This window comes from Pinus tabuliformis, chromosome 1_1 (assembly GCF_031772625.1).
Source record: "Pinus tabuliformis cultivar Carrire ecotype Pingquan chromosome 1_1, CPIR1, whole genome shotgun sequence".
NCBI lineage: Eukaryota > Viridiplantae > Streptophyta > Pinopsida > Pinales > Pinaceae > Pinus > Pinus tabuliformis.
The window spans coordinates 633,453,051-633,525,139 of NC_142297.1; positions in this window are offsets into that span (position 1 = coordinate 633,453,051).

The window sequence follows — 72,089 nt, forward strand, 5'->3', positions numbered from 1 at the left end:
TCTCCATTTTCTTGTCCATCTTTGCCATAATCTATTCATGCATCTAGACATATTCTTTCAACATCTAATTCTCTTCAAAATTTGGGCATTGATGTCCTATAGGGATTGCAACCTCTCCTTTATTTTCCTATGATACTTTCATAATGTTTTGGTAGTTGCCTCATATTTAAGGATTTGACTACTTTGATACTCATATGTCCTATATATGAGTGACTTACATCCGACTTGCTTCATCAAGTCATATATTATTTGGAATTTTATTTCTAAACTTTGCCCCTTTATTCCCAATCTTTAGAATGGCTATAAGTATTATGTACTCTATACGACCTCTGCCATTGATTGACTACTTAACTCATTGATTGGAATACAAATTATTCTGTGTATTTTAAGATGAAGAGGCTTCATTCCTTCCCTCTCAATATGCAGGTATTGCAATATCTAAGGTTCTTAGAGCATATAAGGTCATATTCAAGGGGTTTCTATTATCACTATTTCGTAATATCCAAATGCTCTAAGATGGGATACTCTGCTAAGTACTTGGAGGACTCATTAATTGTCTCAAATAAAAGGTAGCTTCAAGTACTATGCACAGGCCCTAAGCAACTACAATAATATCTTTTCAAATGTCCCTTTCTTCTTAGACTTCTCTAAATTTTCTTTTGCATCAACATGGAATAAATAACATATGATAGCTTATTTTTCTCTCTAATGTTATTATGTCAATTAAAATTTCAATAACATAGCATTTCCTTCCATTTGAAAATAAAATTCAAAATTTTGATAAATTTCACATCATCATGTGATTATGAAGCAAATTACTAAAAACATCATACAATAAAGAAAGTCCCATTTTATTATTTCATCAAATGATACAATAAAGGAAGTCTATGTCATCCATTCTAACCTAGAAACGTTCATATTTTAATTGAAACTTATGCAAATGAGCTCAGAGACTTATTCTTTATAGAGCTGAAAGAACTTAATTTCCCATAATTGTTCGTACATGAGAGGTATTATAATCTAAATATTGCTTGTTTGTCGAGAATGTTAGGGAATGTTCCACTGTTTCAATCAAAGAGATGCAAATAAATAACGAAAAAATGCTACCGCATTTCAAATGAGATCAAGTAATGCTTTCGTTCATTTGGACACCAGAATATTGACTATGGAGAACATACAAGTTGCTGACTTACTTTAGGAGGTATTCTAATTACACTTTAAATCATTATGCCTATCAATTTAGACATGGTTTAAATATAATATACACGTCACTAAGTGAGGACATGGTTGTATGGTTCCACAAAATCATCTTCTGAATAAGAAGATGGCCACACAACTCGTGCTTAATAGAAAATGTTGCAGAAGGAAAGAAATCGACTAGGTGGATGAGGAATTTACTAGGTTAGAGTTCAATAAAGAAGGGGAGAGTTCACCTCAAGTAGGGACTAATTAGGTTGAGCAAAGGAGACGTTGAAATGGTTGTGAAGAGAAATTGACCACGTAAGAAGAAATTCACCATGGCTGGCAAATGAAATTGATTTGCTTTATTTTGCAATTGACTAGATAAGAAAGAATCTGACTCCAGAATTTGATATCAACGTTGTAATTAAATGCACTAGCCCATAAAGTGATTGTAGAATTTGGTATGGGTGAAATTATAAACCATAGTGATGATTTTCAAACCGTAGAAAAGAAAAATTCACCTAAGAAGTAGAAATAATCAAAATAACAACCCCATAAAATATTGCAGTTGTTTCAAAATGGATGGATGGAGGATAATAATTACTTGTTGGATAGTAATTTTTCTGATGGGAATGTAATTATGAAGGAAATTCTCAAAACTAAAATTAATAAAGGATCCTTGATGATTTAGCCACCAAAAAAAATCATTAAAATATAAAAAAAATATATAAACATAATATATCATCTAAAATGGACAAAAAATCCATACACGAAGATATGGTGGGAACATTGGAAAACTAAACTAGAAAACTACCTGCAAATGGATGTTTGGAAAAAATCTGTTATAATGTTATCCATGTCTCTCTGTCCATCTGCCAAAAGACCCTTGAGAATGAAAATTCAAAAATAAAGAGTGAGAGTTAGGGTAATTGGAAGGCTCATATCCTATTCGAGATATCTTCTCATCTCCTATTCAACTTTTATTATTTTAATTAATTTAGTGTTTCTTCTCATCTTGTCTTATTCCATATTTGCATTAGAATGATTTTTCATAGTGTCTCCAACACTCATAAGAATGCTAAGTTGACAAGAAAATATCGAAACTTACAACCATTCTCTTATTTGGATCCATTTTGGATCAATGGATCAAAAGCACTCTTTTCCTTCCATGTTTTTCCTTCTATTGTCCACCTATGGGTCTTCTTCTTGCAGTTGTTTTCCAATGGTCATTCTTCTAGCTCTAAAAATTGAAGTTATAGTCTACTGCACATGATAAATTATATGTTTGAACACTCAAATTTGTATACTAAAGCCTTATATTAGGATGAATCTAAATGTTTTTGTATTCAATCTACGTGCTTTTGTGTTCTTTAATCGTGATAAATTATATGTTTGAACACTCAAATCTCTCTACTAAAGCCTTATATTGGGATGAATCTAAATGTTTTTTATTCAATCTAAGTGTTTTTGTGTTCTTTACTTTTTGGGACAACCATCCTCTTCTAAATATACTATTGTTAATGAAATTACACTTTTACATTGTATTTTTAAATGCATATAATAATTTAAACTAAGAAAATCCCCTAAAACATTTAAATTATGAAATATCAAGTACTAAAATCTACAATTCTAATTATAATTCCAAAATTTTAAGCACAAATGATTTAGAATATCTGCTCTCAAAAAATTAAAAACACATAACACTTAAAATAGACTTTTACCTTCTAACAATATATTAAAGTCATAATATAAACTAAATTTAATAAATAAAAATCATCCTACAAAACAACATATTATTTCTTCAATATAACAATTTAACTTCTTATTTTTAAAGAAATATATTTACCCTAAACTTACAAATACATCATAATATTAAAATATATATAAATAACATAATCTTCATCATTCTACTTCTTATTTTTAAAGAAATATATTTACCGTGAACTTACAAATACATAACATTAATATATATATATAAATAACACCATCTTTATCATTCTTTTTCAAACATAATAGGGCATTCTACAATTTTTTTTAAATGATTATTAAATATTTTTTTTTACTAAAAACACTATGAATGAATTTGTTTTTTTATTTTATTTTTATTTTAGAAATTGAAATATATACTTATTTTCGATGATTATTAAATATAAATTTCACAAAAAAACCATTATCAATAATTATGATTTTTCTAATTTTAACAATTAAAATATATAAAAATTTTGGATGATTATTCAGTAAAAACTTCACTAAAAACAATATGAATGATTATCGTTTGCTTATGAAGAAATATTTTGATATTTACTATATATTAATGACTAATATCTATGAGCTAAAGCCATATATTATATGAATGCGCTAGTAGAGAACTTGATGAAATTAGTATAAGAACAAAGTTATGGCAATATTCAACAACATCATTTAGGAAGTATTTTGAAGAGACTCGACAACTATCCTAGAAATACCCCTTTTTATAGGTCGAGACATTAATAATTCTTCCAATTATAGAACCATTACAATCAATCCTTTTTTTGCAAAGCTTTACAACAACATGGTAGAAAATAGAATCAGTAAGTGGGCAGAAGTAAAAGAAAAGACAATAAATGGACAAGCGGGTTTTAGGCCGAAGCATTCTACAGTGGATCATGGTATCACATTGAGACATTATTGAAAAGGTTTGGGGGGACAAACAAGAAGTATTTTTCTTCTTTGTTGACTTCAAAAAGGAATTTGACACAATCCCTAGAGTTAAGTTGTGGCATATAATGGAAGAACTTAAAATTCCATTGCATTATAGAGTTGTTGTCCATAGAATTTATGAAGAGGTGAAAGTCAAAATTAGGACCTCAGCGGGTGTTTTAGAAGGATTTAGAAGTGACATTGGAGTCAAACAAGTCTTCTGTCTATCCCCTACTCCTTTTGGTTTATATGTTGATAAGCTGGAAGAGTGGCTAAATCTACAAGGTGGAGATGGTGCTCGATTGGGCGAGCTTGTGATAAAACTTCTTTTATATGCTGATGATCTTGTGTTGATTTCTAAATCAGCCCATGGATTTCATATGCACCTATATTCCCTTAAGAATTTTTGTAGAGAAGTGGGGATGCAAGTCAATAATTGCAAGACCAAAATAATGATTTTCTCTAATAAAAGGAAGCAGAGACAACATACGTTCTTCCTTGAAGGAATCATTCTTAAAGAAGTAAATGAGTACAAGTATCTCGGGATCGATTTCAACAACAAACTTAATTGGAAGGACTACAGAAAGAAGAGAATTTTATGTGGCTGGAAAGAATTATATTCTCTTCAAAACAGATGCAAAGAGGTAGAGTTATGGGATTGGAAAATGACTAAAGTGCTTTTTGGACTCCTAGTTTTTCCAGTGATGCTATATGGGTGTTAATTGTGGGCTAGTAGGACCTCCATCTTAAAATCAAAACAAATTGGGAAAATCTAAAAAGACTTGATCATGAGAAAGTTCAAAATAAAATGTTCGGTACCTTATGAGATAATGCTGATTGAAACAGGAGCAACTCCCATTGAAGCAATTGCTATAGTGAGGCTCATAATATATCTAAAAAGAATTGAGAAAATGGTATATGACCTAATGTTATATTCAATGAAGGCATGAATGAAACAAAGAAAACATGGATGAGACAGAACTATGCATGGATGCAAAAATGGGATATCTACCTCAATGCTTGTCCCACAAATAGTAAGGAACTAAAGAATTTTGCTATGGAGAAGGAAGAAGTACTACATTAAGGAATTCAACCCTATGTGTGATCCCAACAAAAAGAATACATTAGAGCTAACATTTCGTGGAGGGGAAAGGTTATTATTGCTCAATTAAGAAAAACTCACATCAACTTCAATGTGAAACAGGATGGTGGAAAAGGACTAATGAATATTGTGAAGAATGGGTGTGTACATTTTGCATCTTTGGGGCAGTGGTACTGGAAAATAATTTAATTTTTCAATGTGATGTATTCAAAAACATGAGAGAAAATTATGGGAATATGTTAGTATTGGTTTCTTGGCATTGGCTTCTCAGCAAAGGGCTTGTTGGAAAGTTGGGCCAACTCATCATCATTTTGAATAAGAAAAAAATTGAATCGCGAAAGGGAATAGACTCTTTTTAGTCTTGTGGACATTAAAATATCATTTCATTTATTAAAGACAATCACATATTCATCCACCCCGATCTCCTTCGTTATCATGAGTTCTCTTTAGCCAATATACTCTTGACGCATACAAAATTATCAGGTTTTTAATCCCAAAATTCAACCACGTGGCACATTTCTTTACCTCCATTATACTTCTTCTCAAGCCAAATCATTTTAAGTGCATAAATCCATGTACATTCAGTGTAGACCTCTCTTCAGTGAGTGATACAAAATTGTAATTTTCGATGACTATCCTTGGGATAATTTGTTGATATTTCTTTGCAAGGCAAGTTGAATAGGATGTACAAATTCAAGAAGCCGAGCTAAGAATGCTAACATCATGTACATAATGTTAACTTACACATTTTTTACCTTTCACCGATGTGCTTTCGTGTTTTCTCAAAGCACAAGAAAAACACGCAATCCATCTGGTGCATCATAGATGCTTGTAGAGATCTCTAGAGAAACCAAACTTGCCATTACAGAAGTCATTATTTAAAATGGGAAATATGTATATTTCTCTTATTTCCAAGAGTGTATTCTCCCCATTGATTTAAGAAAATATTTTTGATGACTTTCCTTTTCTTCTTTTCAACCATATTTTTAAATTCTTTAAAATACTTGAAAGCATCACTTTTCCTTTTAAGAAAGTATACCCAGGTATATATTATGTAGTTATCAATAAGTAACAAGAAATAGTAAGCTCCACCTAAGGACCTTGTCCGCATGGGTCCACAAATGTCAGTATGTACAATTTGGAGTATATCTTTCTTTCTCCTACTTAAGCTAGAGGGAAATTCATCCATATGCATTTTTCCAACTGCACAACCTTCACAATCAATATGTTCATTTCTTAAAATAGGAAGTCCATCAACCATACGTTATTTCTGAACCAACTATAAGTCATGAAGGTTGATGTGACCAAATGTTTGATGCCAAATATTCTCTATTGTCATAGTCATTGAAGTTAAAGCTTGATGTGGCATGATTTTAACATTCAACTGATACAGGACTCCAACTTGTACCCCTAATGTGATCGGCTTCTGAAGATACAACAAATCCTTTATAACACATTATGTTTTGAAAAATTCTACCTTCAAATTGTGATCTACAATCATAGAGACAAAGACAAAATTATTTTTAATACTAGTTACATACATGAAATTTTGGATGCACATGATATCATCATTGGACAATATCACATGAATATCTCCATACCCTTTAATATGGTATTCTTTTTCATCTCCAAGGTAGATTTGAGCACCATTGCTAGTCTCCTTAAAAAATTTATACCAATGTTTATTACTTGTAATATGAGTGGATACTCCAGAATCCACAAACCAAGTCTCAACCTCATCAGTCTCAACAGAAAGAGTAGCATTAGATACAAATAATTTAAGATCATGATTCTGATCTTTGCCAGCAAAATTCCCTATATGCCTCTTATGTCTATGTCTAGTTTCATCAGTGTTCTTTTTATAACAATCTCTAGCAATATGACCAATTCTTCCACCGTAAAACACTTATTTCCTAAATCATTTCTAGTGGACGACATACCTTCAAAGGACTTTTTCTCAGATGGACTACCACTTTTATGTCATCCTCTTGGTTTCCCTTTGAAGAACTTTTTCTTTGCCACTAATGCCAAATCTGCATTCCGAGGCTTGATATTCATACACCTCTCTTCTTCTCACGTCAAAATCCCTGTCAAATCTTTAGAGGTGGGAGATTTATCCCTCATTGTAAGCCCTGTAATGAACATTTTATAATCCTATTTCATGCCATTCAAGGTAATCGTGATGGGACCAGTGTTGGACACTTTCTCCCCTATGTCATCAAACTTGCCTCTAAGTTCTTTAAACCATGAGACGAATGCATCAACAGATTCATTCCCCTCCATTCTAATGGAGAGAATCTTACTCTTTAGAAACAATAGACGATTTTTATTTTATGTTTCATACAAATCCTTGAGTGTCACCCAAATGTCGTTAGCAGTTTTGCATTCTCATATATAAGGGATTATGATGTCTTTTACTGAAATATTCAACAACACCTTCACTTTATTTTCCCTCTTTTCCCAATCTTGAACTAATATGGTTGTGGCACCACCAGCTGTAGTTGAATTTCCTTCATCTCTATTTGTAATTGTCCACACACTAGAACCCTCAAGCAATGTTTGCAACTTGAACTTCTAGTTGACGTAATTTGACCCATCATGCACATTTCTCTCATTAAGGTACGTCTCTATAATGCGATTATTCATTGTGACAAAACAAGTTGATCTATGGATCCACCTCTAGATCCTTCGACAATCAATCTATGGAACCAAATCCAGATCTTCCAACTACCGATCTACGGATCCACCTCCTGATCCTCCAACAATCGATCTATGGATCTAACTCCAGATCCTGCAACAATCAATCTATGGATCTAACTCCAGATCCTCCAATAAAATAGTAGAGAGGTCCATGAACATAGGTACATCTAGGCTCAGGCTCCCTCTAACATGAACAAAACAATAGTGCTAGTCCACGTTGTTGCAGGTCACGATGACCAAAATTCTCATAAGTTTTTGGCATCAACATGGGAGTAACACTATTCACAAGCATTGATCAATACCCTTTCACTATGTACGACCAGCGCTGATCAACACGGTTTCACCCTGTTGGGGTCGCGTTAATTAGGTTTACTCAAAATATATCACTTTGTCACAAAAAAAGTTGTACCGGCCAGCAAGTCTCTCAGCCACTAAGGCTTACACGCTCTCCAATCTCAGCCACAAGGTCTCTCGGCCACCAAGGCTCACCAGAGATCCAACTTAACCACCAACGCTCTCAATCTAGCTACCAAGGCTCTAATACCATGTTAAAAAAATGGAAAGAAAAAATAGAAATAAACTTACACACTGAAACTAGCATCTCACAGGTGAGCAAGATACACATGGAGGTTACCCATGTAGTACCTCTCTATTGAGTTAATCATCAAATCATAAATATATAAGTTTACATTCAATATATGGAGCTCAAAAGTATCTCCTATAAAATAGGAGCTAAATCCAATCTAAGACACACACAGCCGTGCAAAAGCCTTTCTACATTAATTTCAACTGTTCTTTGGGGTTTTCAATGTGGTATGGCCTATCTTAGCCAATGAAGTTTTGCACATTTTGGCTATGCTGCAACAACATGGAGACTTCTATTTCTCACCCTATGATTTCACAATATTCGATTTTATATATAATGAATGCATGATTGATTGAACTATGAATAATTGTTTATAATCCATCCATGGACTCGTCCAAAAGACAAATGTTTTCGAGAGTCTGAATCATCTACTTCTTACAATCAAGACTTCTTAGATAATGCAACACTCAAATATGAGGCCAAACGCCAACTCACAACATTAGAGAGTATCGAAGATGGTTTCGAGGAGTTTGTGGCCTTGTTGTACATAATTCAATATAGGAAATCTAAGCATAAGAACTTGGGTATATCGAATGAAACACCCATGAGAGAAGGCTCAGATGTTGGAGTTACCAAAACGAAATCACCATGGATACCTTCTTTCCTATGCCAGGATGAATTTTGTGTATCTGAAACTAAAAAAGACATGTGTGGAGAGAGTAGAAAATGTGGTCCTTCTAGGAAGGAACTAATCATCCCAGAGTAAAAGGGGAAGAAAATGAATAAACGTGTAGAAAATCTTAAAATGCGTTTCGTTTCATGTTTATAAACAACAACCTGTAGTTTTCAAATCAAAGTGCACGTAGTGTAGGCTGGAAATTTGAGGTTCGATCATTGTTGTCATATTAAAATTTGGTGATCCGACGTCTTTAAGGCTTTGTTTATGTTGTTTTTAATTTAACACCCATCATGAGGCCGTTTTTTTTTTTGTAAACGTGGTTATGCCCAAATTTTACCAAAAGATTTTAACTTGAACAATTTGGTCATATTTTATTTTATGCTTTAAATTAGAGGAAATGACATTTTTTGAACAATTTGGTCATATTTTATTTTATGCTTTAAAAGTTTAGAATTTTAAATTAGAGGAAATGACATTTTTGGGGTTTTTTTTGGGTTAATTTTGATTAATCTTTTAAAATTTTGAATTTAAGTTGTTTAGTGTGTAGAATTTGAGTGATGTTTTCTAAGTGCCAAATTCATTTCTACATTCAAAAAATTATTTTTAACATTAAAAAAAATCACAAATTTGTTCGAAATTATATTGCTAGATTCTCGTAAGAAAAAAGACTATTATTTTAAAGTAGTTAAATAATTATGTCTTTTTTGTTCTATTTTGTTAATAAATAAATAAATATTTATTGGAATTATAACTCTATATTGTGTAGTTTACATAATTGAAGTACTTTATATTTTTGAAAATCCTAAATTCATTTAGAAAGAAAGAAAGAAAATTATTTTAATGTTTGTGAGGCTAAAGATAGCCTATGAGAGAGATTGCTTCTTCATCTGGTTGATGTATCTGAATCTTTTCGTGTGAAGCCTCACAATAAAGACTCCCATATTCTCGACAAACCCTTCACTCAATAGATTATCCCAAGAGCTAGCTGCCTGAATATCTGCATAAATTTCCTTGTTGTCTTTCAAGGTCTAACATTCTAAAGTCAAGTGTTTTTTTATTTCCACTTTTTAGGAAGAACAAAAAATACATGCTCTTTCCTCCCACACTTCTTTTGGCCTTTTCTAGCACCCTGTTTCACAATGGAGTTGATGAGAATTAGTCTTTAACTGAGCAATAATAATTTTGGCTCTCCAAGAAACATTGGCATCTATGTCGATTTTTGTTGATGATTATGAGTTAGATTAAACACTTCAATATAGTATTGTTTCTTTCTCCCTATCTTCGTATCCCAAGTACAGTTGTGGCACTTATCCATAACAAAAGCGTTTATCTCTTCACTGAATATGGGACATGTCTGCAAGAAAATACCCCATCTACCAAACCATTTGGTATTTTGTTGCATCCAATTCTTCTTTCATTTGCACAATATGGAATTAAAGACAACGTTAGGCCATCTACCCTCTTCCATTTGCTAATTTTTTCTAAATACCTTATGACTCATATCATAGAAATTGCTTCAATAGGAACAACCCCCGTTTCACTTAACAAGTTATTATAAGGAACTGAACTTTTAATTTTGAATTTGTTTGTAATGAAACACTTCTGAATTTTCTCAATTTGTTTCCACTTCATGTCGAATGTCCTGCTAGCCCACAGTTCATAACCATATAGAATCACCGAAATCACTAGAAGCCTAGAAAGAGTTTGATTGATTTTCCAGTCCCATAACTCTGCCTATCTACAACTATTTTGAAAAGCATAAAATGATTTCCAACCCCCCAAAGTTCTTTCCTTTCTACATCCATCCCAACTTAGATTTTTTTGAAGTCAATAATGAGGTATTTGTAGTCTGTAGCTTCTTCCAAAATGTTTCCTTCAAAGTAGAACTTATGCTATTTATGTTTTTTTCTAGAGAAAACAACTACTTTCGTTTTGTTAATATTAACTTGCATCCCCACCTTTCTACAAAAATGCTGAAGGGATAGTAAGTTCTCTCGCAAACCTAGACCAGATTGAGCAATCAGAATAAGGTCATCTACATACAAAATAAGCCCTATAACAAACTTGCCCAAATGGATACCATCACCCCCTTGCAAATTTAACCACTACTCAAGCTTGTTGATATATAAACCAAAAAAGGTAGGAGACAATGGGAAACCTCTCTTGAACCCGATATTGCTTCTAAAAGTTTCATAAATGTGTGCTGAAGTTTGAATTTTGAATTTCAGCTTTTCATATAGCCTATGGAAAACTTATCTTAGACGTTTAGGAACCCCAATTTCCTCTACTATGTGCCAAAGCTTATCCCTAAGAACCGTGTCAAATGCTTCTCTGAAATCAACAAGGCAACAAAAAAATTCTTTGTTTTTCTCCGAAAATTTATCAATTATGTGCCTTAAAGTTATACGATAATCAATTGTGGAATGTATAGGTCTAAAACCTTCTTTCCATTTAGCACACTTATCTATTTCTTCTACCCACTTGTTGATTTTATTTTCTATCATGCTTCCAAATAACTTTGCAAACAAGGGGTTTATCATCATGGTCCTATAATTGGAGGGATTATTGATGCCAATACTCTTGAAAAGAGGTATCTTCGAGCTAGTTGTCCAATCTATGGGGAGCCCTTGTTTTATGATGTTGCTAAGAATTTTTGTAATCTGAGGTGCAATAATCCTTGAGCCACACTTTAGATATTCTGCTTGGAGTTCAACAAGCCTTTTTCTTTTCCAACACCCAACTTTTTGATACCCATTTCTACCACTTGCGCTGTGAAGACATCAGTATTACTATTGACTAAGGAAGGAGGGTCAACCTTGGGATCTTGCTCATAGAGTTGTCTTGCATAGTCAAACTATTTAGAAGTTGTAATATTATTTTCAGTTTTCATCTTTCTTGATTGGAGCTCCTTCCAAAATAATTTTGGATTATTTTTCCCATGAAATATTAGTTCTTCCCTCCTTAAAACCATGAAATCGACCTTTTTATTTCTTAATATCTTCTTGTAAGCTTTGAGATTTATGTTATCCTTGTTTGACTCTTTCCACATTCTCCTTGTAGTTTTGCATTCCTTGTCAAACTAAGAATTAATCGGAAAGCAATTTGTTTCAGACTTCTTAATTTTTTCTCTTCTACACTCAGTAAGTGTTGTTTGAATTAAATGTGTTAATCCATGACTACAAAGGCCATGAATTGGGATTTACTCCTTCTCGAAGATCCTCTCTGGTTTCATTTTGAAGGTATTACAATTTTCTGGTGTGAAAAGAATTCTTCCATTTGGGAGATTTTGTTGAACACACATTTCTTTTTTACTCTAATTGCTTCTTTCTAGTCTAAGAGAAATTTAAATAAATTGGCTTATGATATGATTTTAAATCCCAAAGCTGATCTCCAATAAGCAATTCCTCCATTTTCTCACACAAACCAATGTAACCACATTACATAATATACTACACTTTCTCCATTGTAAGTATTTTAAGTGAAATTACTTGACTTTCCCCATCTATTCAAGGCATTAGAAATGACTAATTCGAATGTCCCACATAAAGTAAGCAATTTTTCACCAAAGAGATTGCAGCCCTTGTCCTCTAAAATTATTTCCCACTAATGATTACTCTCTTCTATAAGCCAAATAAGGTCATAGTATTCTTTATAACAAAGAATGCTAGCTTGCTCACTTGGAGTCCTAGCATTGAACTCACCCACTATAAGCACTTCACCTAGCTAAGAATATGTTCCAATATCTATTTTTAAGGCTGCAGAGGGAACTTTGTGGTTAGGCCCTCTACTTTTGTAGATTTTTTAAACTTGCGGCACAAAATAGCATGTTGCAATTCTGATGTGATTTCCATTTTCTGATCTTTTAAACCAAATGAATTGTTTATTTCAGTCTTCTTTTTCTAACTAAATGAGATGACCTTCTTTTTCCCTCACTAATACCATGATAACCCCATGTCCTTTTCCATTCCTTGCTTCCTTGTTCCACACTGCCATCTTCGAGTTATCACTAAATTCAAATATAAGAAATAAAAGGTAAAACAATTAAATTTGACCAAAAAATATATATCATGACAAAATATTTTCTAGGGAATTTCATATGGACACTCCACCGATCATCAGGAACCATAAATCATAATGATATCAAATAACAACTTAGGAGAATTTATATGGAAAAACATAAAGTAGTTATTAAGGAAATAATGATAATTTAATAAAGGTAGTTGTTAAAGGGATAAATTAATAAGGTTAACGGTCAAATCCAAATGGATGAAATGAAAATTTGGAGGAATGAAGATTAAAAGAGAAAAATGATCAAGAGAATCCAAAAGAGGGGGAGGTTAACCATAAACATATGTTGGTTTTATAACATAGATCAACGAGCAAGGGGAATATAACTATATCCAACCACTCCTTATGTAGAATGGATGTGTAGCCCATACTCGTTGAGAAGTTTAATACCACTCTCATTTCTTCCCGTAATTATTGGTAATTGCTTTGTTAAAATATTGAGGTACATTGCACTAAATAGTTTAGTAGGACCCCATCAAAATCTACATTATGGCCATCATTAGACTCTCTTCATAAATTATTAGGAGCACATATGAACTCACTACTAGTCATTCCTTATTGTTTGACATATACTCTATTTCTAGAGATTTTTATCTTTAGTGGGTTTATTTTTAGTGGGGCTGCCACCTAGGATGACATGTGATGTTAAAATAACAATGGTTGGACCGTGACATGGATAATTCCACACCATTAATGTGCATTTGCTCATGTATATACCTCCCTATTGGAAGTGCACAATTCCTCCTTAATTTTTTGTAGTTAGTCACCATTTTTCTCTCTTCTCTGCCATTTTTCTCTCTCTCTTCCACTTGATTGAGTTTTAGTCATATTTTGGAGTTTAACTAGTTTATGATTTTTTAAGTGAGAGTTTTAACTTAGCTCTAACTTATTTATAACTCCTCCTACTTCTATTTTACTGAATTTTAGTATATTTTGCTAATTTGAGGTACCCTCTAATTTAACTTACTTTCTAAATAGGGAAAAATTCTTTTGTGGTTACTTGAGTGCATGCTTTTGGCATCTAACCTAATTTGTATTGGCTCTTATATAAATAATTTTCATTTTCAACAATAAGATACATCAACAATAATATACCATGAAACGATACCATGGCTTATAAAATTGCATGCCCAAAAACTATAAATCATTTCAAAATAAAAATAATTTAATTTACTTTAATTTTATAACATTTTAAAAATTAAAACAGGTTGTGAAAATATGCAAGCATAAACTTAATACTTACAACAAATTTACAATATAACAAGATTCTTAACCATGGTTATTCACCTCCTTTTTACCATGGGTATTTTAAAGTGTAAATAGCCTTTGTTACAATACAATTGACCAATACCATGACTTATCAATACCACTTGCCCAAAAACCATAACTCATTTCAAAATTAACATATTTTATATTAATTTAATTTTATAGCATGTTTAAATTAAAATCTAAAAGAAAAAATGTTATAGAGGAGATGTTGTAGTGATGTAAATGTTTGTAAGCATTCACATGTGGGTTCAATTAAAAAGTAATAAAATATTAAAAGTAATTTCCTGGGGAGGCACTCTCCAACCCAATACGTGGAGATGTAATTTCCTATAAGAATTTTGACTCATTCAAAATAAAATAAAATTGAAATTGAAATTAAATAATATAATTAATAGCAATAAAATTAAACATTTTGACTTCATCAAATTACATAAAATAAAAGATATTAGGTAATGACATGGATAATGCCACACCAAGTATTGGTTTGTTTGACCTTGTAAATGACTAGAATGTCTAGGATGAACAATTAAACTAAGGAAAAGGTTGTTAATTTTTGTTAGGTCCCTATAATACTAGTGATTCCCCCATTACTATTGTCATTGTATCCCTTATTGCTATTGTTGTGCCCCAATTGTCCCCATATTGTTATTATTGTGCCCCACAGAATCCCACTATTGTTATTTTTGTGCCTTTATATTATTATTGTTAGGTCGGCTTGGTTATATTGTGACCCCTTAGACTCCTATATATAGAAAGGAGGTTTTGTCATTTGTATCATCCAAGAATTGTTCATTTGTGTAATTTAAAGGAGATTTCCCCCTTGAAGAGGCTGAATTCTAAGGTGTTGATCTACCTTTATATCTTTTTGTGAGATGGTTTCCTAACATTTGGTATCAAAGCTTTCGGTTCTAGGGTTTCGCTACTCCAAATAGGTCATCGTGGAATTTTTGCTATAACTTTTTTTATGCGATGTTTCAGAAGTGAAAATAAATAAATAAATAAATCCATTTGAGATGAAATCGTGCTGAACTTTGGTTCCAAATTTCAGAGCTTGTCTCGCTATATTTTCGGAGATATAGTTTGAGGAAGTTAGGTTTTGCAGAACCCCAAATTACATTCCAAACAGGTCACCATGGGAAAGTTGTCATAACTATCTCTCTAAGCATCATATTGAAATTTCGTAAGAAGTTACAGAAAGAGGACGGACTTAGTTTCTTGTATATATTTTTCAGATCTAAAGGTCTAAATAGTGACATGTGGCACATCATACAAGTTTTCTCTACTGAACTAGTCTATAATTAGGTCACCCTGGGAGATTTGGGATAACTCTTCCTTGGAGAATCCAATTTGGATCAAACTAGTGGCAATAGAAAGGTGACGTAGAGGGATACTGCAGGTCACGATTTCAGAACTAGGAGATCCAAAATTACAAAGGTACATTAAATTCAATATTGAGCTCCTACAAGTGAAAAAAGGTGAGTATTTTTTAAATTTTTGCATCAACTTGGTTTGAAAAATTAGTTTGAAGGAATTCAAAGGGTATAGTGAAGCATTATTATCGATAATTGATGTCCTAAAGAAAGAAAATGGAAACACGTAGTAAGCAACCTAGAAGCTCTAGCATGACTCATGAAGAAGAGGAAGAAATGCAACATGATATATCAATATTACGAAACCAAGTGCAACAAATTTCACTCGCACAAAAGGTAATAGAAAATAATATGGATGGTTTAAAGAAAGACGTAGAAGCTAAGATGAATGGCGTGGAAGCTAAGATGGATGGCATGGAAGCTAAGATGGATGGTGTGGAAACTAAGATGGACGATTTGAAGACAGATTTGAAGACAGGCATGGAAGATTTGAAGACAGATTTGACAAAGTTTCTACAAGAAATGCTTACTAATAACGAAAGGGTAGTAAAGGAAAGTCATGATGAGAGAAAAATAAATATTAATCATGATTACATAGACTCTAATGTTTGATCAAAGAACCACCATGTTCCAAAGATCGGTATGAGGAATTTTGATGGCAAGGATCCCAGGACATGGATACTACAGATGGAGAAATTTTTCGATCTCCATAATGTGCAAAACACACAAAAGGTATGCATTGCAACTTTATATTTGGAACCAAATCAGTTTGTATGGTATCAATGGCTTTGCTCTCATAAACAAATTGTCACTTGGGGTATTTTTACAGATGCAATGATAGCACATTATGAGGATACATAAAGAAACACTTTTATTGGCCAATTGATGAATCTCAAACAAAAGGGTTCAATGATGGAGCACATTGAGGACTTCTAAAAATTGAATATAAGGGTAAAAGATATTCCAAAGGAGCATAGGATTGGTATGTCCATAGGAACTTTAAAAGATAACATCGAACATGAGGTTCGCCTTTGGGAACCAAATTCATTGGAGAAGGCATTCAGGTTGGCAAGAAAAATGGAAAGCAAAATTATGGCAACAAGGAAGCCTACCACTCATAATCATAAAGATGCAAGTGTTGTTGCCCCTAGCCATCCACAACCTACAAGGTTGACACCACAACAATTGGAAGAAAAAAGAGCAAAAGGGGTTTGTTACAGTTGTGATAGAAAATACACTAAAGGTCATAAGTGTGCTAAGAAGAAATTATTTTACATAGATTGCGAAGAGGAGGAAGAAAAGGAACAAGAAACATCAGAAGGAGAGGATATACACCAAGAAAAAACCTTAGAAAAAGAAGAAATGAATCCGACCATATCTTGTAATGCATTGGCTGGAATTACCACTCCTCAAACTATCAATATAGAAGGGCATATCAAGAAGAAAAAGGTAATAGTGTTGATTGATTCGAGAAGTACTCATAATTTTATTCATTATAAGATAGCCAAAGAATTGAATTGCTTCCTATATCTAGCACCAGAGTTTCGAGTGATGGTTGCAAGTGGAGGAACCATAAACTGCTCAGTAAAGTGCCATAATATCAAGCTATCCATGGGATAATATGTATTGAATAGCCCAATGATTTACATTCCAATGGGTGGTGCTGATGTTGTACTAGGAGTCCAATGGCTACAATCCTTAGGTGCAATAGCTTTTAATCTTCAAGAACTTTTCATGAAATTCTCTTCAGAAGGAAAGGAAATTGAATTAAGGGGTATCACAGGGAAACTGGGAAAGATAATCAGCTTTAATCGAATGACAAATCTTTTAAAGAAAGAACAATGAGGCATAATTGCACAATTATGTTCAACAGAGGTTCCCACATCGAAATCATCCATTTCTCCAGATCTCCAAAAAGTGTTGGACAATCATTCCAAGGTATTTGAGACTCCCAAAGGCCTCTCACCTATTTGTGATCATGATCATGCTATCAATTTGATTCCAGGAAGTGTTCCTCCAAACATCAGGCCTTACAGATATCCCTATGTCCAAAAGAGTGAAATTGGACATATGGTTGCAAAAAATACTAGAGACTGGTATAATTCAACCTAGTCAAAGTTCTTTCTCTTCTCCAGTAGTATTGGTTCACAAGAAGGATGGATCATGGCGCATGTGTCTAGATAATAGGGAGATCAACAAGCTCACTATTAAAGATAAATTTCCCATTCCTGTCATTGATGAATTATTGGATGAATTGTGTGGATCAATTTACTTCACCAAGTTGGATCTTTGTTCAGGATATCATCAAATCAAAATGAAGACTGAAGACATTCCAAAAACAACATTTAGAACTCATGAGGGTCATTATGAATTTTTGGTCATGCCTTTTGGCCTTACTAATGCACCTTCTACATTTCAAGGTTTGATGAATTCCATTTTCAAACGCTTCCTTAGAAAATTTGTGTTAGTATTTTTTGATGATATACTAATCTACAAAAAGTCTTGGAAGGATCATGTCCAACATGTTGAGAGGGTTCTCAAACTATTGGAGGGGAAATAATTATATGGAAAAATGTCCAAATTTTTCTTTGGAGTACAATAGGTGGAATATCGTGTTCATATTGTATCTCATGAAGGTGTTAAGGTAGACCCTAGCAAAATTAAAACCATTAAGGAATGGAAAATCCCCACATCGATAAAGCATATACGACGATTTCTTGGGTTGACAGGGTATTATCACATGTTTGTTAAGAGTTATGGGAGAATAGCAGCACCTCTAACAATGTTATTGAAGAAATATGTGTTCTCATGGACTCCAGAAGCAACGAAGGCCTTTGAACATCTTATAGAGGCAATGTGACAAGCACCAGTCTTAGCTACACTAGACTTCACGAAAACCTTTATTGTGGAATGTGATGCCTTAGGAAATGGAATTGGTGCTATTTTAATGCAAGAACAAAGATCCATTGCTTTCGAAAGTCATCCAATCAAAGGAAAGTATTTACACAAAGCTATTTATGAGAAGGAAAGTTGGCAATACTACATGCACTTAAGAAATTGTGACCCTACTTAATTGGAAGACACTTCATGGTAAAAACAAATCATGGTAGTCTTAAATACTTTTTGGAACAAAGATTATCTTCAGAAGAGCAACAAAAATGGGTCACAAAGATGTTGGGCTATGACTTGGAAATCATCTACAAAAAAGGGAAGCAAAATGTTGTGGATGATGCACTCTCAAGAAAATATGAGGATGTGGAAGCATTTCTTTGCACCATTTCTATTATCCAATCAGATTGGATAAACGAAGCAAGGGATGAATGGAAGAATGATGAGGAAGTGAGGGAACTGATTCAAAAGATACAACAAGATCCCAGTACATTTAATACATTTAGCTGGAAAAATGATTCGTTATGGTACAAGGATCAATTGTACCTATGTAAGAATTCCCAACTCAAACAAAAGATTCTAGGGAATTGCACACCTCTCCCTTAGGAGGGCACTCAGGATTTCTAAAAACCTACCACAAGGTTAAGAAGGATTTTTTTTGGGATGGCCTTAAATCATATATTCAAAAGTTTGTAGCGGAATGTTTGGTTTGCCAACAAAATAAAGTTGAAACAATTAAGACCCTAGGACTATTACAACCCTTATCCATTCCAAGCCAATGTTGGGAGGAGTTTCAATGGATTTTATCATAGGTTTACCTAAGTCTGAAGGAAAAAATGTTATCATGGTGTTAGTTGATAGACTTACCAAGCATGCACACGTCTGTGCATTATCTCATCCATTTAAAGAAAGTACAGTTTCTACTGCATTTATGGAAACAATTCAAAAGCTACATGTCACCCAAAGATTATTGTAAGTGATAGAGATCCTATTTTCACTAGAAATTTTTGGACAGAATTATTTTCTTGTCTTGGGACTCGGTTAGCTCATAGCTAATCTTATCATCCTCAATCTGATGGGCAAAATAAGATAGTAAACAAATATTTTGAAGGATATCTTCGTTACTTTGTATCTGATAAACATACACAATGGGTCAAAGGGTTACCTCTGGATGAATGGTGTATAGCACTTCCTTCCATACTGCAACAAAAATGACCCTATTTATGGCACTTTATGGGTATCATCCACCATCCATCACATCATATTTAAGAGAAAACTCTAAGGTTCAAGCAGTGGAAGATCACATCAAGCATTAGCAACAAGTTCTCCAACTCTTAAAGGATAACCTTACCTTGGCGTAGAATAGAATGAAACAGCAGGCAGATCAACATCACAGCGAAAGAAGTTTTGATGTATGTGATTGGGTATTCCTACGACTACAACCATGTAAACAAATGTCCCTCAAGTAAGCTAAGAAGGATAATAAATTATCACCAAAGTATTATGGTCCGTACAAGGTGTTGCAAAAGATAGCTACTATGGCATACAAATTGGAACTTCCTGCAGCTTCCCGAGTGAAACCAACTTTCCATGTTTCATGCTTAAAGAAGGTTATAGGTGACAAGATTCTGGTTCAAACAATATTGCCAGAACTTGATGAGGAATAAAAATCATATTAGAACATTAAGCAGTCAAAGAAACAAGAACTAGACAGCTATGAAATCGATCAATTTCAGAGTATCTCATCAAGTGGAAGAATTTACGCGTTGAAGATTCCACATGGGAGGATGATAATTTTATACAGAAGCACCCAGAACTACTCAAGCATTGAGGAAAAAACATTTTTTGAAGGTGAGGGGAATGTTAGGTCCCTATAATACTAGTGATTCCCCCATTACTATTGTCATTGTATCCCTTATTGTTATTGTTGTGCCCATATTTTCCCCATATTGTTATTATTGTGCCCCATAGAATCCCACTATTGTTATTTTTGTGCCTTTATATTATTATTGTTAGGTCGGCTTGGCTATATTGTGACACCTTAGACTCATATATATAGAAAGGTGGTTTTGTCATTTGTATCATCCAAGAATTTTTCATTTGTTTAATGTAAAGGAGGTTGCCATCTCGAAGAGGCTAAATTCTAAGGCATTGATCTATCTTTTTATCTTTTTGTGAGCTAGATTCCTAACAGTTTTTCCCCATGAGGGTTTCCCTAGCATAAATACTTTATGTTCTTGTGTAGTTATCCCTTTATGATCCTTGGGGGATTTTTATTTTATTGTTGAGCTCCCCTATGTAATTTCTTTATAATGGAAAATATCACAAGAAAAGGATTAACCTAAACAAAACCATAAGTAATTATCATTTTAGAGGATCTCCTATAAAACCCAACAATAATATATCACCATATTTTATGAGTGTTTCAAATTGTTTTTTTGGTTCATTAGTCCATTCCTTAGTAGTTTTATTCTCTCTTCCTTATTGTTTTATAAGTTTCTAGACTAGTAACTTTTTTCACACTTTGATCCTATGATTTTGATTAAGATCCAACATGGTATCTTAACATAAATTATTTTGTGAAAAATATTGATATTTTATTGCATATTTTAAAAAATTAAAACCCAAAGAGAATGGACTCGATCACAATTATTCTTACTTGTTTTAATTACTTTGACTTGAAACCAAATATGTTTCTAGTGCTTTGGAGTAAGCGACTCTGTAGGATTGCAATGGTTATTGAAATTTAGCGTACATCAACCTTAGAGAAATAAAAATATTTCAATATAATGGATGATGCCTTTGAGATGATTTCTTTGCATATCTCCCATAATCTACTCTTCCATGTTGATTCATGCTCAAAACCTAATGAATCTTACATAAAATTGGATCGATTGTTTGACAATCAAGATCAGTTCAAAGAACATCAATTAGAGAGTGAGATAATTAATTTCGATCCAAAAGATTTTGAGACCATACAAGAATTCTTTTCCAATTTCAATAGCATAATGACATAGGTAAAAACTTGTGTTTTAGATAGGAAGGAGGAATGACTTATCGTTTCTATACTTTCTAAACTAGGTCCTTAATATCTCATATTTGTCTCTTCTTTCCATACCACTCAACTCTCCAGGGTAAGAATTGGAAGATACCATATTTGGATGATTCCATTAAGTCCTTAATACATTAGTAGAATAACTTCATGCACATTGTGGTTCCTAAGCCTTCCACACCCTATGAAATTACAATGACGGATCATAACAAGAAAGAAGAGGATAATGAAAGTGATTTTGATCATACATATGGATAAAACTATCAATAAAGTAACAATACAATAATTTCGATGGGATTAAAATATAGGAAGGAAAGAACAAAGTGCAGCTATTACAATAGGGTGTTGCATCTAGAAATTTGTTAAATATGATGAATGAAATTTATCTAATGGCCAAAGTATTTAGACAACATAATCTAGATTAATACTTTCAAGAAAATGTCAATAAGAAAGTTAAAAAAAAAGTTACTAGAGGATCAAGGTATGGATTATGATTTAAGTACATTTCCTCATCATAAATTAAATGTATTTTACACTTATGTTTCTCTAATAACATGGCTACATCAAGTAATTCTTCTTTAATATCTTGAACTATTTCTACTATAATAACTTTTCCTATGCCTCTCTTTGAGGGAGATATTCTAGATGATTTTGCATATATCAAATTTTAAAATATGAATTATAATTCCATCATAATCCCATTATAGATCCATGTCACATACTATAGAGGACACAACAAGCTCTATAGTTATATAGTGAACTCGTGGGTCAAATTTCAAAGTCATTGGGAACTAGTTTCCAAGTTTTTCGTACTCTATGAGTTGTCATCACTACAACTAGAAAGAACAAGTCTTAACCCTTAGGAAAAGGATTTTGGTATGATACTACAATCCTAATTTTCGGATATATTCTGAAAGAGTTTTATGAGAGACACCATTCTTCTTCAGTTGATATACTATGCATTGTATTCTTGACATTAGGTTTTTTATCTTTACCTCACTCTTCTCATATTGTGACTTATATAAGTTATTTACCAAGTACATAATGGTTATGAAAAATATTAGGAATCATTTACTTATTTTTTTCATATTGTTGTACATGAGTACCTACGAAAGAATTGTTGGGACTCATTGACTATCATACTCCCTTGTTAGGCTTGAGGGGGTTTGTTGGGGTACATTACAATTAGTTAGGACCACATTAGGATTTAAATTTTGGACACAATTAGAACTTATATATAAATTATTAGGGGTCATATCTCACTAGTAAACATTCCATATCATTTGAAAGATTTTCTATTCTTAGGGTTTTCTAGCTTCAGCAAGTTTCTTTATAGGAAGGGGTGTCACCTATGATGGGGGGTTGTTGGTGTACATTAAATTAGTTAGAAACACGTTAGGATTTACATTTTGGCCATAATTAGAACTTATATAGGAATTATTAGGCGTCATAATTCCCTAGTAAACATTCCACATCATTTGAAGCATTTTTTATTCTTAGGGTTCTCTAGTTTTAGGAAGTTTCTTTATAGGAGGGGGTGCCACCGATGATAACATGTAGCTTTTTTTGCACATTGGCTGGATGCTAGAAATGGTAATTACAGTCATTAATTTTCATTCCCTAATGTAACAAAATTTGTATTGTGAATTCACAATTGCAAGCCCCGGAAGTGATGATTGATGCTATGTGATTCGTTCTCCACATTTCACTAGTTTCAATCCCACTTCTTCACCCCTGTGAGCATCACCCGATGCAATGAGTGCTAAGTGAACTATTCAAAAATCATGAGAAATTAGTCAGTTACGACTACCTCTCATGGAAATGGTCATACGTTTGAATGACTTACTTAACGCAGTTGAATCCCAAAAATGATATCTAATATAATGCACTGCGTAAATCCCCCATACTTAAATTCAAAAAGAGTCAAGGGATCTCTACTTGAATGGTTCATGAGGCACAATACTTGCTAAGGTTTTGCAAATGGGGTAGCAAGCTAAGTGGGCTTGATTGTGGAAAAACTCCACAGTTAAGCGCGCTTGAGCCAGAGGAGTTCTGGGATGGGTGACCTCCTGGGAAGTCCTGGTTACCGGGTGCAAGCCCCGGAAGTGATGATTGATGCTATGTGATTCGTTCTCCACATTTCACTAGTTTCAATCCCACTTCTTCACCCCTGTGAGCATCACCCGATGCAATGAGTGCTAAGTGAACTATTCAAAAATCATGAGAAATTAGTCAGTTACGACTACCTCTCATGGAAATGGTCATACATTTGAATGACTTACTTAACGCAGTTGAATCCCAAAAATGATATCTAATATAATGCACTGCGTAAATCCCCCATACTTAAATTCAAAAAGAGTCAAGGGATCTCTACTTGAATGGTTCATGAGGCACAATACTTGCTAAGGTTTTGCAAATGGGGTAGCAAGCTAAGTGGGCTTGATTGTGGAAAAACTCCACAGTTAAGCGCGCTTGAGCCAGAGGAGTTCTGGGATGGGTGACCTCCTGGGAAGTCCTGGTTACCGGGTGCAAGCCCCGGAAGTGATGATTGATGCTATGTGATTCGTTCTCCACATTTCACTAGTTTCAATCCCACTTCTTCACCCCTGTGAGCATCACCCGATGCAATGAGTGCTAAGTGAACTATTCAAAAATCATGAGAAATTAGTCAGTTACGACTACCTCTCATGGAAATGGTCATACGTTTGAATGACTTACTTAACGCAGTTGAATCCCAAAAATGATATCTAATATAATGCACTGCGTAAATCCCCCATACTTAAATTAACAACCTTTTCTCTCTCCTCTGCCTATCAATTGACTCTCAGTTCTATTTTGGACTTTAATTTTGTTTAACTAGATATTTCTTTTTCATTCGAGAGACACTAATCAGCTATAACTATTTTATAACTCTACCTACTTTCATTTCACTCAAGTTTAGGATATTTTGATAATTTTGGGTCTCCTAAACTAAATTTGAATTACTTGCCAACTAAGGAAAGAGATTTTGTAGTTACTTGAGTGAATTCCCTTGGAATCTCAGCCCAATTTGAATTTATTCTTCCCCTTATATATTCTATATATTGTATTAATTTGTGAAAATAATATAATTTGAATTGTTTCCTTGGTTCATTAGTCAATTTCTCGGCAATTTCGTTCTCTATTCTTTCTTGTTTTATAAGTAGCTAGCCTAACATTTTTCAAAATTAGATCCTACGATTGTGATCCAACATCCACTTCCAAGCAAAAAAATAGAACATTTAATTTAGTTTGGACAATAAAATTTCCAAATCTCCCTTATAAGTTCCCCTCAATCATTGGGATCCGTGTTTCCTTCTTCCTTCTTTAGATTTAGAAATATATTATAAAAAAACGAATATTTTCATCAGATGAAGTATATAAAAGTATTCACATTAGCCATTCCAACATTATCAATCTCATTTACACATTACATAAATCAAGGTCTAAAATCAAATGTTACAGTAAAATTCCTCTAATATGCACTCAGCAATTGGTGGGGATGTCATAAAGGCTAACTCATAGACCAACTACTTTTTAGATTAATTCTTCATGATCTTATTTGAGGGAACCATACAATTTTTGGGATTTATGTCACGATACTTTTTGAATTTCCACTAGTAGTAACATGTCCTCATGGAAATGTACCTCTTTATCTTATGGGATTCTTCTATAATCTTATGCCTCAAACATGCTTCAATTCTAAATAAAAAAAATTATATGATTTCCTTAGTAAATCTATTAGATAAATTTTGATGTAAAAAATAAACCTCAAAAAAAAATTCCAACAAAAGTAAACTTTAGAAGAACCAACACATTTAATAAAATGATGTCAAGCATGGGGGATGATTCACCATTTTTGGAGTAAAAAGGTAAAAATATTAAAAAATAAAAAAAAAACTAATTTTTTCAACTCGTGTTTTCAAAATATCACCCTACGTTTCGAGTGGGAACAGTCATTAGATGTGGAATTTATTTTTTCATCCAACAAGTATCCATATTGCATACCTACAATGGACCCTACTACACAAAAAATGTGAAATACATGAAAAAATGTGATTGTAATCATGTTTTTCATGTGTTTCACATTTTTAATGTAATAGGGTCAATAAAATTTATGCAACATGGTTATTCCTTAGTTGAGAAATTAAATTATGCATAAAAAGAGTGCTCCCACTCGAAATTTAAGTAAAAATCATAGGGAGATAAGTTGAAAATAATAGTTAAAAGAGTAGTTTTTTCTTTTTTCCCTTGAAAATTTGATGAGGTCATATAATATTATTTTATAATATTCCTTAGGAGAACCATTTTGGACCTAAAATTTTTTCTAATGAATTTTTCTTAGAGACTCAATAGAAAAAGGTTCAAATAGTCCTTGAAATGGAGAATATGAATCATTGTGACAATATAGCAACCAATACGAAATGGTGTAGAAACCACTTCTTCTATAACTACTTATGCTTAGATTCAAGGGTTCATTTGAAAAAATGATGAATAAACCTTTAGGTCAAATTGTGTAATAAATAATTATGAGGATTCATTACTAAATGAAATCACACACAACATCCTTCTTCCCTTGTTAGGATCATAAATTAAGAAGCACTCAACCTAATGACTAACTTTGGCTAGTTTGAAGCAATATTCCTTAAAAGACAAAATATAAAGTGTTATTCCAATATAGAAAGCAATAGGAAATAATGTAGAAACCAATTATTCTATAGCTATTTATGCTTATATTTTTGGGTTCACTTGACAAGGCCAATATTAGTAAAGAAACATTTAGGTCAACATGTTTGATAAGTTCAAACAAATCTCATTTTACATTACATTTCTAACTTAATACTTGTGTGGATTGATTATTAAAGGGTTCTATGCACAATGCCTTTCCTCCCTAATCATGATCAAAAGTTAATAACAACTCAAACTAGTGATTGAAATTGTCTACCTTAAGCCACCCCTTCTACATAAGGAAGAAATAAGAATATCTGGAAATTATGTAAGTTATTATTTGTGTCATTTATATTCAATTTGATCTTTCATATTTGATCTATGTAATCTATTAAAACATTTTTAATATTTCTTGTTCCATTGGGATAGGTTATTTTACCTTTGAAGTGGGTGTCCTTCTCATACTCAATTTCCCACTCTAAATCTTGTGTTTAGGATTGAAATTCTCTATCTGATCATAATGATATTGTAATATCCCTGTCCTAAGTTACCATAAAAACACTTGTAAAATGAGTGTTGTTGAATAATTAAATATCATTATATCTTATATTAATATTACAAGAAGAATATTGTTCCAATTCTTAATTATAAGAATATTACAAGAATTAATTCTTACTTTATATATTGATAATAATTTATATTCTTCTATGTAAATAAATTATATTTCTAAGTTGGTATATTTTTTTTATTTAGAACCAATGAGTCATAATTTTAGAAAATCTATGTATAAGTCATATTTTTTCAATAAGGAAAAAACAAATCTACATTGAAAAAAATGAGAGATTTATGGATGATTTATTAAGTGATTTTAGGATTTAGGAAAAATTCTGATTTATGGAGTTGTTGGGCAGTGGATCCCCCCATAGCAAGTTTTGGGGCTTAAAGCCTAAGTTTTGGTCAATGTAATGTAAATACACCACAAAATGTGGGCACAGAGCATGATAGTATATGGTTGTCCACCCTAAAATAATGTAATTTAATATAGAATGTGTCGGCCTACCCATGGTCCGTCGAAAATGGGATTGTATAAATAGAGCGAGGCTCTAAGTGTAAAAGGCAGGTTTTTAGTCTTGAATGATATGATGATTTTAAATAAGGAATTCGCTCTGAGTATGTAAGTCTAAGTTTTGGGTCGTAGTAGTAGTAAGAGGCTCTGCAGCTGAGTGCGTAGAGGACTAGTAGAGTCCATAGCTGTGTGCGTAGACCCCTATAGCGGAGTGCTTAGGGCGGAGTTGGGATTGTATCTGAACAAAGGTTTAATAAAAGAGAAGTTGATTCTAAAATATTGTGCATCTGCTCGTAGATCTCTGTGTGTTTATGCTTTTGTTGTATTTATGCATCTCTTTACAATTTTATGATTGCGTGTACTGGTTATAAATGTTGAATGGTTAATAAGGATATTGGGTACACAAAATTACTACAAGATCCATAATAATAGAATAATGAAGATTAAAGATCTAGATAACACCTCTTTTCACTCTTTACAGAGATGCACAGAAGCAATTGCAGAAGTTGCGAAGGTCAGACGGCTACATGGGGTAGTGCAGGTTGGGTTAGCAAGCTTCCTAAGACCTCATCAGGATATCCATAGGGTGAGGAAACCTAGTTCCAACACCCTCCCATAATACCTCAGGTGAGACCTCAGGCCATGTACTGTGGACTATTGCCAAAAGGGCCAGTAGTTTCAGGATTTGTTTGGCTAAATCACTTCTGAACTTGGGTCATGCCCCAACAGGCCAACAAATGGTTCAGTTGTCGGGACATGGGATCTGCCTAAGGGATGTCTGATGTCGTGCCATTAGAACCCTACGAAGGAAGAAATTGAAGAGTGGTTGGATAAAAAGCTTCACGAGTTTGTGACATAGGAGAACAGAACTCCACAAATATCTGAGAAGAGGTTGCTGGATCACTACTATATATGGAAATTCATGAGATCTTCTTCGAGTCCTTCCCTTCGGAACTGTATAACTGGATCATGGGGTTAGCCAATAGCCAGGGAAGATACAAGCTCGATTAAACGATAGTGTGGACTCCAGAGTTAGTGCATAGACTAGAGGCATCATAAGATAAGATCGCGGGAGTTGTGGACCATTAGCTTAACCGTATAATAGGAGGGTTTATCACTGAATTTGTGATAGACACGAATTTGAGCTATAGTGAAGTAGAAAGACATTTTCTCAAGGGACCATGAGGTAAGTACATCAAATATTTGAATACCTGGATTAAGATGTTGTTATGTGAAAAATGGGTGATGCGAATAAATTAATGTTTGAAATGATGCTGAGAAGAAAGGTCTACAGAGGTAGCAGGGAATTAGGAAATAGTCCATTAATTTCACCTTCGCGAGAGAGCAAGGAAGATCTCACTCGGGTCTCTCCGAGGAGTGTAGTCAGTTTGATAAGGCAGCGCATTCCGCAGCTACCATCTCCACTCACGCCACCACTCGCTTCACCTCCTTCACCTCCATCTTCACCCACACCACCTCCACCAAACCAACAGTTCAGTACGGTGAGCGTGATTAATCTACCTGTATTCAGAGGAGTAGGAAATGAGGACTCAGATCAGTTCTGGTTCATGGTAAGAGCAGTGTGGGAAGCACAAGGGGTTATGAACAATAACATTAAGAAGGCTACATTGGTGAGCACACTGCAGGATCGTGCATTGACATGGTATATCAAGCACTCGAATGATCACCCAAATGCAGGAATAGTGGAGATCCCGAATGTGTTGAACAGAGAATTTAGCCAGCTGAAATCAGAGACGCAGTCAATCATTGAATTTAAGAAGATCGCGATGCTTCCAAGCGAGACCCCATGGGATCTAGATCAATGGCTGAAGGGTACAATCCGTGAGCCTAATATAACACTAACGGATGCGCAAAACCACACACGGTTTGTGGCATCCTTTACACCCCACCTGAGGACGGCACTGTCACAGTAGAAGATTTCAACCTAGGCCGAAGCATTGGAAATGGAAATAAGGTTGCATGAAACACCAATACAATATCTGGGGCTACGGGTTCAACAAATCCATGCACAACTATAGAATCTATGCTTGGAGATCCAGAGTTTGAAGAAAAATAGGGCACCGAGGCCGGAAGCGCATGAGGAACTGTGGTGCGTAAAGTGCAAAGGCCAGGGCCATGACAAGGATCATTATCCAGTATTCATGAATTACTTGGTAGGAGGAAGGCCAATGCCATTAAGATTGGAGGCACAAGCAGGGCCAAGTGCAACAACCCCACTATGGTGCACGATCTGTCAAATAGGAGGAAAACACACAATGGACAATTGTTGTCTGTTGCAGAAGTATACAAAGACTCTGCAACAACTGTTTTGTAATTTTTGTAGGTTAATCGGCCACGAAGAGAATACTTGTCATAGATACGAGTTGATGATGGAGTGGACCCCAGCCTATAGAATGCAGACAGAAACGCAAGGCCTCGACCCAGCTATAGGGATGGCGCATGTTGGATTTCAGGGGCGAGGTTGAGGATGGGGAGGGAAGGGCCCAGGAAGGGGTCGCGGATAGTTAATCTGTTACAATTGCAGAGCACTAGGGCACTACACTTGTGATTGTACTAATCCCACGAGAACGTCTTGTTCATATTGCAATCAGTTTGATCATGAAATGATAGATTGTCCTACGTCAATCGCAAAGATGTGTGAGAAAGGGGTAGTCCAGCCTGCTCTGACTCAAAATATCCAAATGATGAGATCTAAACCACACGAAGAAGACCCAAATGTGAATATGGTGCTCAGAAGTGGTGCGACCACAGGAGAAGATAAGGAGAAAAAGCCCAAGATACATGGGTCCGCAAGGCTCCTACAAAGGAACCGAAGTTTGACTTGGAACGTGTAAAGGAGATGTTTATGGAAGCTAGGAAGAGCTTCGTGGAGGTCTCTACTCTAGGTAGTAAGGATCAACTAGAGCCGAGGATGGATCCTTCTACGCTTACTACATTTTTAAAGACATGCATGAAACTGCTACAGAACAATAAGGCGGTTAAGGGACTGCAGGAGTTGATCACCAGGTGCGCAGGGTCGAGTGAACTGTGAATAGTCCGGAAACTGGGAAATCATACATTGCGCACTGGAAGGGAGATGAGGTTGATGGCCCAGATTGGTGAATACGAAATGGAAGTAATATTGGACCTAGGGTCTAATGCGAATGTGTTACCTAAGCAGACATGGGAAAGCATGGGCAAGCCCTAGTTACAGTGGTCCCCTATTCAATTACAAATGGCGAACCAATAGAATATTTTGCCCATGGGGAGGTTGCAAGGGGTAACAGTTGATATCGAAGGCGCGAGCACATAGACGAACTTTGAAGTGATAGAGATTGTTGATGACAGCAATCCTTATCCCAAATTGCTAGGAATACACTAGGCCACTGATATGAACGGAGTCATCAAACTGAAGAAGTGAAAGATGATATTCGAGAAAATGTCCCTATGTGTAGTAGTTCTACTAGATCCAGCTGAAGGGGTGTGCATGATGATGAGCTAGATTGCATTTACCAGATAACGGTGCAAGACTAGGATCAAGTGAACCCAACTGCAAATGGGAGAATCTCGTGGGAATGCGATAGTTCCTGTACTTCAGATTCAGATGAAGAAGTAGAATACTGGTAGAACCGGTTGCATAGAGTGACAACGCCAAATTGATACATGATGATTAGATCACTGCAGTCTGTGATGACGGAAGAAAGGGAACTACCAACATATGATGGGGTAACGATAATGGATGAATTCTTAGACAAATTTGAAAGTGCAGTACTAGAACAATAGTGGTACGGTGTGCTGGAATGGGTGTTGCGCACAAAACCCGCACGGTGGTGGAGTACACATAAGAAGACCATTGGAAACTGGCGCAAATGTAGAAGATGGATGTGCTTACGGTTTGGAAGTCCCTAGCACCGAACGAGAACCAGGCAGCTAGGACGATGCAGTTTACACACCCATCTGGGTCGATGGGGGCAGACGTGTGTTGTGCAAGCACATCCTAGACTAAGGATCGACACTCAGAGCCAACTGCAACAATAGGAGCAGCACCGTGCACCAAAAAAGCTCCATATAGGAGCATTCAAGAGGGTATGCGAGATCTTGAATAAGGTTTACTGGGCAGAACGAATTGATTGGGACCTGCGCATACCAACGGTCCGATGGGCCTATAGGGCCATGCATATGAACCTAAGTGCAGAGATGATAAGCAAAGTCGATGCCGTAGCATGGGAAAAGAATCCTCACGAAATAAATTCCATAATTGGGATAGCACGCAAGGACCAAATCAAAGAAATTTTGCAGCCACTGGGGCCAAACATATGCAGATTGAGGAAACAATTCGGCAAGGGCACTTGAAAATTCGCAAACTCGAAGAAGATCGAGTACGATTGAGGAAGAAAAGCAGGATCCTAGATGGAGAGATCAACAAACTAGAAACTGAAATTACACAAGCAGGCTGCACCAAAAAACTAAGCCCGACAGAACAAAAATTAGGCAGCCACACTACCGCATTAGAAGGATTTGGGGTTTTTCTACCATGGTTGTTGCTGCACCTCACTCGATAGAGGGATTGGGGGAGTGCACCATGTAAAGGATGCAAAGTGCTAACTGACATCAGGATAATTACGGGGTACCCACGGACTAGGATGGAAGGTGTAGGGAAGCCTTGCGCGGGTGGAATAACCACCTGACTATCCATAGAAAGCATATTCTCAGCGCTCCAAGTAGTTGGAAGAGAGCGCAGGACTATAAAAGTGTCTATAGGGGAGTTGCATGACATGAGAGTTATGCGCAGGATTAGTATGACACACGGGTCGTGTACGCGCACAGGCAACCATGCTATTGCGCAGGTAGACTTGGAAGTGACCGTTGGGGTCACTGTTTATGACAATATATCTCATTTAGGACAAGAAGGAGTGGGTGGTAGGCAATTAAGACACAATGTCAAAACTCGATTTGAAACGATCTACTGCCAATATGGCATTAATGCGACAAAAGAGGGGGAAACAGTTGAATTTGAATTCTGGCAGGCCTATAAATCCCCGATTGTCCTCCACCGAACAACTCGTGGCATCTTGAGAATTCAACTATTTAGCGTGGACTTTATGGCTTTAAAGGCTTTGAAAGTAGGTTCAACATTTGAAGCATTGTTGAAAGAGACGCATGATCTTCTGAGCAGAGCAATGTTGACTACCAAGGAAGCCACACCGAGCCCTATGTCACCAGTGGGGCATGCACCGGAAATCCCAAAATCACCCCGAACATCGAGGACTAAAAAGGACCCACAGGGAGCAAGACCGGTCCATATGTCTCCGCGCAACCCGCAGTTTGGTAAGCTATCTATGGAGGAGAAGGGAAAAATGGTTAATATTGAGAGTGATGATGAGGAGGAGGATTTCCAAGCATTCGTAGAAGAGATTGAACCAGAGGTAGAAATGGAGGAAGACATCCACCCAATAAGCACTGCAGCAAAGCTACCCAAGTATGCCCCTCTGCAGAAAGGGAGGGTAAAGGTACCTAAAGATTTGGATGCCATTAAAAGTGCACTCAAAACCCCGTTCCTCCCCGAGCGAATTTTTTTTGAAGGTTCAGTTGTGGGCCACGTACCCACGATGAAGTTTGAAGATTGGGACCTCATGAATAACGAAAAGTTCCCTCATTTGGAAACCAGGCAACTGATGAAACAAAGAAAGGAAGGGGCAGTTATAGAGCTGCAGCCATGAAAATGGTTGTGCAGGGTGGAGGAGGCTAGGCTACTCTACCTCCTACAGATTCCACACTTTCATCGGGCACCAATCATGATATTTGTCATCAGGAAACTACTTTGCCTGGTGCACGATGGGTACTTGTGGCTCGAGGAGCCCATTCCCATCACGGAGAAGCTTATTCATAGGATTTCTCGACTTCCCTATATGGGAAGGGGTCCCGAGGAAATAGCTGGCGCAAGTGGAGACTTGGCGATTGCAGAGGCCATGAAAAAGAAATATAAGTTGGAGAAAAAGTAGAGTGGTTACATTATTACTAGCATTCAAAACAAAGGAGCCGAGTTGCTACCCAGTTGCTAGTAGGAAAAGTGATGAGAAAATGCCATGGCAATGAGGTACTAGCAATGGTCATCGTGCTGGACGAGAAATGCGCAGAAGGGGTAGAGTTCAATCGGGCGTAGTTCCTTTGTGAGGAGTTCCTGGCGAACTGCAGGGAGTCCTAGGAGCAGGGTAAGACCTTCCACTATGTGTGGTTGCTCTTATCCATCCTGTTGGTGGCAAGGGAATTGTGTGAGGATAGTCACTTTCCTCCCCTTAACCAGGACTTGCCATAGGCAGCAAAATACACGTCTCTTTGAGCAACAAGGCACACCACGTGCATTCGCGAGATCAAGATCTTCTAGATGCTCATGGAGGTGACCATACAATTAGGGATCAACAAGCGCCCATGCCTATCCCCCTCAGTATACAACAGTCTACGGAGCTTCGCAGACTTTAAAGCTGATATGCATAATGTGTATATCAGGGCACAGAAGGATCTGGAGTATAAATGAACCACACTTCCCTTCATCGCAATCGATGATGGTATTTTCGCGGTGCTCGACTCATAGTCACCAGAATGGCGCACAACAGATCTGGCATTGCGTGATGAGACAGTGATTCAAAAACAGAAGGATGCCACCAAGCTGCTAGCACAACAGAAGTGGAACGAGAAAGTAGTTGCAAAAGTACGGGCTTCCCGTGAGGCAGTGAAGGCCATCGTGGAAAATGCAACTGTAGCACCAGCATCTGAGGAAACCACAACGCAAGAATGAAGAGGCCCAGAACTAACCACAGGATAAGGGACAGATGACACGGTGGCAGGCACGGACCCACACACATCATCAACACAGCTAAAGCGGTCGCGCAATACTAAATGAACAGGGCCCAAGAAAAATACCAAGGCTTCCAAAATAGATTGGGAACCTATTACACTGAGTGAGGGTGACCCATATGACATTGGCGACATAGTTTGCGAGGTCACCTGGGATGCCCTCCAGGAAGCAATGATGGAGCAGCAGAATGTGTTGGGGGCGATCAGTGCACAACTCTAGGAACTTCAGGTGCGGTCCCCACAACAGGGAAAGATAGCCGCTTACGGGGCTACGGGTACATCAGCGACAGAGCAGTTGCTGCAGGCCAAAATGGCTAATACTGTCACGCTGTCGAAAAGCGCACTGACAGCGGACAACATGGAGGACCGAGTTGTGGTAAGCCAGCTCAAGGGACTTGGCCTCAACATGGCGTCCCTTCCACGAGAAATGTTATACCAGCTACAGTATGGAGTGACGACAGATCTCTGCAGTAGAGAAGGATGCCTAGTATAGATGCTTAGTGAAAAACGAATCAACACTAAGTAGCTGAGCCTCCAACGCGATGAAGCAGTAGTGCAGACTCAACAATTAGAGAAAATCATTGAGGACACATGTCATCGCATCCCCGAGCTCAATATCGCAACAGACTTACTAGTGGCTATGCGGATCCACAAATTGGCCAATGGATTCCATGAGGCAAAGGAGGAAGCAACGAGGATCCAGCTTGACGTCAACCTGTAGATCGCAGAACTGCAGCCGAAGGTGCAACCCTTTACACCCCCAGAAGCCAGAGAGCAGTGCCAACGCACCATTCAATTGGGATTGGAAGCCACAGAGTGACCCATACAAGATTGCATGGGCTTGTTAGATTAGTCACTCTTCACCCTCACTTCACTACAGGAAGACCCAATGCTACAGCATGTAGAGACAGAAGTGCAGGAGCTACAACAGGCCTATGACAATGTCCGAGGGACCATGCAAACGGTCGCTCTTAGTCAGCGGCTAGCCATGATGAGGGAGGCCCAGGCTCTAAAGGAACACGTGGATGCTGCACGTTAGAAAGAAATATTGCTTAAAGCACACATCCAGCCTTGGCTCGAGGAAGCATTCATGGTAACTGCCAATATCAAGGGAAAGCTAGCACATATGTAGGGCATGTATGCACTCAGGCAAGGACTAGCATCTAGCAATGAGGCATCAGAGATTCGCGCACAACTGATATAAAAAACAACGGAAGAGTGTGTTTTAGATGTAAGCGAAGAACAAAGGTTACTGGATGGACTCCATGCGAACATCACCGCACTAGCCGAGTGACTTGAGACGAGTCACGATGATTTTTTTGGGGGCCTGTTGGGTGGAAGATCCCCCCATAGCAAGTTTTGGGGCTTAAAGCCCAATTTTTGGTCAATGTAATGTAAATACCCCACAAAATGTGGGCACAGAGCACGAGAGTCTAGGGTTGTCCACCGTAAAATAATGTAATTTAATATAGAATGTGTCGGCCTACCCATGGTCTGCATACCATGGGATTGTATAAATAGAACGAGGCTCTAAGTGTAAAAGGCATTTTTCCAGTCTTGAATGATTTAATAGTTTTTTGAATAAGGAATTCGCTCTGAGTCTGTAAGTCTGAGTCTTGGGTCGTAGTAGTAGTAAAAGGTTCTACAGCTGAGTGCATAGAGGCCTGGTAGAGTCAGCAGTTGTGTGCGCAAACCCCTACAGCTGAGTACGCACTGCAGAGTTTGGATTGTATCTGAAAAGAGGTTTAATAAAAGAGAAGTTGATTATGAAATATTATGCATCTGCTCATAGATCTGTGTGTGTTTATGCTTCTGTTGTATTCATGCATCTCTTTACAGTTTTATGATTGCACGTACTGGTTCTAAATGTTGAATGGTTAATAAGGATATTGGGTACACACAATTAAGACAAGATCCATAATAATAATAGAGTGGAGATTAAAGATCTAGATAGCACCTCTTCGCACTCTTTACAGAGTTGTGTGGAAGCAATTGCACAAGTTGCTAAGGTCAGATGGTTGTGCGTGGTAGCGTAAGCATGAAGGTTGGGTTCATGAGCTTCCTATGACCTCATCAAGACATCCCTAGGGTGCGGAAACCTGGTTCCAATACCCTCCCATACTAGCCCGCGTGAGACCTCAGGCCGTGCACCGCAAACTATTGTCGAAAGGGCCGGTAGTTTTAGGATCTGTTTGGCTAAATCACTTTTGAACTTGGGTCAGGCCCCAACAAGCCAACAGGAGTGATTTATGGTTTATTTATGGAATTCTTTTAGGATTTAGAAAAGCTATTACATTTTCTTAATTCTACTTATTGTAAGCATATGGGAAAATATGAGAACTAATGAAAGAATACATGTAGAATCAAGCTAAGAAAGAGGAAGGAGGGATTCCAAGCATGCATTAAATCATAAGTAACTATGCTCTTTGAAAACTACTATGTTTGCATATGGTGGGTGAAGAAATATCAATCAAATTTATTTTCTTGAAAATTTTCATATGATAAAGAGTTGAGATTATTTTCTCGGCAAAACCTCCATGGAATTTCGTGCATAGAGTAATAAGTGTTTTGTTTATTGAATTCTTAAAAGATTTCGTGTGCATTGAATTCTTAAAAGATTATCATGGCTAAATAATTGTGTGAACTGCATGTATTATTGGAAATTAGGGTCCAAATATATCTTCGTATCTCTCAAGACGTGATATTTGTGTAAAAATTAAAAGAGGTTTTTGTAAATGAGCCCATTTTCGCCAAAATATTCTTTCATATTTGAAAAATTCAATTTCAACTTCTTTAAAATGCACCCAAAGTTGATGACTAAAAGATGAAATTATTTAATATTTAAATCTGGAAAATTGGGCTACAAATATTCGTTTGAATCTTCCAAACCATGACACCTATGTAAAAATTGACACAATATTTTTAATGAAACCGTTCCCAACAAAAAAATCTATTTTTTCCAAAAATTTATTTCCAGATGTTCAAAAATCGTACCCAATGTTGATGACTAAAACAAGAAAAATAGAGTGAAAGTTAGTGTTTCCATTTGATTTTTAAACATGATAAGAATATTTATTTATGTAAATTTAGAGATAACTATTGTGTTAATGTTCTTGAAAATAAATTAATTAATTGCATGTATGAATAAATAACTATCAAGTTTGATATTTATTGAAAAAAGAAATAAGCTATTTGCATGCCAAAAAATAGAACAATTATGTTGATAATTCTTGAAAAGGAATTAAGCTATTTCATTTGAAATATTATCAGGGATGTTCTCATGATGCATATGCATTAAATTTTTAAATAGAAATATTGGACTCTTAAAGAGAATATGTGCCTATGTGCATATAAATAATATCTAGTATATTTGCTCTATTGAAAATGAATAGCTGATTTTACATCCAAGGGAAGCTTGAGTCATGCAGAAAGAGATAAGTAACTTATTTTTAGAAAGAGTTCACATAAAACCATTGCATAAAATACAATTGGTTGTGTTATTTGAGAAGGTTTTGTTATTCATGTTATTTCTTGAGGAAATATTACAAGTTTTTCTGAAGTGTGAAATGATAGGAAAATATTTTGTATTGCATGCATACTAGCTAGTGAGCTAGCTAACTTTTGGAAAAAGAATAATTAGTGTGTTAAATTCATTGGGAATAAATATATATATTGGTATGCAAGGAAGTATTTGTTGTGCTAAAACTTTCTAGAAAGAAGGGAAGAGATAAACATGCCCTTGTATAGATTATTGAATTAGATTTTTGGAGAGGAATACTAGTAATCACAGGATTTATTGTGTTAATATTCCTTTGGAAAATTATTCAGAGAAACATATACACTTGCATGGATGGAAAAATATAGTTTCGATATTATATTTTTGGAGAAGAGTAAGGTGCAATCGCATAATATTGATTGTGTTATCCTTCTTTCAGGAAAAATAATATGCATTTGCACCCGTAAATGGATTAGCTATGGTACTATCTTTGTTTAGGGTGAATATTATGCATAGCTATTGAGCTAGATCTTTTGGTTAGAGGAAAATGTCTCTCAGCATGCATGAAAGAACAAATTTTATGCATTTTATCCCTTGGAAAAGAAATGCATTTATACTTCCATTCAAGATTTAGTTAGTTTCCTTTAGAAATAAATATATGTTTCACAAGTAAGAAGAACAAGCTATCATGATATTTTCCATTACAGAGGCAAGAAATTGTATGCAAGACATTATAACAATTATGTTAAATTTGTTTGAAATAGATTTTTCATTTTTATATATAATAGCCATTGTGAATATCTCTCCTATGGAAAATATATTTTTGGAAAATAACATGCATTCACATACATAAGTATAAAATCTATTGTGTTAATCCCTTTGGAAAAGAAAACATAATAGTAGGAAGAAAAAAAAAATATGTGTTGGGATAGTTCTCTAGAAGCTTGTTATGCATTTGCATGCACAAGATTAATATCTAGTATATTAGGTTTCCTGTGGAAAGAGTATAAAAGTGCATGAAAGATTCTTTTAGCATTTTCTTGGAAAGATCACGCTTGATAATGATTTTCTTGTTACTAATGCATGTGAAATGATGTTAAAGAAGGCATTTCTTGAAATTATATTTATACATGAACACAAATAGGTGTTGAAGCATCACTAATAAGGATTAATGATTGGTTTAATTATATTTTATCTAATCATAATATTAAGTGTGTGGACGACAGTAACGGTAGGAAAGGATGGTGACTTGTGTAAAGGAAAGTTCATATTTAACATTGTGGTAGATAAATATTTGTTAGTTCATGTAGATTGAGGAATTCCAACTACAGGATGATCCACTAATGGAAACAGTTAGACCAAAAAGACATACACATTGAGGATTTATGGTAAATGATATTGTGTTGATTGTAATAGCTTATAGCTAGTTATGTTTCATTTAAGATGATTTTTCTATGTAATATTTTATGACAATGGTCAAGGGATGGACTCCCTTATAACCATTGAGTGAGGGGTGAACACCCTCACGAGAATTTAATAATAAAATTAAACATTTGCTAGTTTTCACCCTACGAGGTTTCCAGGGTATATTGGTGTCTAATGATGTGATTGTTCATTGTGCCATTTTTATGATGTTAATTTCTTTCATGATGTGATGTTTATATTATCAAGTATGTGATTTACTAATTGAGTTAAGAATCATAGAATCGATGCATAGTTATAGCATGAAATTTAAGTTAATATGATACAACAAAGGATGTTAATGGTTGTGTAACTCACTATCTTCTTACTAAATATTTCTCTATGTAATGATGATGGTTATTCTAAGGATCATCAAGATAATATAGAAAGTAATTTATAAAGCTACACATTTGGAAACATCGATTTCATGTAAGGTTATCGTGGGATGTTACAATTGGTATCAAAGCAAAAGGTTGCAACATGAGCACCTTTTGGGAATTACTAAGCAGAAAAGAAGTAGATGTATGATGCTAGTGGGCATTGTCTTAGGTATGATCCTAACTAAACTTGTCATAGACTACAATTGACATGAGATGCATGATTAATGATAACATTAAAGAATATAATGTGATAATGTTGCTTTAAATTTTGTGCACATGACATTTGAATACTAACGTGGATAATAGAAAATAAAACCTTTGTTGTACCTATGAACAATCCCAAGCGCTCACTAGTTATAGTGAGGATTAATTTCCAACCCTTGCATGCATACTACTACAATATTTATTACAGTGCACAAACAAACTTGACTAAATTTAATGCATTTCTTATCAAGAATGAATGCATGTATGCTTTTATTGATAACTAAATAATGTAGAAGTTGGGGTTGACCCTGAAGAGAACAATAGAATGTTTTAAAAAAACATTGAAAGAACATCTTTAGATGTTAGGAAAGAGAAATGAGTCAAGTGGAATTTATAGTGAACTTAAATTCAATGAACAAATCATAGTAAGATAATGTTGGGTTATCTTTCTTCATGTAGAGCTGTAGAAGAAAGTTTGCATTCCATGTGTTTGACAAAAGTGGTAAATGAGATCCAAATTAGTTTTGTTGTTTTAAAGAATTGAATCTGGTGGATTTTTGGATGCAATTCAAATCAACATTAGGGGCTATTCATACCATAGAGCTATTTGACCCCTACTTTTATTCCCAAAAGTGCATTTTCAAACTCGGATTCCATAATCTGGTTGATTTTTTTGATTTTTCACAGCCCTGTACAGATTGCTAATTTTGTTGTTTTACAAAAATTTTACCATTCATGATCTTTTGTAAATTCTAGATATATTGTCCCTCTGATAGTTTAAACATATTTATGGAGATTTATTTCATGTCTGCTAACTATTTGTTAAAATGCCACAATGGCGGTAGATTGCATGCTTGCAAATAGTTTGCTAAAATGCTTCAATGGTTGTACATTGCGTGCTTGCAAACTGTTTGTTAAAATGACTCAATGGCTATAGATTTCATGCTTGCAAACTATTTGATAGAATGTGTCAGTGGTTGTAGATTGCATGATTGCAAATTGTTTGCCCATAATTGCCCAACGGTTGTAGCTTACATGTCTGCAAGCTAATTGTAAAGGAAAAAAATCACATTTTATGTCTTACTATTAAATGGGGTTGCTATTTATCTATAATATTGGTGGCTGGTAAGGTGGGACCTTACATAAATTATAATTCTATGTTATGCAATATATGTTAATATTTTTTTTCTAGGTTGCATGATTGTTTTTATGTGGAAATTTTGAATATGTACCACCGGTATGACGTGTGACGTTTTTATGTCATTGTAATTTTATAAATTGTGGGACCCATGTTGACGATCAAGTATGGATGAATGGTGTGCATAAATATTCCTTCTCTTTAATGATAATATGCAAATTGATACTTTTGTAAACTATAATGGATTTTTATACATTGACTAATTTTAGACATTGAATTATTATTGGATTGAATGGCTATGGAAGCCATGATGGGATCATGCGATGATGTAATATTTTAATTTATTATTGAGTTAATGAATACAGAGTTTGGGATATTGAGGAAATAACTCTAGAGTTTTAGAAGACATTTTTCCATCTTATGAAATGATATTGGTGATTAAGTACAAGATGGACCTTCCCTAAAAGTCTCCTAAAAATCCCTATGGGAAAATAAGAAAAAATGAGAATATTAACAAAATGGGAGAGAAATATTACGCTGATCACTTAGTTGGAGAGAAATACTAAGTGGGGTGGAATAAACCACAACAGGAGAGAAATGAATCCTTTAAAGAAAAGGAAAATAATATTTAAAAAAGAGAGAAAACAATAAAAACAAAAAGGCCTAGGCAAATCCACTGAGGAATCAATGAGGTTGTTGATTCTAGTGGAAAGTAGATTTTAGCTCGGTGGGGAACTATTGGAGATAGTCACGGTTGGGTGGAATATGCTCATTTCCTAAATAATTCTTGCTAGTGTCCTATGTTATGGTAGCCAAAGCTAAGCTTAGTCTTTTTTGGTCAATTTGTAAAATATTGCTATGATCTCATAGAGATTAAGAATTAGTGTCAACAGGATATACTAAATTTTGATTGGTAAATAAAATCAAGTTGTCAAAGTTTTAAAAGGGTTTAGGTTTAATAAGTTTAGGGTAATGTATAATCCAAGTCATGAGTGAAATATAGTAGTGGGTCGTTATTCCCTCATCATTGAAACAAATCAATGGTATGTTTTCGAGTCATTAGCCAGGTCAAATAAAATATTTCATCATAATATTACCATCACAAGTTGATGTTGTGCTTTCCTTTTTTGTTGCACATCTCTTTTTTATTGTGCTTCAATATTCCAATTTTGAAAAAGAAATAATTACAATTAAATGATAGCTTGAATTATGTGGAGGGTGAAAAATATATGCATTGCCTCCCAAAAATTCATCGAACAATTTTCTCATCCTTCTCAGATACAATGGAGAGTTGTTGCGCTTTGGCTAAAGGGGATCCACTGCACTTCTAGAAATTGGATGTTTTCTTGTACTATGATCACTCTGAGGCTCCAACTTTCTCTTCTCTAGAATAATTCATTTTGTGTGTTGTTAGTTTCATTTTTAGCAATTGAGAAGAGTGCCCAAAAAAGCTTGCAACCCTCATAAATGTGAATTTGATGTGCTTGTGTATTGGAAAGTATGTTGCATATAAGGACAACAAAGTACTACATTTTGGTCTGTGGGTTGGGTTCTTGGTGTTTGAACTTGTTAATATAGGAGTTTTCCATCCAAAATTTTCCAAAATCCCTCATATAAACATTAATTCCACAGTTGTTGCACCCTTCAGGATGTTGACACATTTTACAAGTAAAATCCCTTTAAGTATACCTTTTTACTTGTTTAGGAGAATTGGTAAGATGGCAGATAAAGTTCAGGGTAAGAAAAGTCAAATGGAGCCTATTCTCTTTCATTTCTCCTTGATCAAATTGTTAGTGGTGTAAGAGCTGAAAAAGAAGAATCAATCATGGAAAGCATTTTTGGTTTCATCGAAGTTGATAGTTGAAATTTTAGATAGCCCCTGGAGCGAGAAAGACACACCTTAATAGATGGCAAATAATGTTCAACTAGTATTAGAGAGTTTAGTCGAAAGGAAACACACTTCAATTGATTAGTCTAACAAGAAAAATGGAAAAAAACTTCATTTATCTCCTAAGGTGTTGGAGGCTTCTAAGAAACCTCTCACAAGAGTTCCTGCAAAAAGGTTATCCACTAAGAAAACACCTAAAAATCATACTGAAGCTCAAGACACCATATCATAGAATGTTGATTTAGATGACAGGGATAAGGATAATATGTAAACTTGGCCATCATGCCATCATGCCATTATCTTACTAAATATAATGTAGTTTCTAAAATAAAGGGACATTACATCCTTCCCCCCAAAAATAAAAGAACATCGTCATCGGTGTTTATTTCTCAGACATTTCTTATGCATAACCAAGTTGGTTAATTTTTTTTCATGTTTTCTTCCAATTCTCAAGTGGCCTCCTCAGGGTTAAAGTGCCTCCACTACATTTTAACCCAGGCCATGAACCGATTACAGAGCACGGTCACTTTCTACTCCAAGATATGGAGTGGCTATGGTACAAAGTATCCTTTGATCTCCACTTGTAGCACATTTGAGTCAACGATATGAGAACGATCATGAACATAATTTTTCAGTAACAACACATGAAATACATTATGAAATTTATCATGACTAGGTAGGGCCAACTAGTATGCTATTGGACCCACACGATCCACAATTTCAAATGGCCCACACAATCAGGGTGCTAATTTAACATACTCTCCGGTTCTAAGAGTAGTTTTCTAAGGTCTAATCTTAGACACACATGCTCTCCCACCTTTAACTCCTTATAAGCCTTTTTCTTATCTAGATAATGTTTTTGTAGATCTGGGGCAATTTTAATATTTTGTTGAATTTTTCACACTATCTCTTCCATTTCCTCCAGAACATCTAGTCCAAGAATCAATATATCCTTGAGTTGGCTCCAACTGATTGCGGTATGGAATTTCCTACCATGCAAGGCTTTGAAGGGGCTCATCTTGATAGTATTTTGGTATCTGTTATTATATGAAACCTCAACTAGATGTAGAAAATATTCGCGCATAGTGGGTTTGTCCATCACATACATTCGAAGCACATCCTCTAAAATTTGGTTTGTTCTTTCATTTTTCCTGTCCATCTATGGATGGTATGTAGTACTAAAGTTCAACTTAGTTCCCAAACCACCGAACATATCCTTTCAGAAGATGGAGGTAAATTTTGCATCTCTATCCGATACTATGATCTTTGGTATCTTATGTAGCTGGAAGATATCCTGCATGCAAACATTAGCGATCTGTGCAATACCAAAAGTGGATTGTACTAGAATAAAATGTACTACTTTAGTCAATGTATCAACTAATACCATAATGGAGTCATGTTGATGTCTGGTCCTTGGTAATCCAGTTATAAAATCCATGGAGATGACCTCCCACTTCCACTCAGGTATGGGTAGTGGATTCAACAATCCTGCTAGATGTTGGTGTTCCACTTTCACTTGTTGGCATTCTAGACATTTGGCTAAATAATCTGCCACCTCTTTCTTCATACTTGGCTAAAAAAAATATTTTCTTAAGTTTGTTATCATTTTCTGATACCCTGGATGACCAACATATGGTCTCTTATGGCATTCATCTAGAATCATTTTCTTTAATGCTGCTACCCCCAGAATATACAACCTATTTTGATATGTAATTAAACCTTTTGGGTTTAAAGCATATCCCAATATTCCCCCTTGTTGTACCTTCAACTACATTTCTTGATAATATGGGTCTTATTGCACTGCCCATTGTATATGTTCTTCAAAATTAGCTTTTATATTTCTTTCTTCACTAGCAATTATCTAATGAGAATATCTACTTAGTGCGTCAGCAATTTGGTTTTCTTTTCCCTTAATGCATTTGATTTCCATGTCAAATTCACTAAGGAAAGCTAACCATTTTTCTTGCCTATAATTTATATTAGGTTGGCTAAATAAATAGGTTAAGCTCATATGATTGGTTTCCAACACAAACTTCGTTCCCAGCAAATAATGTCACCACAAGTTCAAGGCATCGATTACTGCAACTAGATGTAGGTTGTAAACAACATAACTATGTTCATGTTTTTTGAGTTTTCTTGACTCATAGGCTATAACCACATTCTCTTACAGTATCACACCCCCCAATCCTTCTAAACAAGCATCAATACACATTGTAAACTCCTTATTTGGGTTTGTTATCTTTAATACAAGGGTTGTTGTCAACATTTACTTTAATTTATTAAAACTCTCCTGACATTTATCTCTCCATTCAACTTCACCCCCTTCTTTTGTAGAGAGGTAATGAGGTAAGCCAACTTTGAAAATCCCTGCACAAATATATGGTAGTACCCATCAATCCCCATGAAGGAACGAACTTCTGATACATCTTTTGGTATTGGCCAATTCATAATGGCTTTAAATTTCTCCAAGTCTACTACCAATCCCTCTTTGGAGATGATGTGTCCTAAATATTTGATTTTGGGTTTATAAAACTCACACTTACTACTCTTCGCATAAAGTTGATGCTCCCTCAGTGTTTGCAACACTAATATAAGATGCTCTTGGTGTTCCTCCTCATTTTTAGAGTATACTAGAATATCATCAATGAAGACTAACAAAAATCGGTCAAGGTACTTATGGAGCACACTATTCATGAGACACATGAAGGTCACAGGTGCATTAGTGAGTCCGAAAGGTAACACCACGAACTCATAATTACCATACATGGTTCTAAAAGTTTTCTTGTGTATATCTTCATCCTTGTCATGCGGAAAGAGTCGATAATGCGGAAAAAACCGACCTCCCTAGAAGCAAAGGCTTTCTAGTGACAAACAAGACAAATAAACACTACTTTTCTCTAAACATGCATTAAAAATACAAGTAATCAGGTGATTTTAACATACCTTTAGTCCAACGCTTTGTAGTGGTCCAGCCTCACCGATCCGGATGAGCTCCTCCTTCTCTTCGAAACCTGCATTCACTAACAAGCCAAAAGATTAAATAGCACCTGATAAACTCATAAAACAATACATATCCATCATACAGACCAAGGAGTATATGAAACAAATCATGAATAACAATCTGTTGAGAAAAATGAGTTCATTTGTATTAAGTGGAAACAAAAGAAACCATTACTCTCTGAGCCTTAGTGTTGTGCAGGTCCCTCCTAGGGTCCAGCAAGAGTTTTCCTTTACTTTGATCAGCTCACCCACTCTCAAATAAGGCTAGGAAAGGATGGGAATCTCTCCTCTCAAGCTTTACAAGGGAGTCCTAATTCCAGCAGCATCTACCCTTAGGAATGTTCAGCTTTCAACCTCTCTTCCCTTTGTCCCAATGCCTGTATTTATAGTGCTCTAGAGGAAGTTATTCAGGTCCACCATCAATGGGATAAGCCCCTCTTTGGATGGGATAGCTCCCCTCTTGATGGGATAAGTTCCTCTTTGATAGGGATACATGAACCATCTGGAGGCACTCCATACACATCAAACAAGCTTCTAGAATGCTCTAGAAATGACCACAAGTAACTTTTTTGGAGTGAAACTTGTGCCTTTTGACATTTACAGGAGTACGCACCCTCCCCTTTATAGACAGAGCGTACAATTACGCAGGTATTGTGAACTTCGGGTGCGTACACGCAGGTAAGGCTAAGAGAAACTGCGTACCCAGAGATATATAGATTTTTAATGACTTTCTCTCTTTCTTGGAGTTTGACATGGAGAGCAGAGGTATAAGACTTGCCAAGGAGGATAGTATGACAGTTGATGGAGCCATACTAATTGCAAATAGTCATGGTGAAAAATTTTAGTGTAACAGTCCTTTATGAGTAACTCATGATATCTAGTTCGTAGATCAATCTTTGAAAAAAAACTTCTCCCCTCACTTGATCAATCAGATAGTGAATTCAGGGTAGAGGCTATCTTCTTTTAATGGTTAACTTGTTCAGCTATCTAGATAGTCAATACACATTCTAAATGTACCGTCATTTTTCTTGACAAATAGTACTGGGGCTCCCCATGGTGACACACTCGGCCTGATATAGCCAACTCTTGTAGATACATTTTTAATTCTAACAGCTCTGGGGTACTCACTGGATATGGGACTCTGGACACAAGCATAGCATCGGGCACTAAATCAATTGAGAAATTTATGTTCCTCTGAGGGGGTAACTTGGGAATTTCTTTAGGAAACACATCCTGAAACTCTCTTACCATAGGTAACTGATCTAACCTTCCAGCTTTTGTCTATTGTTCATGTTCTTCCACATGTGCCATATAAACCTCATAGCCTTGCTTATTGTTCTTTTCAGCTGTAAGGAATTTATTTATCTAACTAAAATTGGTTATAGTTTTCCCTTCACCAAAAAGGAATTCCCTTGTGAATCCATGCAACTCACCATCTTTTCCAGAAAATTCACTACAATTTTTTGTTGTTCCAACCAGTCCATCCCAATTAAAAGGTCGTATGATCCTAAGGGAAGGGTGTTTAAGTTTATTTCTATGAGATATCCATTTAAATTCACTACACATTATTTTACCACATGGGTCACTCTCCTTTTAGTACCAGTGGCTAGATGTACCAGCCATGAACTATGAAATTTTTCTCATTTTAAATTACACTTTTCCATAATCTGAGGATTTATATGACTTAGGCTATCCCCAAGGTCTATTAAAAAAGACACATGTTGGTTTTGGATAATACCTTCAATATAAATCAAGGAAGAATGATGTTCTACCTGTCAGTCTTATAATGTCACAATGATCCTTAGAATGCCTCTAGCCACATCATTTACCATACAAGCTTCATGTGCCACCTGCACATTCTAAATGGACGTAGGATTATGAGGATAATCCCGTAACAAGTGTGGTTCACCATAGCCCTAGAAATTTAGTGGTTGTCATTCCTTACCCACTATGTTCTTCTTGTTGCCCAACTCTACAGGTTTGGAGTTAGTGTAAGATTGTGTTGGCTGATTCTGCTCGCCTTTGTTAAATTTTTTTCCCTTGGTGATCCTTACCATTTTTTTTAAGTAGGTCGACGTCTTCCTCTTCATGTTCGCACCAATCTTGATTTTATCCTTATTCTACTAGGGATGATAGGCCTCACATCAATTTATGAGCTGTTGATAGTGAGCTCAGATAGCAAGCTTTGAATTCCTATAGGAAATCCTCCCACGAAACAATTTTCTCATCTAACAAATGTATAATTTTTGTCTCCTCCCACTAAAGAGTGCTTTTTCCCTGCAAATGATAAATAGCCAATGTTGCTTTTATGTTTCTTTCATATTCGTACACCTGAAAATACTTAACCATATTAGGAGCCAAGCTTCTGCATCGTCCTTCTTTTCCCCGTCAAAGGTAGAAGGTTTTATCTTTTGGAACTCTCCCTGTAGTTCCTTCTTATTTTTTTCCTTATTTGTCTTAAAATCTATTTTATCATATTCTTCTTCAATTTCTGGTTTGTCCAGTGTCGATCATGTCCACTTTCATTTTGACCCCTCTGGTTCAACACTCATATTATTAGATTTCTCAGTCCATTCTCTAACAAAAATGGTTTTGCTTCTGGGGAAGCATCATGGATGCCCTCAGGCACTAGAATGCCTAGTTCCATGATGGGTTTTATTTTTGTCTGTTCATGGAACCATTTATCTATTTCACCAGGGTTCAAGGGTCTACAATTGCACATGTAACAGTATGGAAAGTATTTTTTTTTCCTTTTCATTTTATTAAGAACTTGTCCTTCCTATATGATATCTAAGTAATTGTTTTCTATTTGCAAGTATTAAACAAGGCTGCATTGGAGATCCAGTTGAATATGAAAAAAACATGCTCGCCCTCCTTATTTGAGATACCTTGGTGGGTTTCTCATCCATATTATGGGGTTATGTCCAATTTGCAACCATTTCAAGCTGGTTACTTTGTTCTAAATCACTGCCCTACCTAGTTCGTCAGCTCACTGTCCTAGTTCGTTCGACTCATGTGTACAACAATAATATTTCTAGAGAAGGTATGGTGACTTGGTTTGGTTATCCTTAACTATGGTAGTTTTCCATGATACCTATAGTTAAATTTTCTATAAATTAGTTTCTAGTTTTTATCTTTGGCTAACTAATCACTCTATTGCTTCTCATGCCCTCATAGATAAACTCTAGAACCCATGCCAGCGAGTGTGATGATTTTCGGTTGTTCACATTGCTTGTCTATGATTGGACACTTTTCTAGGTTTGTTTTGAATTCTTGAATTCCCTACTCATATTGGTCATACACAGTACATGCCTCTTAGCCTTTGAAGCCTTCTCCAGATCTTTTGAGTTTGTTGCCACCCTTTGAGGTGTTTTTAATCTTCTTTCTGGGTATACCCCAAAAGATGAAATGGAGAAGAGTTAACTATTGTATTGGTTTTGTTTTTTCTTTTTCCCATTTTTAGGAGACGGGTTTCATCCAAAAAAAATAATTGGCTGGAAGAGAACTGCTTCATATTGTATTTTTCTTAAATGTTAAATGAAAATACACCCACTCACTATAGTTTCCTTTTCGTTGAACTATTACAGACATGGATAATTCGATTGTGAGTTTTTAACTTATGTAACCATTAATAACTTATTTGGGGTTTTCCTCTATGTATGACTATTTGTTTAACTGCTATCATAATGTCATCTCCTTACTATGTTTATGGCTAAACTTTTCGGTGATGGTTGATGTTTAAGATGTTGTCCTATTATAATTTCAATTGCATACATAGTCCTGGAAATGATAACTCTTTACCATTTTCTATCAAGGTGTTTTTCTTTTCTTATTGTTTGCATCTATATTACCTCTCTTCAGAATGTCTATTCATGGCATAGTCTCCAGTTGAGTTTGAAGAGATAGGCTTGTCTACTATGCTTCTTGCCTAGAGTTTCATTGATTTGGAAGACCTACTTCAAATATCAAGGTTACCCTTCTTGAGATGCCTACTATATGAGGCTTGTTTTGTAGTGGCATGTCCTTTCTAATTAATGTGCATAATCTAAACATCTCTTTATAGTTTGTACTTCTCAAGGGTTTTTCATATGGTGCTACCACATAGTCAATTTCTTTAATAATTAGTTATATTTACACTACTCATCATTAATGTAAGAGTTATTTCTAATATTGAGGAAAATAATTATTCTAGAAGCTCTGCATGGTTAATATTTGACTAGATCTTTCATGCACATCATTTTTTTTTATCATAGTTCCCTTACACTCAGGGTTAGTAAATGGTTTCCCACCTGTGAATTCATTCCCAGTTATTAGCTTTACCTATTGATTTGTTTACATCTTTCTATTTATAACATTATTGGGTCACCTATTTAAATCTACTGTTGACTAGATTCATAATATCATTTATTTTTTTGTGTTGGATATAAATCACCGGCTCTTGTTTTCTCTGTTGAAAATATGCTAAATTCACTAGTCTCATCCTATTAGTTGAGGTGTTATTCTTACAAAGAACCCTTGTAACAATACAAGCCTTTGGGTATACATTTATGTATCCCACAGTCTCACTTCATATACCAAAACACATGCATGCTCGCCTACTTATGAGCATTCCTACATATTGCTTTCTCATTTTAATTCTAATGTAATATACACATCTCAACTAAAAGTTCTAAACTATATTAATTATATACTAGAGAGAGGCTAAATACAATTTTTACATAATTTACATAACCCCGATCTAAGACAAATCTAATTACATTTATGCAATGAGACTCTAGGGTCTATGCAACTATATTACCTACATAGAGACCATACAGTTGTTGGAGCCACAACCATGCAATACTTAGGAGTTCATTCATGACAAATAAATCTACATTTATTTAATTAAATACCCATACTAAGAACAACACTATGATTATCCATGGTCATAAAATTGAACAGAACATAATCAATTTAGTCCCATTACAACAGAAAATTTATAAAAACATAGATACCTTGTTACCATAAAATCGAATAACCAACAACCGAATTAACATGGAAAGAACAATTTGGTACCCAACCTTGAACCGTCACTTCTGCTTCCTCCCAGTATCAACAACCTCTGATGTCCTAGTGAAGAAATTTTTATGCCTCACTTTCCCTGGAATACTTTCTATAACGACGTCTCGTTTTAATGGGATTTGTCCATCCTCATATCATAGAATTTTCTTGTTTTTCTTTTCTTAAAAGGATTATTTTTCATCTTTTAAAACCCCGTCTTTTGGAACTACGGTGATTTTCACCCCTTGCAGTGCTTTTTCCCCCACACTCAGTGATTTTCTTGATTATTTTCTCTACTTATCTAGTAAATCACATAATTTCACTCCATGGGTTTTTCTTTGGAGTGATTTGGGAAAGTTGAATAATTTTAATTTTATTTATCTTTATCTTATCTATTAATCCTAGATTATGGATTAGGATAATGATCTCTCTCAATCTTTTTTTCTTTCCAGTTAATTCCTTTCAAAACCACATTTAATTATTTCCAACTCAATTAATTACATTATCATATTTTTTTTTTCCAAAAGAAAACCTTGGCCATCATGCCATTATTATGAGTATTTCAACTACTAAATATAATGTCTTAACTATTATAGTTTCTTAAATAGAGGGGAATTAAAATTGTCTTGAGACAATACTATTGATGGGGGTGTTATTTCCTCTATGAACAAGAATGCCATTTTTGTATGTACAATATTTATGTAATGCTTATTCGTCCTGTGAAATGGTTTATTACTTTTGGATGTGTTGATCATGGAATAACTTAAGATTGCCTGAATATGAAGAGATTAAATTTTTTGTAAATGGGTAAATTATTTATTGAACTGTTGATATATTTGGTATTTGTGTTATTAGCTGGCACATGTTAATAATAAGGAATTTGATTTCCTTTGCAAAAGTGTTCCATGAGTATTTTATTAGGATTGGTTTAATTCTTGTAGTTATTTGAGTTTTCAAATTGTTCTGAGTGGCCTATGTACAAAAACATAGATCGATATCTTCTAGTCACATGAATATCTACTTTAAAAATGTCTTCGATATTGGGTCATGTTTTTTCCTTTTAATATCAGAATTCCAAATTGTGAAGAGAACCACTACAACCAAGACCTAGATTAATTTCCCAACTTATATATATATCAAGGGTGAGGGAAGAGCCCCTTAAAATCCACTGGATTTAAGCCATTTTTTGTAATCATCACGTAGGGATGAGTGGCAGAGTGGTCGACATAATGGAGCTTAACCTTTCTAGTCTATAACTATATGGGTGCATATCATATGGAAATGTGGCTTGATGTTGGAGTGCATTGGTACTAACGCAAATCAAACAATGGATTGAAAACACCATTAGACGAAAGAAATCCAATGGTGTACCCCCCCTTCATTCTCCGTACCAAATGAGGTTAGACCCCCATATGCCATACATCTATTGGAAATGAGACACGGTTGTTGGATAAATTCAGTGGAACTTGTCACAGAGCTATGAGTCCATCCCCCCACTCCTTCTTCATACCAAACTAGGTCGAGCCTCTAGATATCGTAGATATGGATTTCATAATTTGGACCATCAAATCTATATATTTTTTATGACATAACCCCTATCACCATTCCTCAAAGATTTTGAATAGACCAATTGGAATAATCCTCTATGATTAATGTCTAGGGATGATGTGGCACATGGGCCCGTTAAGTGGAAACGATGTTGCACGGTGTGAAGTCGTTAGTATATGGGTTAAATGGGATAGAAAACTTCAGCACAAGGTGCCTAATGACAAAACTAGAAGATTTCCCTTGTATGTTTCATCAGGGAGTAGTGTCATGACCTACTAGGATTCAACTCCCAAGGTGACGTGGTGAGAGAGGAGCCACACCCACTTAACTCACTTATGTCTATGTGTGAGCATTCACTAGGTTGGAAGGGTAGGTCATATGAGAAGTTCAAAAACATATGTGTGTGTGTGTATCCTAGACAGAGAGAGGTTGGCAACTTCTATGTCGCCTATGACATGGACAAGCACATGCATGCCATGTGGCAAATATGAGGATGTGACACAATCAAATTGATGAAGAATTTAGTTGATCATAGCTATTGATCTAAATGTTAGAATTGAGCAAGATTTATATTGTTTGAAATTTATTAATGAGATTAATGCAACAATTTTGTTGGTTATATGTTTTGAGGATGTATAAAAAGGTCAAAAAATTTAGACCCCATTTCCATAATGTGACAATGAGAGTCAAGTCATCATAGTATCTACCTTCTCCTACCCTTAGTTTGCGCTAGGGTTAGTAAGGGGTATTTTACATAGTGGTACCAAAGCTACCAAGCTAAAAATTTGGATTGGATGGGATCTATCATAGAAAAAGTATAGACAAAATTTCAACTCTAAACCTTGGGGATAAATTGGTGACCTATTATTACTTAACAGAGCAGTAGATCTAGTGCTTGGATCTTTGGAGCTAGGGCGGATCTCTATCTCTAAATTCGATAGTTTAATATGTATAAGTTTGTATTTCATTTACAACATTTGGTTGTGACTTATATACTGGTTGCAAGGATGTTTTGGTATGATTGATTTTATTTAAAAATGCAATGGTAGTCCCTTTGTTACATGGCACAATTATTTTGTTGATTATATATATATATATATATATATATATATATATATATATATGTATGTATATGTATATATATATATATGTATATGTATATATATATATATATGTATATGTATATATATATATATATATATACATATACATATATATATATATATATATATATATATATATACATATATATATATATATATATATATATATATATATATATATATATATATATATATATATATATATATATATATATATATATATATATATAGCTGTGTGTGCATGTGTGTCTATATGGATGTATGTACGTTGATTGTTTACATGTGCATGTGAATCCTCATATGACATCATGGATTGGGGAAAATCCCCATATTTCTTGTATTGCATACAATAACTATTGATGATATAATTTATATGTTTATGTATATGTTGGAGGGATGGAAAAATTCTAGGGTCTATATGTTATATGATAAAAATTCTCGATGAGATCAATGCATAGTTTCTTTAACTCTATTAGAGATTCAAGTGGTTGAGTGGTTTCTAATAACATTATGACTATGGCTTGTATATTTGTCACATTCATGAGAAAGGCGAATGTTGGTGTAACAGTGTAATCAATAGCTATGTTCTAACTTGGGATTGCTTATAATTCCTATAGTGCATTTTGTAAATGTGAAAAATTACAATTATTATAAACGCAGGTGGTTTCCTAACTGATCCCCTTGAGGTTGCAGATAGCATGATTGTTGGCCTTGGAAAAGGGGCTGAACATAATGGTTATTATTGGCCTTAGCAAGAAGTTTGATTTCTAGAATTGATAATGTTATTTAAAATTTCAAGTGGATAATTTATTTGTTTAAAATGTTTGAAATGATGGTCTTGGTAAGGAGGTTTATTTTAATTAATTCTCATGGTCTCGGTAAAGAGACTAAATTATAAAATATGTAATGACATGATCGTAAAACTACTAATATATACATGTATTTATATTCCTTAATTTTCAAACCACACTAATGCATATATTGAAATGGTGTCCTAGTTGAGATATTTCATTGGTAAAATTTTACAGAAGTGTACATAGATGCAGGATAGTGTGTCAAGCCTAAGCCTCACAATGGGAAAGTTGGTATATTAGTTATTCATTTCATTAACACATTAACAACTGAATATGTGGTAACACATAGCAAGATTCAATCGCAGTGAAAGGGAACATTGATCATGGCATGGTGTAACTAGATATGGACAAAGTCCATCCAAAAAGAGAAAGAGAAACATCCATCCAAAGGCAAAGAACGTCCATAAATTTGGAGGTTGAGTTCAAAGACCTAGAAGACGAGATAAAGATCTATCGGAGATAACTTAGAAAGCTTGCTAGGAAACAACAAGAAGTGGTTGACTAGAATTCTGAACTGTAAAAGCATTTGCAGGATTTGACATATCAAACTGAATCCTTAAAAAGAAAATATGATATTGGAAGGAAGAGGCCCTGTGAGGATGAAAAGGAGAAGATGATATTTTACTATTCATATTTTTCAGAAAATAATTTGAGAAAGGATTGTCCTCACATGTAGAAAAATAAATGAAAATAGCCCCTTGTGAGCCATAGTGTCACAAATTAGCAATGAAGGATGCCAAGAAGAACGATGGGCCATTCCCCCATGTTGAAAATATCCCCTGTGAGCTACTAAGTTATGTGAGACTTCAAGGTTTCCATATATTATGGAAAATTCTTAGATTATATTTCCATGTGCAGTTGGAATTTAAGTGTGCATACATTGCTAACATAAAAGAATAGTTGAAATAATTGGTACTAACAGTAAGGTGGAAAGGTAAATGGGAGAATTCATATAAAATAATTCATTTGGCACCATGAAATTGTTGTTGAAACACAATGCTTTCTTTCAATAAATATAGGGAGTTATATAAACTTTGATTCTGTCTAACAGATGCCAATGTGTGTTATGTTCGTGACTAAGTGGACAATAGTATGACAATGAAGTGGGCTAGATTAGTCCATAGAATGTAATAGATAAGGACATGGAAACCATGAGAATGGCACAAAGGAGTTTCTCTTGACCCTAACTCAAATGTACATATGTAAACATGTGATATGTTTATGATCACACTAATATTTATATACATATATGAATTCAATTGTCAGTTATGGGTTTTGTCAGGGAATATTCTCATGGAAGAATGTTAGTTTATTCATTTAATGAAAATTTGGATGGCATGTGAGGTTCTTGGTTCTGTGAAGAGTTAAGTGGGAAAAAGTATCCATGATTCATCTATGATTTTAATATCATTTGAATATGATTATTATAATATGCGTGTGTTTATGTTATGAATAGGGAATGTTGAAGGATATATAAACAGGACGAAAGCAAGGTGATCTACGACATGTTGGGATAAGAATGAATAGTTGAAGAAACCAAAAAACCTAGATTTTGGTGGTGGATGACCGTAGTGAAGCATGGGAAAGACACTAGAGGGAGTGTTGCTTGGTATCTATGGATAAAGACAGTGTAGTCTCTAGATTTTAGACATTTTTGTGTACATGTTGTATTGTTCTATGTGTATTATATATGTGTTACGTTGTACTATGTCTATATTTTTTATGTGTTACATTATTTGTTTGGGATAGATAGGTATGGGTTTGTCTAGGTCTGTGTGTTGTGTAATGTGTTGGGACAAGGAGGTAGGGGATTGTCTGGGCTCGTGTCTTGTGTAATGTGTTGGAATAGGTTGGTATGGAGCTATATGGTATTTTTTGATTAGGATAGGTAGAGAACATGGAATGGTGGTTTCCTAGGTATGTGAAGGTTTCATACACACCTATACTCTTGTCGATAGAAGACTACTGAGATCGGTAGTCCGCATATTCAGGGGCTAGGAATTAGGATTATTTATATTTATTTTTTACCTAGTGCTTGGCTTAGTGTTGATGAACCACCTTAGTAAATTTGAAGTCAAAGAGAAGAGAATCGAAGGCACTAGGTGCTTCTCAGGTTGGTAACCAATCTAGTGTCTATATGAGGTCAAAGAGAAGAGAAGGAACTATGTGCTTTTCGAGTTGGCAACTGATCCAATGTGTGTATTAGGTTGAAGAGAATAGAAGGCACAAGGTTCTTTCTAGGTTGGCAACCGGTCTAATGTGTACAAGGTCAAAGAGAAGAGAAGGTAGTGGATGCTTTCTAGGGCAACAATCAATCTAGTATGTGTATGGGAAGAGAGAAGGCCACTAGATGCTTGTCGAGTTGGAAAACCAATCTAGTGTGTGTAAAGTGAGAAGCAAAGAGAAATTCATGATAAGTATGTAATATTCCTATTGGAAATTTTACAATGATAACAAGGACATGCAAAAAAAGAAAAATAACATAGAAAATTTCATAAATGTAGACACATAAACCATAAATTTTTGCAAATCCCCAAATTGGCCAAATTTCATTAATAATATCTACTTTGGAACAAATTAGTTGGAGAAAGGGAACATGGGATTGCACAAGGCAAGCCACAAGCACAAAGTGATGAGTGCAAGAAACCCCAATGGCTGCAATAATCAACTCATACAGAAAAATTTGTTGCTGCTCTAAAACTTCACTGCTCCCTGACTTTTCCCCATGATTTTCCCACTCTAGAGTTCCTAGCAAATTCTAGAAACTTTTTATTGTGATCCTTTCCCAAAACCCAGAAAAATAGAGAAAGGGTTTCCCTAGGTTTTGACCTTTAAAAATTGACCCTTCACAACTTGGCCATCCTCCAAATACAAATTATGTTACTGTGACTGATCCTATCAATCTATACACTCCAAACTCCAAAAATCCTCCTCAAATTTCCTTCCATATGATCTCCCAGCTCCCCAACTCCAAAATCCTTAGGATAATTCTACCCCAACAAATCTCAGTCCAATGGCTATGCAGTCATGGAGGAGAATACGCAATCCTGCATGTGATGAAATGATAGCTACATATGGAATGACCCTCTTGTATGTAGCTGCCATATACACTCCTAAAAATGGTGAAAGGATTATCCTCTAGCTTCTCCGGACAATTTCCCTACAAACCACTACAAGAAAAAAGGTCATTGGTGAGGGTCATGCTTGTGACGGACCTTTAAGGTTCGTCATCAATGTCACATATGGTGATGTTCTTTAAAAAAGCGTTGTTGTAAGTGTATATAGTGATGGTCATTTAGGGTTTGTCACCAAAGCCATTTTCAATCACACTTTTGGTGAGGGTCATTAAAGGCCCATCACTAATTCTCTCTTTGCTGACACTTTTGGTGAGGGTTGTTAAAGGCCCATCACTAATTCTCTCTTTGCTGACACTTCTAGTGACGATCTTTTATTGACCGTCACCAATGATATTTTTTGTTACTTTTGGTGATGGTCAATAAATGTTCATCATTATTTATCATTCCAATGAGTTGTTGATGATGCTTCATGCTTATGGCGAACCTTTAAGGTCCATCACCAATGTCACATATGGTGACAGACTTTAAAAAATAGTTGTTGTAAGTGTATATAGTGATGATCCTTTAAGGTTTGTCACCAAAGCCATTTTCAATGACACTTTTGGTGAGGGTTGTTAATTGCACATCACTAATTCTCTCTTTGGTGACACTTTTGGTGAGGGTCGTTAAAGGCTCATCACTAATTCTCTCTTTGGTGACACTTCGAGTGACGATATTTTATTGATCCTCACCAATGATCTTTCTGGTTACTTTTGGTGATGGTCAAAAAATGTTCATCATCATTGATCATTCCAATGAGTTTTTGATGACACTATGTACCTGTTACTATATTTTTTGTCAAAATATAATGATTTATGACCATTTTTGTGGAGACTTTTTCATTATGTGTCCAAGGTCATAGTGGTTATAATAGCCAGTCAATTTGTTAAGAGGTAATTAGTGTGTATCATTTCCCTCAGGTCATAAGAATATAGTCTTCCTATGAGTCAACACATGATTCATCTCTATTAGGTTTATTATCTAGCAAATTTCCTTTAAATAAAGTTCCACTAGTGTGTGTAGGAACTATATTATTTAATACATAATCAAGCTTTGTCAATTCTATTAATGAGAGAGACCTGGCACACATTAACATGATTTGGAACAATACACTAGCATTCCTTGGCACCTTGCATGTCTTAGAACATCTTTGTACCTGGAACATATTTGTACCTAGAACATCTTGCCATGAGTAGGATGCCAAAGCATATGTTAGCATGCCATAGCATAGCATATCACTCCCCTATCATGTGTTGGCATTCCCTGTAGTCCCTAGCATGCCTTAGAACTCCTTGGCATAATATTGCATTGACCAAAATTAGCACTTGGCACACATTGGCACTTGGCATGTATTGGAACATATTATTAGTGTGCCTAGCATGCCCCTTTCGAAAAAGATAAAGTCCCGACTTAGTAACCCTCTTATGTGTTCATTTCCTTTCATTTTAGCTTGGTTATTCCTTTTGTTGCCCTGAAACTCCTTGATGCATATTGGCATACTCTAGCACCCTGCACAGCCTAGCATGTCTTAGAACCTGGAATGCCTTGGCACTATTTGGCACATGTTAGCACACCTTGGAACTACCTAACACACTTTAGTACTTCTTGACATTCCCTGATATTCCCTGGAATGCCTTACCCATTCTTAACATACCTTGTCACTCCCTCCTTGGCATGATAAGTAGCACTGATTGACACTCCCCAACACACCCTCATATCCATTCACTTCCATGCATTTTGACCTAGTGCTCCCTTGTGTTGTCCTAGTACTCCCCAACACTCTTCAGCATGCATTAGCACTCTCTAGCACACCTTAGCACTCGTAAGTGAAGAATGAAACTTGTAACCAATGTTACCAAACTCAGAGTAGACAATAAATCGCCGAGGCAAAAGAGATAAGAGTTTTAATCACATTGGGGAAAAATTGGAAAAAAAAAAAAAATCGAGAAAAAATCAGTGAATTCAATAAATAAAAATATACACATATATTGAATTAAAAAAAAAAAAAACATTTTTCATTGATATTCAGTAAAGCCATGTCCAAACAATTCATAATATCAATAGATGTCCAAAATATCATGAATGAATAAGCATCTCATATATGTTATGAGTCCAAACATGATCCAAAGTACTGAGTCATGACTCCTAACTAGTGACTACATAGAACTAGAAGCAACTGCTTCTAAAAGTTTACAAACCACTACATACTAATTAGAAAAACTCGGCAACTAAGATTCTAAGATTCTTAAGAGTGAGAACTAGAAGTGATTCCTCCCACTCCTCCACTTGCTTGACTCTCAAATTTATTTATGTCAGGTAGGCTTAAAAGAAGAGCCTCCTCTAATTCGACCCAAACTGTTGCATTTGTAGTTTGCAAATCTATCTCTTCAAGGTTTATTGGTGAATGGTCCAAACCTATCATTATCATGAGACATTGAAATGTGAACTTAATTTTGACTTTGACCTTTAAATTTTAAACTTTAAATTCCAAATCAGATTATGAAACCTTCAAATTCATGCTCTCACCTAGTATTTTCTTGTTGTGAAGTTGTATATTATAATGGAAAAATACAAGGTCATTTAAGCACTTTTCTGTCAATCATTTGCGCTTCTTAGAATGTATTTACTCAAACATGCTCCAGTTGCACTCAAAACCTGAAGCACTGCATGCTTGGTTTAAGATTCGAAAGATAAATCTCTTCAAATCTAGAGTATCACTACAAAAGTTTTGCCACCAAAAACCTAGCAAGTAGCAAGGGTTCATGAGTAGACGTACTAAATACTAAATAGTAAGAAACTTAAAAAGACAACAAAATTTAATAAAATATTTAACATACAAAATAAAGTTTAAACAAATTTAATGAACTGATAAAGCCTTCAAGCCTCAAAGGGTACCTCGCAACACCTTATACCTTTCTCATATAACACTGGTATAGGAAAATAATTTAGGTGGTGCTCTATAATCCTATAGTTGGGAAAAGACATGACTTTGAAATTCCAGATCAGGGAAGCACCTTTCCATGCATGTCATAAATCCTCTATGAAACTCCCCATCCTCATTAAATTTTCTCTTATCATAAAAATACTATGGTTTTAAGAAGTACCTAGCAGCATGTAAGGGGGAATGCAATTTCCTATCCCAATGTGCATCAATAATGTCCCAAAGACGCATATACTTTTCCTCCTCATCCCCATATCTTCTTTTGATGGCCTCCTTTGCGAGATCCATTTCCTCATAAATGTAACCCATAATGGGTTTGTCACCATCAACCGTCTTGAAAGTTCAAGCTTTCAAATTTAAATTAATATGAAACATTGAAAATAAAAAGAAGCTTGAAATGAAATTTAAAACATGAAAAAGTTAAAAGACTTGAAGTACTTGAGAACTCTAATAGGGACTCTATCACAACAATTTCCAGAAACTGTCACTAAACACAAGTGAAACAACTTCAATTCCTTCCACGATCTTCAAATTTTTATATGCCATCCACTCAAGTCCCAAGGAAATCCTCTCTATATTTATCTTTTTCTCAACCACAAATTGTAAAGATGTGAAATTTGTTGCAAATCTAGTCACTACAAGTCGAACAATTTCTTTACCTTTAGTGTATTTTCTCGTGAGGTTCAGGACAATAATGTGGTTGTATAGGTATTTGGTTATGGATTTTTCCTTCTCCACAACCTCATGTATCCAATGAAGCTTACCAATGTCCTCAAGCATTAAATCTATACAATGGGAAACACAATAGGTCCAAAAAATAGTGGGGTGCCTAATCTCAAAAAGTCTACCAATAGCCATATAATCAGCTACATTGTCGGTGACAATTTGTACAATATGTTTTCTCCCACTTCTTGAACAACTTCCTCCACCATTTCACAAATAATTTGTGTAGTTTTAACCTTGTCCGAGGCATCCACTGATTTGAGAAACATTGTACCTACTGGACAAGATACAAGGAGATTTATTAAAGTTTAATTCATCTCATCTGTCCATCCATCACTCATGATCGTGCAACCTATTTCTACCCATGATGAAATAAACTCAAATAGCACAAGCATGGCATCTTCAACACTTTCTAATAGCAAATTTGTCCTAATGATCTCTAATGAAGGAGCTTTGAACCCTAGAACTGCAATAAAAACTGCATCAATCATAGCTTGTCAATAAGTGCTTATGGCACAATGGAAAGGTATGTCAGAATAGTACCAAAATTTAGCAATGGCCTTCCTTTCCTAACTATGGATATTTTTTTTCCAACCAGTGTTATCCAATGTAGGTTGGGAACTGGGTTTTGTGCGGGGAGAAAAAAAGGTGTTTATGTTTTCACCTCCAATGTTGAATGCAGGAGGATTCATTTGGCCTTGAGTTTGACTTGGACTTGGAGCCATGTGTGGGAAACTTGGGAACTACATTGAGGATTCAACAGAGGGAGATGACAATGGGGTAGTGGAAGAAAAATTGTCAACTCCAAGAGTTCCTATTTCTTTTTTTTTTTTTTTCTTTCTTTGCATTATGCTGACTCGACATATCAATGGCCAAGGTTGCTTGGATTTGACATTTTTGTCAACATTTTTGCAGAGACCTATATCATGTCTGAGTATTTGTGCAAGGTGGTACTTGAATCTATAAATTCCTCCACTACATTTCGCTTTGCAAAATTTACAAAGGAGCTTAGGGTCTCCAAGAATCTTGTCACAATAATCCCAAGAAAAGTCCTTCTCCCTCGGCATTGTTGTTGTTATGGACTTGTGTTTAAATTGCGGCTTCTATTAAGATTTGGACTTGTGCCTTCTATTCAATTTGGCTCCTGTAAAATACAATAAAAAATAAAATAAGAAATAGCATATATAACTTTGAAAAAAAGAGGGTTGGTTTTAAAGGATATGAGCTTTTGTTAAGGATCAAAGAGGAGTCTGTCTAGCAACATAAGCACATTTCGACCTAATATATCATTATGACCTTCAAACACAATTAGGTATATATGAGGAAATGCTACCTAAAGGAAATATTATCAACATATATTGCATTGTAATCTTGAATTTGCAAGTTTTTTTAGCATATGAAAACTGAACAAATACATCAATAAGAGATTCTGGAAGATAAAAAATAACCAAAGTTGTGAATGCATGGTTAAAGCATTTGAAGTCAGCAAGACATCAACCAAGGAAGGAATGATTGATGACCTCGTCGATGGTTGGTATGAAACCATTTCTTAGTGCATTTTTAAAATCTATTTAAGCTGCATTTATAGGGTTGAAAAGTCATAAACAAAGGAATACGCCAAACATTCAATTGCTGAACAGTGAAACTTGAAACTTGCCATTGAAAATGACATTGAAACTTCAATATAGTAATATACCTATTATTTAATCCAAGTCCCAATGTACCTCGATTTTTGAATAGTGAAGCAGCTAAGCCTAAAGGTAACACACGCTGAAGGTGATGCACAACTTCCTGATGGTCAATATGGAGTATGGATAGAGAACACATTGGCGTACCCAATATGGAGTCTGGACATAGGCTGACCTTGGCAGTACCCCGTTATTGACTCAGGATTGCGTGATAGTGAGTAGTGATTAATTACTCAAGGTCTCGACGTATGAGTTTTGGGAAATGAGAAATAAATTTTGGAATGATAGACATTTAGTTTTTAGCAATGCGACATAAGAAAACTGAACCAATACACCAACAACAAATTCTGGAAGAACAAAATACCCAAAGTTTTGAATGCATGGTTAAAGCCTTTGAAGTCGACAAGAGATTGACCAAGGAAGGAATGCTTGATGACTTGGTCAATGGTTGGTATGAAACCATTTCTTAGTGCATTTTAAAAATCTATCTAAGTCCCATTTATAGGGTTGAAAAGTCACAACCAAAGGAATACGTCGAACATTCAATTGTTGAACAGTGAAACTTGAAACTTGCCATTGAAAACGACATTGAAACTTCAATATAGTAATATACCTATTATTTAAGCCAAGTGTCAATGTACCTCAATTGTTGAATAGTGAAGAAGCTAAGCCTAAAGGTAACACACGTTGAAGGTGACATGCGACTGCCCAAGGGTCGATATGGAGTATGGATAGAGCACACATTGGCGATTGCCAGATATGGAGTATGGACTTAGGCTCACCTTGGTGGTTCCCTAATATTGAGTTTGGACTGTGTAATAATGAGTAGTGATTGATTACTGAAGGTCTCGACATATGATTTTTGGGCCTGAGAAATGAGAAATAAATTTTGGAATGACTGAAGTTTAGTTTTTAGCAATGCGGCATAATACAACTGAACCAATACATCAATAATAGACTTTGGAAGAACAAAAATACCCAAAGTTGTGAATGCATAGTTAAATCCTTTGAAGTTGGCAAGACATCGACCAAGAAAGGAATGCTTGATGACTTGGTCGATGGTTGGTATGAAACCATTTCTTAGTGCGTTTTTAAATCTATTTAAGCCACATTTATATGCTTGAAAAGTCATAACCAAAGGAATACACCGAACATTCGATTGTTGAACAGTGAAACTTGAAAATTGCCATTGAAAACGACATTGAAACTTCAATATAGTAATATATATACCTATTATTTAAGCCAAGTGCTAGTGTACCTTTATTGTTGAATTGTGAAGAGGATAAGACTAAAGGTAACACATGCTAAAGGTGATGTGTGACTGCCTGAGGTCGATATGGAGTATGGATAGAGCACACATTGCCGACTACTTGATATGGAGTATGGACTTAGCCTCACCTTTGTAGTTCCGTGATATTGAGTCTGGACTATGTAATAGTGAGTAGTTATTAATTACTGAAGGTCTCGACGTATGAGTTTTGGGCTTGAGAAATGAGAAATAAATTTTGGAACGACTGACATTTAGCTTTTAGCAATGCGGCATGTTAGCACCTAAATCTGCCTTAGGCTGAAGGAAGGAAAAAATTAGGTAACCACAAACCATGCTCAGTCTGGTAGCTAGCCCTACCAGAGCAGGAGAGGGCTCTCTCCGAGTCACGCTCAGTGAATATATAAGAAAAAACGGTGTGAGATGACTTACAGTGAAATATTGATCTCAGGCTAGTAAGTGAATAGGGATACAAGAAACCATTTTCATGAATGACCGAGCTTCTGGGATGGTATGGAACCAACGGTTAGCAAGGAACAGAGAATTTAATACAAAGGCACAGATTATTCTGTGAGGCAAGGTAGGTGTGTTGGGTTGTGTTATATTCTTTCCACGACTAACCCACGTAGCGAACCAGGGGGTTAGAGGGGAGCGGAGCCCCTTGTTCGTTGCGTCGATTGTGCAGCGGGGGGGTCACACGGGGGGCAGCAGCCCCCCCTGTCTGGGGGGTTTGAGGGGGGCGGGTAGCCCCCTCTACAGGGTTCGGGCCAGCACCCTGGGAAAAATATTTTTGGACCCTATATTAGGTTGGGCGAACCTACCTATGGTTTTCGGTCCATGGTATTGGATGCTTCAGCATGTATAAATATGTATTGTAACATTGAGAGGAATATAATGAAAAATCAAGCTGGTAGTTCCAGTTTTGGGATCCAGGGGAAAATATCTGTGTATATGTGTTTTATGTGTTATCCTCTCACATTGTTTATTTTCTGTGTTTTAGAATTCGTATGCAGGTAATTTCTGTACAGGGTTAAAAGCTAAAATTTGGCATTAGAGCTGTTTTGGCTTCAAGGGGACGCCTTTGTTGCTGAGGGGTTTCACTCGGGCCTGTGGTAGACCCTGTTCATTGGGAGATCTGCGGGATCGATTCTGGTGGTGAAAGAAGATGGCGAGCAGCGGAAAGATAGAGATCGAGAAGTTCAATGGTAAGAATTTTGAGTTGTGGAAACTCAAGATGGAGGATCTGTTGGTGGATAAAGATTAGTGGATCATGATAGATCTAGGTACTAAACCAACAGTTGTGACCGATGAAGAATGGAAGAAGTTGGATCGGAAGGCAAAGAGCACAATATGAATGTGTGTCCCAGATTCAGTATTGCTGAATGTATCAGAGGAAGCTACGGCGAAGGCTTTGTGGGACAAGTTAGGGACTTTGTACCAATCTAAGTCTCTGGTGAATAAACTGTTCCTGCGGAAAAAGCTGTATAACCTGAGGATGAAAGATGGAGACTTGGTGACGGAGCATCTGAACGCATTTAATACTGTGGTAAGTCAGTTAGCATATGTTGATATTAAAATTTCAGATGAAGATAAGTGCATCAGTTTGTTGTGTTCTCTACCAGATTCGTGGGATAGTCTGGTTATTGCAATAGGTAGCAATGCAACTGCTTTGCAGTTTGATGAAATAGTCTTAGCCTTGCTGACGGAGGAGATGAGACAGAAAAATATGGAGAGCCAGAATGGTGATGCCTTGTCTATACGAGGACGATCCCAGAATAGAAACAAAAATAAGTCATCGAGTGGGAGATCTAAATCTAGAGGGAGATCTAAATCTGAAGGAAAACCTATAAAGGTGGTGTGCTGGAAATGTGGAAAGGAAGGGCACTTCAAAAGGGACTGTAAATCTAAAGCTCCTGATAAAGGAAAGGGATCTGATGATGCTCCTTCTGTAGAGGCGAAAACCACCTCAGATGAAGGTGGGGATGTGTACTTGTCTTCTTCAAGTACACATCTAGATCATGAGGCATGGTTGATTGACTTAGGTGCATCCTTTCACTTCACTCCCCATAGAGAGTGATTCTGCGAGTATCAGAAATACAATGGTGGTGATGTCTTCTTAGGATATGATAGGAAGGCTAGAATCATTGGCCACGGAAAAGTAAAGTTGAAGTTGCAAGGTGGAAGGGTTAGAACACTTTCGGGTGGTCTGCATATTCCTGCATTGGCCATAAATCATATTTCTGTAAGCAAGTTGGATGATGCAGGTGTAAAAATAGTGTTCGAGAAGGATACCTGCAAGATGATTCGGGGATCAATGGTATTGATGCGGGGAGTTCAGACTGGAACTCTGTACAAGCTGCAAGGTAGCACTGTTGTTGATGGGTGCAACAGTTCTATGGTTCCTGACAGTGGAGCTGAAAATCTAGTGGTCTCTGGAGAGAAGACCATGCTGTGGCATCAAAGGCTTGGACATATTGTAGAGAAGGACCTTCGAATACTTCATGGTAAAGGTATGGTAGAGGGTATGAGCAATAGCTCTCTGGATTTTGATTTCTGTGAAAATTGTGTATATGGGAAGCAGAATCGGGTGAGTTTCCCCTCTGGTGCTAAGAGGGTGAAACAAATATTAGAGCTTGTGCACAATGATGTGTTTGGACCTGTGAAAGTTCCATCACTGGGTAAGTCTATGTACTATGTATCATTTATAGATGACTTCTCAAGGAATACATGGATATATTTCCTTAAGAAGAAATCTGAAGTCTTTGACAGGTTTAAAGAATTTAAGGCTCTGGTGGAAAATCAGACAGAGAAGAAGATAAAGGTGCTGAGGACAGATAATGGTGGAGAGTTTTGTAGCAAGGAATTTGAAGAATTCTGTAAAAAGTGTGGTATAGCACGGCAGAAGACTACTCCATATACACCTCAGCAAAATGGAGTCGCAGAAATAATGAACAAGACGTTGATGGAAAGGGCAAGAAGCATGCTCAGTGGTACTGGGTTAGGACAGGAATTCTGGGCAGAGGCGGTGGATACTGCATGTTACTTGGTCAACAGGTCACCTTCATCAGCGTTGGAGGATAAGACTCCACAAGAAGTATGGACTAGTAAGAAACCCTCTCTTTCACATCTAAGGGTATTTAGATGTGATGCATATGTACATGTTCCAAAGGAGAAACGAACCAAGTTGGATAGTAAATCTGAAAAGTGCATCTTTATTTGGTATAAGGATGGTTTAAAAGGTTATAAGCTTTGGAACCCAGTCACACGAAAGGTTGTGTACAGCCGAGATGTGGTGTTCAGAGAGGTAAAAGATGTTATTAAACATGAATTCCAACCAAAGGAACCTGAGAAGATAGAGTTTGAGCTAAAGGAGGAAGAATCAGACTCTGCAGCAGTGGAGGAATCAGAAGTTGAAGAGCCACAAACTCCGGCTGTGAGAAGATCAGTTCGAGAAAGAAGGCAGCCAGAAAGGTATAGTCCTTCTGCTTTCTGTTCAAATTTTTCTTTGTCTGTTACTGATGATGATCCCAGAACTGTGAAGGAAGCAGTAGATTCAGAGGATGGAAAACTCTGGAAAGAGGCCATGGTTGATGAAATGGAATCTTTGCACAAAAATGAGGCTTGGGATCTGGTGGAGTTGCCCGCTGGAAGGAAACCCATTGGCAGCAAATGGGTGTTTAAAAAGAAGACAAATGCAGAAGGGAAGGTGGAGAAATACAAAGCTCGGCTGGTAGCAAAAGGATATTCCCAAGTGTCGGGAATTGATTTTGGTGATCTTTTTTCTCCTGTTGCCAAGGTAACTTCTATTAGATTACTTTTATCTGTTGTTGCTGGTTTTGATTTTGAGGTAGAACAGATGGATGTGAAGACAACATTTCTTCATGGGGATTTGGAAGAGGAAATCTACATGAAGCAACCTGAAGGCTTTGCGGTGAAGGGTAAGAAAGAACTAGTATGCAAGTTAAAGAAGCCTCTGTATGGGTTAAAACAGTCACCAAGGATGTGGTATCAGAAATTTGATACATTTATATGGGGACTTGGCTTCACCAGAAGCAAAGCACATCACTATGTGTATTTTAAATTAATTGGTGACTGTGTTATTTATCTGGTCTTGTATGTGGATGATATGTTGCTGGTTGGAAATGACAAAGAAATTATCCAGGATTTGAAGACCCAATTGTCCTCCAAATTCGACATGAAATATCTTGGTGCTGCAAACTATATTTTGGGCATGGAAATTAAAAGAGATCGGGCAAAGAGGAAGCTCTGGTTAAATCAGAGGAAGTATGTTGAGACAATACTGCAAAGGTTTAATATGCAGGATAGTAAACAGGTGAAGGTTCCCATTCCTGTAGGTGTGAGGTTATCTGCTGAACAGTGTCCCAAGACACAAGAAGAGGAAGAGGACATGTCCCATGTTCCATATGCAAGTGCAGTTGGTAGCCTGATGTATGCAATGGTCTGTACTAGACCAGACATTGCACATGTAGTGGGAGTATTGAGCAGGTTTATGTCAAAACCAGGGAAGGAGCACTGGACAGAAGTGAAGCGGGTTTTCAGGTATTTGCGTGGCACTAGTGATTATGGTTTGTGCTACCAAGGAAGACCAGGATTGGACAGAGTGTTGGATATTCGTGGCTTTGTTGATGCAGACTAGGCTAGAGATCTGGATCAGAGAAGAACTACAAGTGGGTATGTGTTTAACCTATTTGGAGGTGTAGTCAGTTGTATGAGTAAGAAACAATCTGTAGTGGCACTATCAACTACAGAGGCAGAATACATGGCAGCCACTCATGCAAGCAAGGAAGCAGTTTGGTTGCAGAGATTATGTTCAAGTATGGGGTTAGTACAGGCAGCTATAAGAATAGATTGTGATAGCCAAAGTGAAATTTTCTTGGCAAAGAACCCAGCTTATTATTCAAGGACAAAGCACATTGATGTTCAGTATCAGTTTGTGAGGGATATGATAGAAGACAAAAAGGTGTTGCTGGTAAAGGTGGACACTTTGAAGAATACTGCAGATGCATTGACAAAATCTATGAGCTCTAAGAAGTTCTCTTGGTGTAGAGAAACAATGGGCATTTCAGGGCTGGAAAAATGACTAAGCTCTCCTGTGGCCCTATGTGGAAAGAAAAAAACAAGTGGGAAATTGTTGGGTTGTGTTATATTCTTTCCATGACTAACCCACGTAGTGAACTGGGGGGTTAGAGGGGGGGCGAAGCCCCCACTTCGTTGCGTTGATTGCGCAGCGGGGGGATCACAGGGGGGGCTACAGCACCCCCCTGTTCGGGGGGTTTGAGGGGGGTGGGTAGGCCCCCTCTACGGGGTCTGGGGCAGTGCCTCGGGAAAAAAATTTTGGACCCTATATTAGGTTGGGCAAACCTACCTATGGTTTTCAGTCCTTGGTATTGGATGCTTCGACATGTATAAATATGTATTGTAACATTGAAAGGAATATAATGAAAAATCAAGTTGGTAGTCCCAGTTTTTGGATCCAGGGGAAAATCTCTGTGTATATGTGTTTTGTGTGTTATGCTCTCTCATTGTTTATTTTCTGTGTTTTAGAATTCGTATGCAGGTAATTTTTGTATAGGGTTAAAACCTACAAGGTAGAAAATGTAACAATTTAGTTTGAGGTAATGCGGCATGAGTATATTTTTGAAGAAAGTGAAAAGGGCATAGTTACATGAATCCTTTTCAACAGAAGAAAAACACTGAACATGAAATTTTCCCACAGGCAGAGCAATAAAATTGAATTCTACCTAATCTCACTCAGAAAATTTCATTGGAAATGAACATGAATTGAATTATGAAACATAACGAGATACATATGAAAAAATAAGAGACACATTTGCTACACTCACAACCACAAGAATCTCATGAAACAGAGCCGTTGCCTTTCATTAATTCTCTGTCAAAAATATACAGTGAAAAAATAGAGTTTCTTTCTCATAGTCTCCCAGAAGTTACAAGCCAACCAACCTTTTGCAAATAGCTTGCCTACAATATATAGAATGTGTAAGGAAGAGATAGAACGCCCAAGGATTGGGGAGTTAGTCAAATCATTGCAAAATGGAGATGGAGAGCCAACCATCAGCTACAGGTGCAGCGCTACAAACATGACATTTGGCTTGGGTGACCATTTGCCTTCCTTCGCCACTTGGATAGAAGCCAATCTGGAGAAAAAATACTTTATATGCCACCTTTGGTGCCAAAAAAATGGAGTGTAGATGAGTGGGCCCACTTGGAGAAGTCGCGAACCAAAATTTCACAAAATGGAAGCAAATTTGGCAATTTTTCCTCTGTGCGCCGCGCTACTTTTAGGCCTGTTTTGGGGCACTTTCAGGTGTCCAAAATGTGCCGAAGTGGGCTTGTTGGAAAGCTTGTCCTGTCTACCTTTTAACCCCACTAGTATTTTTGAATTTGGTGCTCATTTTCCCCTCCAAATCTTCATTCTTCCAAGACTGCTTCCTGTGTGTCAAAAAAGGGGCAAAGAGGCCATTTTTGGGTGTTTTTTTTACCTTTTGGAGACTCATATCTTGCCAAAATTTCTTGTCCGGGCACCAATAGTCGTGATTTTCCATCCTCAATCCAAAAATGCAAACCATTGCTCATTTGGAGCTCTAGAATTTTAGCACCGTGTCACAGGGAGAAAAACCCTATGTTTTGCCCAAAAATTTGTCATGTAACCAAAAATTCCCCAAATTTCTTGAAATTTGGGCCAGAGGTTCGCTATAGGGTGTTATGATGGGCCAAGGAATCTTCAGCCAATATTCGAAGCCAATCTTGCTCTTTTGCCTCTTTTGCCTTTCTTGTTGCTTTCCTCAATTTCGCCTTCAAACTCCTTATTCGGGCCCTTGCACTCATATTTCGTGTCCTGTAACGATAAGCCATGTGTCTCAGCAAGGCAAGGTCTTGATCGGCCTTGTCCAGCAGCCTCTCCAAGTTCATGTTCATGCTCTCGAGATGGGCCTCCCGATCCTCATTGATCTCTTGCTCCAATGATGTGAGCTCAACTCTTCTCCTTTGAGCATCTTGGCAATGCTCACGAATGTTTTGCAGCTCCATAATCACCTGCTGATCCTCAAGCTGCTTGTTTCTCTGCTCTAGGTACTTCATGTTCCACTTGGCCCTCTCCAAGTCAAGGGATAAGGACTCAATCACTGATTGCTACTCCTGGATGATCTCTGTAAGCTCTGCATTTGTTGGTTCTGTATCTGTCTCATCATCATGGAGGAGAGAGAATTCAGTCTCTCGTTCACCTAATGGCCCTTCCTCCTGCACTGGCTCCTTACCTCTTCCTTGCTCATGTGATGCCGATGTCGGAAGTGAGGCCCCTTCCACCACGGGTGGAGATAACACTCGCATTGCGGCTGCAAATAAGGGTCTACTGCCTCTCTGATAGGTGATGACTACTGGCATAGTAGCAGTCTCATGGCGCTCATACTGATGTGATGGGCCACCTATCTCATGCTCTACCTCTGATACTACCTGTGGAGCATTGAAGAAGTCACGGGAGATGAAGTCCTCCCACGCAACACCATGCAATCCCAACTGATGATCTACCAAAATCCGGATAAGAGCAAAGTGATAAACACTGTTAAGCTACTGTCGAGGGGTCTTGTGTTGCATGAAATTTTTCATCCTCCCTCTGTTCCCGCAGATGAAAAATGGGAGGTTCATCATTCGCACCCTGGTAAAGTGCATGAGCAACCTGATGTGATAGGCATAAAGGCAAGAAAACCTCCCCTCACAACTGAAGTATTTCATGATCAGTTTCATGAATGGAGCATACTCATCTCTCAAAAATCTGAACGGGAAAACTCTCGTGAGCTGACTCAAACAACTGGCCTTAATGTAAGGCTCATAATGATGCCTCTACACCTTCTTCTTCTTATGCCATTGTTCTCCAACATTTGGTATGCCTATTGCCACTGATATGGCTTCGGGTGTCAATGTGAAAGTGACCCCAGCTAAGATAGACTGACCTCCCTATAGGTGAAGTGCAAAAAGATGAGCCAACTCATGATGAACTCTGAAATTTGCCACCCTTTGACAA